At 43.6% G+C, this 60,948-nt stretch overlaps 3 protein-coding genes across 6 annotated transcripts in view; all 3 read left to right on the top strand.

The window, feature by feature from the left end:
* Positions 1 to 283: 283 nt before the first annotated feature.
* LOC139390021 (uncharacterized) lies at positions 284 to 41,991 on the top strand. Of its 2 annotated transcripts, none has more exons than XM_071137130.1 (7): positions 284 to 550; positions 33,291 to 33,799; positions 34,080 to 34,595; positions 34,893 to 39,167; positions 39,267 to 39,453; positions 39,593 to 39,815; positions 40,060 to 41,991. In XM_071137130.1, the coding sequence occupies exons 2-7, from the start codon at positions 33,319 to 33,321 to the stop codon at positions 41,479 to 41,481; spliced, it is 7,104 nt and encodes a 2,367-aa protein (XP_070993231.1). In that variant the 5' UTR covers positions 284 to 550; positions 33,291 to 33,318; the 3' UTR covers positions 41,482 to 41,991. The 2 variants fall into 2 exon arrangements, with proteins under 2 accessions (XP_070993231.1, XP_070993240.1); XM_071137139.1 differs by having other exon boundaries at positions 473 to 550; positions 33,301 to 33,799.
* A 78-nt stretch (positions 41,992 to 42,069) lies between these two features.
* Positions 42,070 to 50,711, top strand: LOC139390046 (zinc finger protein 675-like). Of its 3 annotated transcripts, none has more exons than XM_071137161.1 (5): positions 42,070 to 42,293; positions 43,416 to 43,581; positions 45,103 to 45,218; positions 45,431 to 45,574; positions 48,742 to 50,711. In XM_071137161.1, exons 2-5 carry the CDS (start codon positions 43,434 to 43,436, stop codon positions 49,567 to 49,569), a joined length of 1,236 nt encoding a protein of 411 aa, XP_070993262.1. In that variant the 5' UTR covers positions 42,070 to 42,293; positions 43,416 to 43,433; the 3' UTR covers positions 49,570 to 50,711. The 3 variants fall into 3 exon arrangements, with proteins under 3 accessions (XP_070993262.1, XP_070993271.1, XP_070993278.1); XM_071137170.1 differs by having other exon boundaries at positions 42,291 to 42,555; XM_071137177.1 differs by having other exon boundaries at positions 42,291 to 43,306.
* A 3,947-nt stretch (positions 50,712 to 54,658) lies between these two features.
* Positions 54,659 to 60,948, top strand: part of LOC139385019 (uncharacterized) — a 23,435-nt gene continuing 17,145 nt past the window's right edge. The window contains exons 1-2 of the mRNA XM_071130012.1: positions 54,659 to 54,937; positions 55,391 to 56,278. Coding sequence (XP_070986113.1) covers positions 55,396 to 56,278 — 883 coding nt within the window. The 5' untranslated portion in view covers positions 54,659 to 54,937; positions 55,391 to 55,395. The remainder of the gene's footprint in view (positions 54,938 to 55,390; positions 56,279 to 60,948) is intronic.

The following is a 60,948-nucleotide window of genomic DNA, read 5'->3' as shown; positions in this document are numbered from 1 at the left end:
CAATTGTTTTAGACGCCATTCCCTCAGGTGTTGCTTTATTATTCAGGAATGTGTCAAGACCTGACCCTCAGAACCTACCTTCTATTAACCCTGTTGACTCATCAATAGGAAATATCTGTTTATCTTTTGGGCCAAATTGAGCTCTTTTCCGCATCGCTGTGCGACTCTCAAATGATGTAAGAATATGGATGGCGCCGTATAGCTCCGCATTGACATGATTGGTTGACGGTAGGTGAGGGCGGGAGGTCCTGTAGAAACACAAACTCACTTCCGTACTAACTTCTTTCACAACAGCTTTGCGAAGCATGAATGCCCTAATCTCTGCAGAGGCCATATCACGGTAAATGCTGCACGGCCAACTCAAACAGCAGATTTACCATTCAGCGCCTTTAAGGCTAAGCAGTGAATGATTGCATCTCAAGAAAAACTACAAGTCCCATTCTGCAACCTGGACGGTGTATGACGCCATGATCTCTGCAGCTCGTTTGTGTTGGCTTTTTGCGAAGCGAGAAACGATGCGGAGATGTCTGGGCTAAAGAAACCAACATAGGTAACGTTATAGATGTACACGTAGTGGTGTGATCATATGAGCAGTCATGCGGGGGTGGGTATAATTTGTGGAACGTTCCAACAGGAATCCGTTCCAAAAACTTCGTAAATAACAAGGTTGCCAACAAGCAACGCATACAGAGTCGTATAACAGTAGAATGAGATACCGGGTAGGGAGTGAGCTATGTAACTACGTTTTTCACTCACCACGTTTATTCGGAAAAAATGTCTCTTCGTTCTAGTAGCCTCCACCATTTCTCATTCGTTGGTTTAGTTATTATTTCCGGTGCTCCTGCATTTGCGGGTGAACTCTGATGCGCCTCAATTGGGGAATCGCTGTGGTTGAAATGTAACTAATGACCGCAAGCCCCAGTGTTTTATTAGCTAGGTGGCTTGTACACAATTGTTACCGATGATACTGTATATACCTACTCGTACTACAGAAGCATGCATTGTATTTTGCCAAGTTCTCTCTGTGTTAATCCTTTTCCCCAAATATAGCAGGTAACTTGTGTCTATGTCGATGTTGTTGAGTTCATCTTGCCTAGTTAAATAAAGATTGAATCAATTAGAACATTTAAAATATATACTTTGACCTATTTCAGGTAACCCCAAGATGCTTGATTCACCTGCTTTTGAATAACTTTCCAGTTGTTTGTGTTTTACATTCCGACTTTTGAACGTCTGTTTATTGGACATATATGTTAGTGTCTAATAAACAAAAGAGCAATGTATGTAAAGCATCCCATCTGTGTTAAGGTTATTGAGTGTGTGTGTGTGTGTGTGTGTGTATGGTGTTGTTTCTCTTTATGTCCACTAGGTGTCAGCACAGTTTCAATAATGTCACACCTGGTTCACAACATGTTTTCATGCGTAACAAATCAAATAGTATTTGTCACATGCGCATAATACTACATATGTAGGTAGACCTTACAGTGGAATTCAGACTTACAAGTCCTAAACCAACTATTTAGTTGTAAGAAAAATATGTGTCAAGTAAAACAAATATATATTTTTAAAATTAACAAATAAATAAAGAGCAGCAGTAAAAAAAAAAAAATTGCGAGGCAATATACATGGGATACCTGTGTTTCAAGTCCAGCGGTGTATATTACTTAACAAAACATTTATTTAAAGTACTCCACTACATTATGTTTATATCTGGGGGGGTTTTGTATCTGTACTTTTACTCTTTCTGTTTCTTTACAACTTTTAACTTTACTTCACTACATTTCTAAAGAAAATAAATATATTTTTTATACTCCATACAGTTTCCCTGGCATCAAAAAAGTGCTTGTTTCATTTCGAATGCTTATCCGAACAGGAAAATGGTCCAAATCACACACTTATCAAGAGAACATCCCTGGTCATCCCTACTGCATCTGACCTAGCGGACTTACTAAACATGCTTCATTTGTAAATCATGTAAATCATGTCTGAGTGCTCCCATGGCTATTTCTTAAATAAAAAAACAAGAAAGTTGTGCTGTCTGGGAAGGTCAAATCATTTACAGATTTACTACTGATACGTTTTCACAACTCTATTAAAGAACATTCTACACAAGGTGTCAATTCATTTCTTGATATTTGATGGGAACAATCCCCTCCCCCTCTACACACCTCAAGTTAGCTCTTTCAAGTCCACAAAAGGCAACATCAAAAATGGCTTTCTAAGAAACTCACTTTTTGGATTTGAACTCTCAAACTCTGGTTTGAGGAGCAAATGCCATAACCACTACTCTACCAGACAGACAGAGAAAGAATGTTAAGGGGTACATCAAAATGCACACATCAAATACAACATTTCAGAGGTTAGAGAATGGTGTGGGGGCTTGTACTTCTTGGGTCCACCAACCGTTCCTCAATCTTCTTTTGATGACTACAAACATAGATTAGGAATCTTCAAAACCTACACTATAGAATGGATGTGTTTAGGAACAGGGGACGAAATTCGAAAGAGGCGTGTTTCCAATTACTAACAAATAGACCCTAGAAATGTTATTCCAAAATCTTAATATTGGAACTTTGTCCCTTCATTTGCCTACTACTGTCTATAAGCTATCATAACACGTGGGTTTTTTCTTGGGGACAAGGTATCGGAACGCTTTTGAATGGTCTACAAAGCATGCCCCTAGGTCAAAGTTGGCTTTTGCAGACAAGGGTTATATTGTTACTCCACGACATAGTACGTTACCACAACTCTATTAAAGAACATTCTACACAAGGTGTCAATTCATTTCTTGATATTGACAACATTTCAGAGGTTAGAGAATGGTGTGGGGGCTTGTACTTCTTGGGTCCACCAACCGTTCCTCAATCTTCTTTTGATGACTACAAACAGAGATTATGAATCTTCAAAACCTACACTATAGAATGGATGTGTTTAGGAACGGGGGACGAAATTCGAAAGAGGCGTGTTTCCAATTACTAACAAATAGACCCTAGAAATGTTATTACAAAATCTTAATATTGGAACTTTGTCCCTTCATTTGCCTACTACTGTCTATAAGCTATCATAACACGTGGGTTTTTTCTTGGGGACAAGGTATCAGAACGCTTTTGAATGGTCTACAAAGCATGCCCCCAGGTCAAAGTTGCCTTTTGCAGACAAGGATAATATATTGTTACTCCACGACATAGTACGTTACCACAACTCTATTAAAGAACATTCTACACAAGGTGTCAATTCATTTCTTGATATTTGATGGGAACAATCCCCTACTCTTCTACACTCCTCAAGTTAGCTCTTTCAAGTCCACAAAAGGCAACATCAAAAATGGCTCTCTAAAAAATGCTCTCTTCAGATTTGAACTCTCAAACTCTGGTTTGGGATGCTGTCACCATAACCACTACTCTACCAGACAGACAGAGACAACATGTTAAGGGGTACTTAACAATGCACACATCAAGGACAACATTTCAGAGGTTAGAGAATGGTGTGGGGGCTTGTACTTCTTGGGTCCACCAACCGTTCCTCAATCTTCTTTTGATGACTACAAACATAGATTAGGAATCTTCAAAACCTACACTATAGAATGGATGTGTTTAGGAACGGGGGACGAAATTCGAAAGAGGCGTGTTTCCAATTACTAACAAATAGACATGTTAAGGGGTACTTAACAATGCACACATCAAGGACAACATTTCAGAGGTTAGAGAATGGTGTGGGGGCTTGTACTTCTTGGGTCCACCAACCGTTCCTCAATCTTCTTTTGATGACTACAAACAGAGATTAGGAATCTTCAAAACCTACACTATAGAATGGATGTGTTTAGGAACGGGGGACGAAATTCGAAAGAGGCGTGTTTCCAATTACTAACAAATAGACCCTAGAAATGTTATTCCAAAATCTTAATATTGGAACTTTGTCCCTTCATTTGCCTACTACTGTCTATAAGCTATCATAACACGTGGGTTTTTTCTTGGGGACAAGGTATCGGAACGCTTTTGAATGGTCTACAAAGCATGCCCCCAGGTCAAAGTTGCCTTTTGCAGACAAGGATAATATATTGTTACTCCACGACATAGTACGTTACCACAACTCTATTAAAGAACATTCTACACAAGGTTTATACACCTTGCAGGTGAGGACAATGGTTAAAAAAATGGGAGAAATGTATAGAAGACTTCCTCATTGTACTGTATATCAGAATATATCACAACTTATTCCAAAAAGCTCAAGACTGTTATTGTTCCCTTCAATAAAAATATTTTTCAACTACTTTCTGCACATTTCTGCTACCGTCTTAGGCTATACAAGTGCTATCTCTTGAAAAACAACATGTTGATACCTTTGCAATACCTTTAGCAGTAATAATAATAATAAACCTCTGCTTTAGTAAAGAAAACAATAATGACAGGTGTATTGTAATAAAAACGAGTGGTGTCCACTGACTAAATTCAGTATTTCTGGAAAACCCAGATATTCACAAAGTTTGTGATGAATGACAGGTTGTTTATTCATTCAAAATAGATTTGGCCTTTAAAATTCAATTAAGCTGCTTATTTTCAGGGTTCAGTGAAAGCGGGTCATTTTTGACCCTTGGGACAAGGGGGGTAAACAGAATGTTAAGACTACACAAGGGTTAAGTAAAGTATTTACAAGGTTTCTAGTCATTTCTTGTCATTAATGTCTAATTGACCACACATTAGTGCAAGTAGAAGTGCAGTCAATGCTACACAGGTGTCTGTCATCTAGGTGCTGATTATAAGTGCTTGAAATCATAGACTGACTCCTTTGCTGAGTTCTAGAGCATCAAGACTGTGATCGATCAAGGGTGAATTGTGACTGAATTACTGAGCTTCAAATAATATTAAGTAGTTTTTTATAAATTCATCTAATCAGTCTCCATTCACCTTAAAAGTCATCTGCAAGCTGGAACGTGACTCCAACAATTCATTGACACAGTTGTGACTGGTAAGGTTTATTTGTTATAGCACCACATTTTACACATGACATGGCAAAATTCATATAAATATGTTATTAACATACAGATGCCAAGTAATTGAAGTGAAATGATGTGACCCTACAATCTAAAATGTAAGACTTCACATTTCAAAAGTAGTGTATTGAAAACATTTCACCAAATTATTTTTCAGTTTGTCATTTCCCTTAAATTTTGCAGTCAGTCATCCATGCTATATGAAATGATAGGGTGATGAACACTGTATGGGTGGAGGTCATCCGGAATTTAGAAGGATCAATGGGTCAACGGTCCAATATCTTATCTTTAGGGCCAGAATGGCACTAGTAACACATGCAGGTGAAATACCCTTTAATTTACCAAAATGACTGAATGCATTATCAGACAAACATGCATGCATTACCCTAATAATCTTTAGCCTTTACAGTTATGGAAATATACTGAAATGTTTAAATTGGGTTTTCTGTTACTTTGGTGGTCTGCAGCACCACTAAGGACCATTCTCCTATGCTGTAGGATACCCTATCAGAAAACGTTTAGTAACTTTTTGCTTTTATACAAAAAACTAGCCTTTAGTGGCCCATTAGCTAACCACAAGTTTCCTGTACAAAGACTTTAATGAACTACTAAAACTATCTGACAATTTGTGGTAGAAAAAATCAATATAATGCGTGAAAAATGAACCGGGTCTCTTCTGTGCCGGTCTTTAAGCATAACTGTATACAAATATACTAATTATGCATCCAGTCTCTGATTATTGATGATATTTCCCATTCTGCCCAATTGTGACCTTTGACCCCTTGCATACGCCCTTTAATTTCCACATTCTGGATGACATCCTGCCAAACTTTGATATGTCACTGTTTGATCTAGCATGTGGCTGTTTTTTCACCAGCACTTGTCCAATGTTGGCTGGCCTACTATGCAGTTAAATGGAAAGGTTCTACACGATGTAGACATTACACGTGAATTGGGATGAGGGGAAATGCCAATCAATGACAACTGAAATAACAAATATCTGTATATCAGTACTTGTTCTTGTAGACATACTTTGAATCTGTTTAATATGTGGGTGAAGCATTTAATTTGTAGTCTTTATTAATTTCTCGTTTTGAGTGGCCTGTAAATATTTTTACACAATCTGGTCTGATGCCTGTGTAACAAATAACTAATGATGATCATGATTTCAATTCAGTTTAATGATATCAAACACTCACTTCTCCTGAAGGGCGCACATAATATTATTCGCCATATGTGTAAAAGCATTTAGATTTGCACATGCATGGTCTAAAATGGCTTTGCACCATATTTCCTCTACATACTGAGACTTGAATGGGTGCACTTTGGGAGAACTGAGATGTTTGGTACTAATTACTTGCAAACTCCTTCCTCCCTCAATTAAGTTATCACTGCTTAGACAGGATTGGGCAGGTCAAACCAAGTGCTCCACTACATGGGTTTAACCCTTCTAGTTATTTATAATCAGTGATTACTTTTAGGGAGGAACAAAGGAGGGATATATGTAAAGATTGAGCAAGCCACTATTGTCAGCTCGACATCCCAATCGTGTTATTTGCATATAATAGACTTTTTACCTCTGACCTGTATACTGTCTGTACCATTCCAGATATCTCGTACAGTGGAAACACTTGAGCGTCTGCGTCATCCGCATCAGCAATAACTCATCACTCCTACTCCAGGTAAATTCATTAGCATTAAGTTTGATACCCAAATAACCCCACTCAACCCCAGGGACCAAGTGTCAACATTCAATCTAACCTGGGGTCTTGCGTATCAAGTGTCTCAGAGTAGAAGTGTTCCTCTCGGATCAGTTTTGCAGTTTACAACAAGAATAAGATTAGACACATCCTAGATCAGCACTGACTCTGAGATGATTTGTGGATTAAGTCCCAGGTCCCCCTCTGTCCATGTTCTGATGTTCATTTGGATCTTAACATGCCTTTTTGGGGCCCTAACTGAGATTTTGTTGGGGTGCCCCCCACCCCCCAACAAAATCCAAATTGGGCCATTATTACTAGACGTTTAACTGGTGCGACTAACTTACCAATCTAAATGTTTGTAGCTGACATGTGACTTACACAACTTGTTCTGATATTTATTACATACTTTAAAAAAAGTGTTTTCTATTGTTAGGTATTGCTGCATTGTGGGAGCTTCAAACAAACTTTTTGTTAGGTATTACTGTGTATGTTACTATTTGATAACGAACTGCTGATTCATAACCAAATCTCAATTTCGCCTTGTGTATTTTACTATTCTAATACAATAGTAAGTGACTGAATTATTTAAAAAATAAATCCTAATAATAATGGTAGGTGGCCCCCTAGCTACTGCTTATGTCCCTTATACCTGCAGCCCACTGGTAATGAATGATAGCGTAATTCCATCCTGCCTGGAAGTAATCATTGCTTAGACATGATTTGGCAAGTCATGTATTTAGAAATTATTACAGGGGGGATATGGTTAATTTTTATCAAAGGTTAGAATTCACTTTAAATCCTTTACCTTTAATGTCAAATTCTGCATGCTGATTTGAAATCAAAATTATTTAATTTATGTAGAATGTAAGAGGTCTCAATTTCTTTCTGAATGTACCCCAGTCTGGCTTAGTAAACGATTTGAAGCACTAGAGATATTTTTCCATATAACATTCCATATAGTTAGTTAACTGTCTTAATATCAATACTTATACCAATGTAATTTTCCTTGTCAGAATGCCAAAGAGAAAGAGGGCCCCAACTTTTGATGACATTGCCTCAGTTGTTGAAAGGCTAGGCCTCTCACCAGAGGAAGTTACAGCAGCTAGCTACCATCAGGAAAATGGATTATTTTCTTTGATAGTCATTGAACTGGAAAGGTCTAACACCTTCAGCTATCGCCGTCAACTCTATGATGTATGGAGTAAGGGAAGGATGGCCAATGCACAACCCCACTCGGTCTCCCAGATTGCCCCATCACCACCCCAGGTCCTCCAATCACTACCACAACAAGTATACACCACACGCCTGCTGCCTTTAACACCAGCACAAGCAGCTGAAATGATTGAAACGGTTGATCCCACTAAGGTATCCCACCTTCCACCACTCCACCCCAAGCCTGGAGATATTTTTCTGTTTGCAGGTAGTTCCTTGTCATGTGAGGACTGGAAAGCGGACCAAAAAAGATGGATTCAGAAGGGATCCCACAGCCTTCCTCGCCGTTCACCAAAACTAAGGGTGCGGTACTATGCAGGAAAGGAAGAACCAGGGTTTCAAAAAAGGGAGTATGAGTTGCTTCACCAGCCTGATACTCCTGTGCTAATTCACTACTTTGGTGAGGAGGCACACTCCAATGTCCCCCACCCCCACGGCAACAGCCAACAGCAGCAAGCAAGGGATTTCATCCGATCGGCTACCTCAATCATAGATGAAATGTCCCGGCGAAAGGCTGAAACACCTGGCAAAGTATACTCAGACATGACCAATAACCCACCACCACCCCCAAATGCATCATTCATGCCAGTTTACCAACCTCGCAACTTGGCACAAGTAAAGAACACAATTCGTCGAGCAAGGGACGTCACTGTTTTGGACCGGGACGAGTTGGTGGCAACACATATGATGGGTGACATTCTCCCCGGATTTGTCACCCATATGGAGACTCGACCCGCAACCCTTCTGGTAGTGGCAGCACCAGAAATGGTTGAAGAGGCCAAGGCAGTTATTAAAAGCAAACACCAAGGTGCACACATTTTTCACTATGACACTACGTTTGACCTCGGCAATTTTTATGTTTCACCCCTTGCTTTCCGTCATGTTGCATTTCAAGAGGCACCTGTCCTTCCCGTGGCATTCCTCATTCACACCACCAGGCACATGGAAAATCACAAACAGTTCTTTCGCACCATCCTTTCATTCCTTCCCCAACTATCAACAGCAATCTTCTGCACAGACCGTGAGGCGGCTATTGAAAATCAAATCAAATCAAATCAAATTTTTATTTGTCACATACACATGGTTAGCAGATGTTAATGCGAGTGTAGCGAAATGCTTGTGCTTCTAGTTCCGACAATGCAGTAATAACAAGTAATCTAACTAACAATTCCAAACTACTGTCTTGTACACAGTGTAAGGGGATAAAGAATATGTACATAAGGATATATGAATGAGTGATGGTACAGAGCAGCATAGGCAAGATACAGTAGATGGTATCGGGTACAGTATGTACAAATGAGATGAGTATGTAAACAAAGTGGCATAGTATAGTATAAAGTGGCTAGTGATACATGTATTACATAAGGATACCGTCGATGATATAGAGTACAGTATATACGTATGCGTATGAGATGAATAATGTAGGGTAAGTAACATTTATATAAGGTAGCATTGTTTAAAGTGGCTAGTGATATATTTACATCATTTCCCATCAATTCCCATTATTAAAGTGGCTGGAGTTGAGTCAGTGTCAGTGTGTTGGCAGCAGCCACTCAGTGTTAGTGGTGGCTGTTTAACAGTCTGATGGCCTTGAGATAGAAGCTGTTTTTCAGTCTCTCGGTCCCAGCTTTGATGCACCTGTACTGACCTCGCCTTCTGGATGATAGCGGGGTGAACAGGCAGTGGCTCGGGTGGTTGATGTCCTTGATGATCTTTATGGCCTTCCTGTGACATCGGGTGGTGTAGGTGTCCTGGAGGGCAGGTAGTTTGCCCCCGGTGATTTTGAGGGAGCAATCCAGTCTGTGCTGCCACAAGCCAGGATTGTCAATTGCTGGAACCACATCTCCAACAATGTGAAGCACAAGATGGGGTCAGAGGGTGCCGAAGCTGTGGCCGATTACCAGCAGGCCATCAAAGAGCTCTTGGCAACGAAATCAAGGAGTGACTACGAATGCACCCTGGCGAGGGTGTGTCTTCACTGGAGCCCTGATTTCAAGGCTTATTTCCATCAGTCGCTCTCTGATGCCATGGACAAGAGTGCACAATACGTGCTCAACAGCTTGGGCATCCAGTCAGATGGAATAACCAACAACTGCTCAGAGAGCTTCAATGCTGTCCTCAAGGCATTAGTTGGATGGAAGAAGGTCAGAGTAGATAAATTGGTTTATCTACTCTACCAACTCCAAACCAATGCCTTGAGGGAGGTGCTGCGGGGCTACTGTAATCTAGGGAATTTCCACCTGACCCCTGAGTGCCATGAGCAATTTTCCAGGCGAATGCCCACCACCAGTTTCCCCTACCACATGTCAGAGGAAGACATGGTGTCTTTTGCTGAAGGCATTCAGTCCTGTGTGGCACAAGAAGAGGTTGTCATGGCAGAAACTGGAGCGGAGGCCTTAGCCAGGATGATTGTGGCAAAAGGACGGATCCTCCTGGTGCCAAGCACCAAATCGTTCCTCTACCAGGGCTTCTCAGACAAGCAGCATGTGGTTACTCTGTTGCCAACGGAGACGTGTTCCTGCTCTGCATCTGACAGTGCCCAGAGGTGTGTCCACCGACTGGCAGCTGTACTGGCCATTGGCGGAAGTGTGGACAGTCCTATGCCAATAAAGCTGAGGACAAGGCATCTGGCCGCAAAACGCTCTGGCCATAAGTGTGCCACCAAGGAGCATGTCCAGACGGGCACCAAACAACAGGAAGAGCAATCGACCGTTCATCAACAGGTCGGTCTTATGTGTTGCTATTTAGTTACATTTCTTATTTGGGTATGTTAAAATGGTAAGCATTTTTACGAAGCCATGTGATCCTCATGGGTTTAATGTATATACGTGAAGACAAAATGCTGATCTGTCCCAAACTGAACTGTAACCATTATTCAATAGGGTGACCAATTCCAACAGTCTCTGTCTGAGAAACACCCCAGCAGGGATGATGAATTGGAGAATAGAGTAAGTGGAATGTGTCTGTTTTTGTTATATTCTGCATGTTTACCTACTGCATGTTGATCGCATCTGTACACTCAGGCAGTTTGGACCCCATTTTTGATGGCCAAAATTTGTTTGTGTAGGTGAAGCAACTGTGGGCAATGTCTTCGGATGGAGTGGACAGGGCAACCGCACGATTTTTGTTGGAGGGATCCGCTGCCATCCTGCACCTCCATGACTTCCTTACATTGAAGCCCAATGAGTGGCTTAGTGGGGAGGTATGTTAAGCTCCCCCACATGTTATGGTTGAATTGTATGAAATTTCCATGCGTGCAGTTGGTATAAAGTACAATTAGAGTTGTTGACTGAGGTGACTATTGCCTGAGCATCATGTGAACTTTGACCAACCATATGCCATTCTGCTTTAGGTAATTGACTTCTACCTCCAACTGAAGAGGGTTGACATTCAAGTGGAGAAGGATGTTTTTATTGTGGATCACTTTGTGGCAGGGATTATCCTGCATGGGGATAAGGTGGCGATGCGCAAGAACACCTTGTCAAAGGTAAAGGCATGTCCGCAGAGTTATTTTTTTGTCATGTTTCTAAATAAGAGGCTAGACGGGTCAATGTAGGTAGAGCTGCCACCTTCCTGACAAAAGATTGCCTGGCACACCGTATAGATGCATCTTCACTCCTATTCCTGTAGACCAATCTGGAGCAGCACAGTTGCTTGATTGGCGTTTGCAACGTGGGAAACTACCACTGGATACTCTTGGTAAGCTCTACAAGATTTACCATTTTAGTGAGAGATTAGACAGTACTATTCTTGAATATGTTATGTTTGAGGCCATTTTGATATACTGACTTGGAATTACCACTTGTGTTTGTTTAGTATGTCAATCGCAGGACCCACTCTGCCATTGTCCTGGACCCTACTGGTTCCCCTAACACAGAGAGCCATATGAGCGAGAACCTGGTGAAGCACATCAGGTATGGTCAATCCAGGGGTGTAAAAATAGTTTTTAGGGGTATCTGTACCTTACATTGGTATATACATTTTTTTTTACCACTATTACTTTACTACATTCCTAAAGATATGTCGTTTTTACTCCATATACATTTTCCCTGACACCAAAACCGTTACATTTTGAATGCTGAGCAGGACAGAAATTGTCCCATTCAAACTACTGCCTCTGATCTGGCGGACTCACTACACACGTTTTGTTTGTAAATTATGTCTGAGTGTTGGCGTGTGCTTCTTGCACTGTAAATTCTAAAAAACTAGAATCTTGCCTTCTGGTTTGCTGACATAAGTTATACATAAGTTATACTTAAACTATACTACCGTTCCAAAGTTTGGGGTCACTATAAAATGTCATTGTTTTTGAAAGAAAATATTTTGACATAAAATAACATCAAATTTATCAAACACATTGTTAATGTTGGAAATAACTTTTGTTGCTGGAGACAGCAGATTTTGTATGGAATATCTACACAGGCGTACAGAGGCTCTTTATCAGCAACCTTCACTACTGTGTTCCAATGTCACGTTGTGTTAGCTCATCCAAGTTTATCATTTTAAAAGGCTAATTGATAATTAGAAAACCCTTTTGGAATTATGTTAGCACAACTGAAAACTGTTGTTCTGATTAAAGAAGCAATAAAACTGTCCTCCTTTAGACTAGTTGAGTATCTGGAGCATCAGCCTTTGTGGGTTCGATTACAGGTACAAAAAGGCCAGAAAAAAAGCACTTTCTACAGAAAGTCATCAGTCTATGAGAAATGAAGGCTATTCCATCGAACAAATTGACAAACTTAAGATCTCGTCCAACGCTGTGTACTACTCCCTTCACAAAACAGCGCAAACGGTCTCTAACCAGAATAGAAGAGGAGTGGGAGGCGCACAACTGAGCAAGAGGACAAGTACATTGTTTGTCAAACTAGACGCCTCAAGTCCTCAACTGGCAACTACATTAAATAATAGCCGCAAAACACCAGTCTCAACATCAACAGTGAAGAGGTGACTCCGGGATGCTGGCCTTCTAGGCAGAGTTGCAAAGAAAAAGCCATATCTCAGACTGGCCAATAAAAATAAAAGATTAAGATGGGGAAAATAACAGACACTGGACAGAGATGGCTTTTTTTTAAACTCTGCCTAGAAGGTCAGCATCCTGGAGACAAGTGATTGGTTTCCCATGACTTAGGCCATCCCTTTACATGGTTAGCAAATTTTTTTTAATGTTTTTTTTTATTTCACCTTTTATTAACCGGGTATGCTAGCTGAGAAGTTCTCATTTGCAACTGCGACCTGACCAAGAAATCAAAGCAGTTCCACACATACAACAACAGAGTTACACATGGAATAAACAAACATACAGTACAAAAAGTCTATATACAGCATGTGCAAATGAGGTAGGATAAGGGAGGTAAGGCAATAAATAGGCCATGGTGACGAAGTAATTACAATATAGCAATTAAACACTGGAATGGTAGATGTGCAGAAGATGAATGTGCAAGTAGAGACACTGGTGCTTAAAGTTAGAGGGATAGAGGGAGATATGAGTCTCCAGCTTCAGTGATTTATTTTTTGCAGTTCGTTCCAGTCATTGGCAGCAGATAACTGGAAGGAAATGCGGCCAAAGGAATAATTGGCTTTGGGAGTCACTAGTAAGATTTACCTGCTGGAGTGCGTGCTGTGGGTGCTGCTATGGTTACCAGTGAGCTGAGATGAGGCGGGGCTTTACCTAGCAGAGACTTTTAGATGACCTGGAGCCAGTGGGTTTGGCAACGAGTATGAAGCGAGGGCCAGCCAACAAGGGTATACAGGTCACAGTGGTGGGTGATATATGGGGCTTTGGTGACAAAACAGATGGCACTGTGATAGACTGCATCCAATTTGTGGAGTAGAGGGTTGGAGACTATTTTGTAAATGACATCGCTGAAGTCGAGGATCGGTAGGATGGTCAGTTTTACGAGGGTATGTTGGCAGCATGAGGGAAGGATGCAATGTTCACATATGGAAGCAATGTTTCCTTCTTACCTCCTTTTTGCCATATTCCTTGCTGATATTCTGCATTGCAACGGGGACATGTGAAAGACAAGCCTGACTTCTCCCCTCTCTGGGCCAAAGGTGACTGAGGAGCTGCAGTGCAGCTGCCAACACCAGATTCGGAAAGGAGATATTCTAATGATGAGTTCAATAGTTCAATTATATAAGCATGTTCTGCAGATAAGGCATCTTAATGATCTATGTTACTTAGCTAATTCTGATTTCTCCACCCCAGTACTATTCCACAACTGAGTACATCTATTGTATGGTCAGGCAAAAATTGTTGGACCATTTATCCAATATCCGGCATACAAGTTAAGTTGAGTTGTCAATATTGAGGCTACTTTTACATTTATGGTCCGGTTGCATATTGACTTAATTAGCCTATGTGTTCATGTTATGAATGTTGTATGCTATGAAGAGAATTATAAAGCATTATTGATTTCAGTTAAGCCATCCCATTTTCATTCATGAGCAGCCATTCATGTGTTATGCAGGTGTATGAATGTTTTCCTCCCCAAACAGAGACTGGTTTGATGAACGAACCCGCAGAACTGGGACAGAATCTGTTTTCAGCAATGTTCCCTGGCAGGCGTCGACAATACCGCACACCAAGCAAAGCGACAGCTACAATTGTGGAGTTTATGTGTTGCTGGTGAGTTCGTATGCTAAATAGGTCCCAGGATAAATCAGTAGGGAAATCTGTTATGTTAGAAAACTGTGCGTAACCCTTAATGGTAGGCCACCCAAAAGTGAGTCAAAAGCAAATGCACCCACATTAAGAGATCTTTGAGGGTTTAGCCAAAGTCATTCCATTGAAAGGATTAGATTAGCATAACAAATTAGTATACATTGCACACCTGTCATGTGCACGCCTAAGAAAATGTTTAGAAACAATTTTCTTCTGTTGCTAACCGATGTGCTATGGTGTCCACTAATGAATATGACCCAGGTCAATAGAGAACTTGGTTGCTATGTGATAAACTCTAAATTAAATGTTGGTGTAATATCATCAAATCAGTGGAGCTTCAACATCACCAGTGTGCTGCCTTGTTTTCATGATTGCAGCCAAGCAACAAAGGTTTTCCAAAGTAAGATTATCACAATGAATAAGATGATTATTGTTAGGATGACAAGGCAGTTGGAGGCCTGCTTTCACACGATCTTATATTTCCCAATGGCCCTATAGATAGTAGACATATTTATCCCATTGTCTGTCCTTTATGTACTACCTAGATGGCCAGAGAGTTAATGCAGAGGGAGAAGGCACTAAGTGACCCAACTGTCCCAATGCATGTTAACATCGGTGGTGCCAGAATGGAGGTGGCCAAAGAGATCCTGGACAAAGGTGAGATTGTCTATCCCTTTTTTTCAATCTGACAATGTAACGCTGAAGACTTGTAGCCTCGTCTACATCATACACTGCTCTTTGTGTCATTACCGTGTGAAATAAGGTGATACAGGCCAGCAGCCCAAGCCCAAGTCAATGCTGCATTATCTCATTTACTGTTGCTACATTGTCCTGACCCCACTTTAATAGACTATTAATAATGTTCGATAGCACTATTGTTTTACCTTACATGTTTGAACTTGGCAACATTTAGTTGTAGTTTCAGCCTACATGGATGTCAAAGTAGCTGACCGACCACATTATAATTCCTCAGTAGCCTATAACCTAACATAACCTCCCCATGTTTGATTGTAGGGAGGTTGTTATTTTCTTCTAATTCATTTGGTTGTTGGTAAACAAAGACCCCACTGCTGAAAGGCGCAAAGCCCGACAACTTCTCAAATCCACCTAAACATTTTTGTATTTTGTAGAAGAAATTACAAATTTATTTAAGAAAATTGTGAAGGTGACCATATATTTGCCAATAACTGTATATAGTTTTTCATCCTAAGGCATTATGTGATATAGCTGACATGCTTCCTTTATTCTTTCAGAACTTAACAGGAAACTCTACTGCAGTTTCTGTGCAACAGATGAGGGGGGAGACTGGGTGAGTTTGCATTGCAACTCCTCACACAGTTGACATGACAATTCTCTAAGAACTTTTACCTTTCAATGTTTGAAGGGCCCAAAACATTTCCATTGCACTATGAACAATGGCCATAGGCAATTGCTGTGGTCTTTCTATTACTGTGGTCTAAGGGGGTGTTGAGTTTGGTAGTAAATATATGTTCATAACCTTAAAGGGATGGATAAGTCATTTTACTAATTTAAATGTTTTCTTACATTTAAAGCAGGTAGTGACTTCAATCTTCAGTTTTTTTAACAAGCCACTGCCAACAAAGGCTAATTGTAATTTCCCCTCTTCGCCACATTCATGGCTACATCATCTCTTGAATGGATTGTGGGTCAATGATTTAATCTAAAATGAAATGGCAGTGGCTAGTTAAACAAACCAAATTGTGGATTGCTGAGCTATCCTTTCAGCTGTGACATCATATAATGGAATCAATGGCCTGATTGACATGTACTTTCACAGATGGAGTGCTCCACATGCTCCAGTTGGTACCACACCACCTGTGCTGGGGTATCCATCAGCATTTACCATCAACACATGGAGAATCCTGCCTTACAATGGATGTGCCCACCCTGCCACAATTGAAAACCTGCACACCAAGGCTACTATTGGGTTGATACTGTGTCAAATCTATAATGTCCAGAGGTGTAAAAGATTTACAACTACAGCAGATTTTAGGGATGTCCCCGACGGGAAATAAAATCTGGGTTGACTTAGTCTTCCTGTTCTTTCCACCAATCGATTGGTCTAAATGTTAAAATGTATTTTTCCATTTATAGACAGACACGCCAGACACGCTTTATAGATTTATAAAGCCAGGTCGAGCAGTTGCCATACAGGGCAGTGATGCAACCCGTCAGGATGCTGACGATGGTAAGGCTGTAAATCCTTTTGAGGATCTGAGTACCCATGCTAAATCTTTTCAGTCTCCTGAGTGGGAATATGTTTTGTCGCACTCTCCACGACTGTCTTGGTGTGTTTGGACCATTCTAGTTTGTTGGTGATGTGGACACCAAAGAACTTGAAGCTCTCAACCTGCTCCACTACAGCCCCATCGATGAGAATGGGTGCATGCTCGGTCATCCTTTTCCTGTAGACAACAATCATCTCCTTTGTCTTGCTCATGTTGAGGGAGACGTTGTCTTCGCCCCACACGGTCAGGTCTCTGACCTCCTCCCTATAGGCTGTCTCATCATTGTCGGTGATCAGGCCTACCACTGTTGTCATCAGCAAACTTGATGGTGTTGGAGTCGTGCCTGGCTGTGCAGTCATGAGTGAACAGAGTACAGGAGGGGACTGAACATGCACCCTTGAGGGGACCCAGTGTTAAAGATCAGTGTGGCGGATGTGTTGTTACCTACCGTCCCCACCTGGGGGCTGCCCGTCAGGAAGTCCAGGATCCAGTTACAGAGTCTCATCTGTGGATCTGTTGGGGCAGTATGTAAATTGGAGTGGGTGTAGGGTTTCTGGGATAATGGTGTTAATAATGTGAGCCATGACAAGCCTTTCAAAGCATTCCATGGCTACAGACGTGAGCGCTACGGGTGGGTAGTCATTTAGGCAGGTTACCTTAGTGTTTTTGGGCACAGGGACTATGGTTGTCTGCTTGAAACATGTTGATATTATAGACAGGAAGAGGTTGACAGGAAGAGGTTGTAAATGTCAGTGAAGACACTTGCCATTTGGTAAGCGCATGCTCAGAGTAAACGTCCTGGTAATCCGTCTGGACCTGCGGACTTGTGAATGTTGACCTGTTTAAAGGTCTTACTAACATCGGCTGCAGAGAGCGTGATCACACAGTCGTCCGGAACAGCTGATCCTCTCATGAATGTTTCAGTGTTACTTGCTTCGATGCGAGCACAAGTTATTTAGCTTGTCTGGTAGGCTTGTGTCACTGGGCAGCTCTCGGGTGTGCTTCCTTTTTGTAGTGTAATAGTTTGCAAGCCCTGCCACATCCGAAGAGCGTCAGAACTGGTGTAGTATGACTCAAAAAAAATTATAGACGAGTCACTGGTGCTTCATTTTTGCTTGTAAATAGAAAAAAAGGTTGATAGTAGTATCATCACACCCTGATCTATTTCACCTGTCTTTGTGATTTGTCTCCACACCCCTCCAGGTGTCACCCATCTTCCCCATTAGCCCCTGTGTATTTATACCTGTGTTCTCTGTTTCTGCCAGTTTGTCTTGTTTGTCAGGTCAATCAGCGTTTTGTGTCTCAGCCCCAGGCTTTTTCAAAGTCTCTTTTTCTCGACCCACTGGTGTTGACCCTTAGCATGCCCACCTGACCACTCTGCCTACCTGAACAATCTGCCTGACCACTCTGCCTACCTGAACAATCTGCCTGACCACTCTGCCTACCTGACCACTCTGCCTGACCCTGTGCCTGACCACTCTGCCTGACCCTGTGCCTGCCCACCTGAACACTCTGCCTGACCCTGTGCCTGACCACTCTGCCTGCCTCTGTGCCTGACCACTCTGCCTACCTGACCACTCTGCCTGACCCTGTGCCTGACCACTCTGCCTACCTGAACACTGCCTGACCCTGTGCCTGAACACTCTGCCTGACCACTCTGCCTGACCCTGTGCCTGAACACTCTGCCTACCTGAACACTCTGCCTGCCTCTTGCTTCCATTTTGATTTCTGATCTCTGCCTACCCTTACCCTGAACCTGCCTGCCATCTGGTACTATTGACCCACCTATGGTTGCTGACCAGCCATACCCGGGTGTTGGACATGCTGCTAGAGCAAATCTGCGGGTTCTCTGGAGGGCAGCCTGCCACGGGGGTAACCCCACCGCTCCTCAGTAACTCGACGTTTAGCAGCACCGGCCACTCTACCTTCCTGGGAACCCCAGGTTACCTACTCCAGAACGCTTTAATGGAGAGCCGAGCACCTGTCGGACATTTTTAGCCTAGTGTGCCCTCATTTTCGAGCTTCAGCCCTCCTTCCCCCCGGCTCGCTCCAAAATAGCCTACCTCATTACGTTGATGTCTGGAAGGGCTCTCACCTGGGCTACCGCTGTATGGGAACAGTAGCCAGGCATATGCGTGAGCCTGGAGGGGTTTGTGGGAGAGGTGAGGAAGGTTTTTGATGCCCCGTTCTCCAGGAGAGAAGCTGCCTGTAAGCTAATTCAGCTCCGGTAGAATGCCCGCAGGGTGGCCGAATATGCAGTGGATTTCCGCATGTTGGCAGCGAAGAGTTCATGGAACCCGGAAGCACTGTTTGACATGTTCCTGCATGGCGTCTCGGAGGAGGTAAAGGACGAGCTTGCTGCTGGGGAGTTACCCACTTGACACTTGATCTTGACTCTCTCTCATCACTTTGACAATGCGCATCGATGGGGGATTGCGGAACGTCAGATGGAGAGGAAGTTTGATTTCATTCACACCTTCAGGGATTCGACCTCGCCTCCGAGTCATCCTGGAAGTCCCTGAATATCCCGTGGCCAGCACCCGAGAGTTCCCGAACTTCCTCGATTGTCACCGACGAGGGCAAAAACCCTGTTTCCCGAGTCCATACAACTAGGCAGGGCTGGGCTGTTGCCAGTGAAACGTCAACACAGGATCCGCACAAAGAGTTGTCTATATAGAGGGCCTTTTGGTAATTTTGTGTCCTCGTATCCGGTAAAAGACCAGGCAGGGTATCTTGAGTAATCATAAATGGCTAGAATCATGCACTGACTGAGCAGAGATCTCGATCTGGCAGAGTGGAAGTGGCAGGACTGAGTATTTGTAGAGGTCTTGATTATGAAACAAGTTGTAGCTGGTAGGGATCTGACTCAGCACACCTCTCTCCAACCACACAATCATACACAGAGAGAGAGAGTGAATGGGAGAGTAACTGCAGTTCAAGAAGAAACCAGATGAACACCAGAGGGCATAGCAGGAGCAGATGTGACAGGGTCCTCATTGTCTCTGGGGTCGATGAGAGCTTTTTGAAGCCCACACTAGCTTCCGAGTTGAACATCCCTACTCAGCCACTATTTATTCCCATTGATGTTTGACCGTTGAACAGGTGCTCTGTAGGTTGGGTCATGATAACACCACTCATCAACCTACGGGTGTCAGGGAATCACAGCGATACCATTCAGTTCCTGCTTTGGGATTCTCCTGGGCCAAACGGCACAATCCACTCATCAACTGGTCTACCGGTGCTATCATGGCCTGGAGTCCGTTCTGCCATGACCATTGTCTGAATTCTGCACAACTTCCCCCGGGAAGGCTTCCTGGGTCCTTGTAGGTGGTTACGGACCTCTCCGCCATTCACGCGGAGTACCAGGATCTCTGGGAGCTTTTGAACAAGTCCCGGCCCACTTCCCTTCCGCAGCACTGCTCCTATGACTACGGGATTGACCTTCTTCCTAGCACCGCACCGGGAACGTCTGTACTCATTGTCGGGACCATAGACGAAGGCTATGAAGAACTACATTAGGGACTCTCTAGCTACAGGATTTATCCATCCCTCTCCCACTGGCGCAGGCTTGTTCTTCGTGGAGAAGAAGGACAAGACCCTGCCCCCGTGCATTGACTACAGGGGACTCAATGACATTACTGTTAAGAACCGATATCTGCCACCACTCATTTCCTCGGACTTCGAGCCTTTCCAGGTGGCAACTGTATTCTCCAAGCTGGATCTACGAAACGCCTACCACCTGGTGGGGATACGAGAGGGGGACGAGAGGGGGACAAGTGGAAGACTGCTTTCAACACGGCCAGCGCCCACTAACAATATCTGTTCATGCACTTTAGCATCACCAACTCCCCTGCTGTGGTCCACATTCTGGTGAATGATGTTATCCGTGACATGCTGAATCGGTTTGTCTTCGTCTACCTTGATAACATCCTTGTCTTCTCCCGCTCCCCCCATGAACACATGCTCCATGTCCAGCAGGATCTCCAGCGCATTCTGGAGCGATTTCCATCGCTCCACCACTCCACCAACACCTCCTGGGGTTAGCCAACTTTTATCGCCACTTTATCTGGGATTACAGCACCCTTGCCTTCCCCTGTCTGCCCTCACCTCTACCAAGGTTCAGTTCACGTGGTCCACGGCAGCTGACCGGCTATTCCGGGACCTGAAATAGCGCTTCACCACAGTTCTGATGTTGGTTGATCCGGACCCTTCCTGTTAGTTTGTGGTGAAGGAAGATGTTTCTGATGTCGGAGTGGGGACTGTTCTGTCGCAATGTTCTGCCCTGGATTGGAAGTTGCATCCCTGCGCCGCCTTCTCCCACCACCTCAACGCCACAGAGGAATTATGATGTGGGGAATCGGGAGCTTCTAGCAGAGAAGATGGCAATGGAGGCACTGGCTTAAAGAGGAGGAGCATCTGTTCATTGTGTGTACAGACAACAAAAAAATCTGTAGTAGCTCCGCTCCGCTAATCGCTTGACCTCCAGGCAAGCGAAATGGGGGCTGTTTACCCAGTTCAACTTTTCCCCCTCCTACCGGCCGGGGTCCAAGAACATCAAGCCGGATGTTTTGTCTCTCCGCTATAACCCCAAGGCTACCACCCAGAGCCCGAGACAATCCTTCCTTCCTCTTGCCTGGTGACGGCACTCAGCTGGGGTATAGGGGAACAGGTCCGGGAGGCGCAGCAGTCCTAGCCGAAACCTGGGAGGGGGTGTCAAGAACCAGATGTTCGTGTCTAACGCTGTCCAATCCGCGGTCCTGGAGTGGGCCAAATCCTCCAGTTTAGCCTGTCACCCTCACAACCCCTGGTCCAACATATCCCTGGATTTTGTCACGGGTCTCTGACCCCCCACCCTCCCGTCTGAGGGCAACACTGGTCGACCGGTTTTCCAAAGCCGCACACTTCATTCCTCTCCCCAAACTCCCCTTGGCCAAGGAGACGGCCCAGCCCATGGTGTAGCATGTCTTCCGGATTCATGGACTGCCGCTGGACCTGGTCTCCAACCGGAGGCCTCAGTTGTCATCCCGGGTCTGGAAGGCATTCTGCGCCCTCATTGTGTCGTTGGCCAGCCTGTCCTCTGGGTTCCACCCCCAGTCCAATGGCAAGTCGGAGCGAGCAAACCAGGATCAGGAGAGCCCGATTGGCCCTTACAGTAAAATGCTTACTTATGTCCCCTAACCAACTGTGCAGTTAAAACAAATACAGATAAGTATAATAGATACAAGTAATTAAAGAGCAGCATTAAAAAAATTACAATATATATACAGGGGGGTGCTGGTACAGAGTGAATGTGCGCGGTCACCAATTGAGGTAGTATGTTCATGTAGGTAGAGTTAACTAAAGTTACTATTGCTTGCCCCTGTTTGAGTATTAAACTATTGTTTATTCGACGTGGTCTGCATCTGGGTCTTACCTTCATACCTGATAATTATGGTAAGATTTGCCAAGTGTAGGGCTTTGTACGCGTCTCTGTGTGTGGAGTAAAGGTGGTCTCGAATTTGTTTAACTCTGGTTGTGCATTTAACATGCTGATAGAAATTAGGTTAAAAAAAATGCCCACACAGATGTGCCTTTGTTGCAACCAATTAAATTACTTCCTACAGCACATTTGCTACTTCTCCCTTATATTCAAAGAAAAGGTAATGTGTAAAAATATTAAGGTAACAGAAAATTTTACAAAATATCAAAGGCATATTGGATTTTTCAAACAATTTTTACTCAGTACTTTGTCAATTATATACTTTTACTTGTAGGGTATTTTTTTATATAGTCAAATCTAATTAAAGTAACAGTACCCCGATAATTTCATACTATTGCAATACTGAACTGTGTAGTATGATCTAAAATAAAGACGCGCGACCACGAGGTTCTAGCTCCAGCCTGTTTATTGCATGTCCTACATAGGTACGGATGCCCCCAAGGGACATCCTACTACAGCTGTATGGATGGGTTATGGTTAAGCTGGCATAAGCGAATGATAGTGGATTTCAGGTCACTTTTTTTCTTTTTTTTTTTTATCCAGTTATGACTGAAATGTACCTCCTAGGTTCTTAGAGAAATGCACATGCTCGTTTAATTTTGAATTTAAAAAACAACCTATTGTGTGTTTTTTTTGTGTGAAAATTGGTAGCCTGCAGGAAGCCTACATAGCTACAGTACGTATTTTCCTTTCTGCAACTTCTACAAAGAACGTTAACCATTATCTTGATGAAAAGGAATTTGGACACACAGTTGGTGTTTACCATCAGTGGCAGTAAAAAGCCTTCACTACCATAATGGTATAAAGGCATTGACTCTTGATTAATGTATTGGAAGACTGTACTAAATATCTTGGGTATGATGGGATAAGTTACACTATCCTGACTGTATTAGTCTCAACCTACCATTTCTGATTTTAACTATATGGTTAAAAAGTATATGGTTACTGTGCTTCGGAAAGTATTCAGACCCCTTGACTTGTTTGACATTTTGTTACGTTACAGCCTTCTACAATTGATTACATTGGTTTTCTCTTATCAATCTACACACAATAGCGGACAATGTCAAAGCAAAAGCAGGTTTAGTATAAGAGCACAAGGTGAGACCCAGATGAAGACATGGGAGGCAGATGGTTTGAGTCTTGATATTTATTCAACAATCCAAAAGGGCAAGAAAATGGTCGTGGACAGGCAAAATGTCAACCAGTTCAGAGTCCAGGAGGTACAGAGTGGCAGCCAGGCTCGAGGTCAGGGCAGGCAGAATGGTCAGGCAGGCGGGTACAGAGTCCAGAAAACAGGCAAGGCAAAAAAAGTGAGGACTAGCGAAAGAGAATAGAAGCAGGAGCAAGAGAAAATGCTGGTTGCCTTGAAAAGCATACAAGACAAACTGGCACAGAGACAGGGATATATACACTAGGGATAATAAGTGACACCTGGATGGGGTGGAGACAATCACGAGAAAGGTGAAACCGATCAGGGTGTGACATTTAGAAAGGAACTCCAATTTATTAAATCAAAATGTGATTACATTTACATAACTATTCAGACCCTTTACTCAATACTTTGTTGAAACAGCTTTGGCAGCTATTACAGCCTTGGGTCTGAGGCTACAAGCTTGCCACAGCTGTATTTGGGGAGTTTCTCCCATTCTTCTCTGTAGATCCTCTCAAGATCTGTGAAGTTCGATGGAGAGTTTTGCTGCACACCTATTTACAGGTCTCTCCAGAAATGTTAGATTGGATTCAAGTCAGGGTTCTGGCTGGCCCACTCAAGGAAATTCAGAGACTTGTCCTGAAGCGTTAATACAGGACTAAGATTGAATCCTACTACACCTGCTCTGATGCTTGTTGGATGTGGAAGGGCTTGGAAAATATTCATGACTACAAAGGGACACCCAGCCACAAGCTGCTCAGTGACGAAAGCCTACTAGAATTGCTAAAAAAATGCTAAAAGCATTTTATGCTCGCTTCGAGCAAAGCAACACTGAAGCATGCACAAGAGCACCAGCTGTTCCAGAAGAATGTGTGATCAGGCTCTCCATAGGCGATGTGCGCAAGACCTTTAAACAGGTAAACATTCCTAAAGCCACGGGCCAGACTGATTATCAGGCAAGTGTCTTCACTGACATTTTCAACCTCTCCCTGACCGAGATTGTAATACCTACATATTTCAAACAGACCAACATATTCCCTGTGCCGAAGAAAGCAAAGGTAACCTGCCTAAATGATTAGCGCCCCGTAGCACTCACATTGATAGCCATGAAGTCCTTTGAAAGGCTGGTAATGGCTCACATCAAGCAATCATGCCGGAAACCCTAGACCCACTCCAATTGGCATACTGCCCCAACAGATCCACAGATGATGCAATCTCTATTGCACTCCACACTACCTATTCACACCTGGAGAAAAGGATAACCTCTGTGAGAATTCTGTTTTTAAAAAATATATATATATTTGTTTATTTTACCCCTTTTTCTCCCCAATTTCGTAGTAGCTACTGTCTTGTCTCATCGCAACTCCCGTAGGGGCTCGGGAGAGAAAAGGTTGAAAGTCATGCGTCCTCTGATACACAACCCAACCTAGCCCGCACTGCTTCTTAACACAGCGCGCAGCCAACCCGAAAGCCAGCCGCACCAATGTGTCAGAGGAAACACAGTGCACCTGGCAACCTTGGTCAGCGCGCACTGCGCCCAGCCCGCCACAGGAGTCGCTGGTGTGCGATGAGACAAGGACATCCCTACCGACCAAGCCCTCCCAAACCCGGACGATTATGCGTCGCCCAACAGACGTCCCGGTCGAGGCCAGTTACGACAAAGCCTGGGCACGAACCCAGGGTCTCTGATGGCACAGCTGGCGCTGCAGTACAGCACCCTTAACCACTGCGCCACCTGGGAGGCCCAGAATGCTGTTAATTGACTATAGCTCAGCGTTCAACAGCATAGTGCCAACAATGCTGATCACTAAGCAAAGGATCCTGGTACTAAACACCTGTCTCTGCAACTGGATCCTGGACTTCCTGACGGGCAGCCCCCAGTTGGTAAGGGTAGCCAACAACACATCTGCCACGCTGATGCTTAACACTAAGGCCACTCAGAGGTGGGTGCTTAGTCCCCTCCTGTACTCCCTGTTCACCCATGACTGCATGGCAAAGCACAACTCCAACACCATTACGGTTGCTGATGACAACAGTGTTAGGCATGATCACCGACAACGATGAGACGGCCTATAGGGAGGAGGTAAGAGACCTGGCAGTGTGGTGCAAAGAGAACCTTGCCCTCAACGTGAGCAAGACAAAAGGAGCTGATTGTTGACTATAGGAGAAGGAGGGCAGAATAGAACCCCATTAACATGGACAGGTCTGAAGTGGAGAAGTTGAAAGTTTCAAGTTCCTTGATATCCATATCCCCAACGAACTATCATAGTCAAACACACCAACACAGTTGTGAAAGAGGGCATGATAACACCTTTTACCCCTCAGGAAACTGAAAACATGGGTCCCCAGATCCTCAGTTATACCGCTGCACCATCAAGAGCATCCTTACCGGTTGCATCCCCTCCCGGTATGGAAACTACTCGGCATCTGACTGTAAGGCGCTACTAAGGGTGTATCGTCGGACGGGGCCACAGTATTTAGGTTGCAATAGTTTGTGTAGGGGGGTTAGGGTCAGTCAGTTAAACCTGGAGTATTTATCCTGTCTTATCTGGTGTCCCGTGTGAATTTAAGTATGCTCCCTCTAATTCACTCTCTCCCTCTCCCTTCTATCGCGGAGGACCTGAGCCCTGGGACCATGCCTCAGGACTATCTGGCATGATCACTCCTTGCTGGCCCCAGTCCACCTGATCGTGCTGCTGCTCCAGTTTGAACTGTTCTGCCTGCAGCTATGGAACCATGACGTATTCACCGGACGTGCTACCTTGTCCCGGACCTGACATTTACTCTTGAGGTGCTGACCTGTTGCACTCTACAACCACTGTGATTATTATTTGAGCCTGCTGGTGATATGAACGTTTGGCCATGTACTGTTATCTCCAACCGGCACAGCCAGAAGAGGACTGGCCACCCCTCATAGCCTGGTTCCTCTCTAGGTTTCTTCCTAGGTTCCTGCCTTTCTAGGGAGTTTTTCCTAGCCACTGTGCATCTGCATTGCTTGCTGTTTTGGGGTTTTAGGCTGGGTTTCAACATCGGCTGATGTTGTAAAGGATTTATGAATAAAATTTGATTGCTGACGGGCGAGTACATCACTGGGTAGAAGCTTCCTACCATCGAGGACCTACTGTATATACTAGGCAGTGTCAGAGGAAGGGCCAAAAAATAGTCCAACACTCCAGTCACATTGTAAAGAAAGTAATTTCAATAGTATTGTGATATTATGTCATGGAGTAACAAACTTTAATTTGGAGAAATTACTAACCTTGTGTGCAGATGGCAACTTTGACCTGGGGGCATGCTTTGTAGACCATTCAAAAGCGTTCCGATACCTTGTCCCCAAGAAAAAACCCACGTGTTATGATAGCTTATAGGCAGTAGTAGGCAAATGAAGGGCCAAAGTTCCAATATTAAGATTTTGGAATAACATTTCTAGGGTCTATTTGTTGGTAATTGGAAATACGCCTCTTTCGAATTTCGTCCCCTGTTCCTAAACACATCCATTCTATAGTGTAGGTTTTGAAGATTCATAATCTCTGTTTGTAGTCATCAAAAGAAGATTGAGGAACGGTTGGAATGTCCTTTTAATAGAGTTGTGATAACATACTATGTCGTGGAGTAACAATATATTATCCTTGTCTGCAAAAGGCAACTTTGACCTGGGGGCATGCTTTGTAGACCATTCAAAAGCGTTCCGATACCTTGTCCCCAAGAAAAAAATCACGTGTTATGATAGCTTATAGGCAGTAGTAGGCAAATGAAGGGCCAAAGTTCCAATATTAAGATTTTGGAATAACATTTCTAGGGTCTATTTGTTGGTAATTGGAAATACGCCTCTTTCGAATTTCGTCCCCTGTTCCTAAACACATCCATTCTATAGTGTAGGTTTTGAAGATTCATAATCTATGTTTGTAGTCATCAAAAGAAGATTGAGGAACGGTTGGTGGACCCAAGAAGTACAAGCCCCCACACCATTCTATAACCTCTGAAATGTTGTCTTTGATGTGTGCATTTCAAAGTACCCCTTAACATCAATTCCCTGTCTCTCTGGTAGAGTAGTGGTGATGGTGTTTGCTCCCCAAACCAGAGTTTGAGAGTTCAAATCTGAAGAGAGCATTTTTTAGAGAGCCATTTTTGATTCTGCCTTTTGTTGGCATGAAAGAACTAACTTGAGGTTTGTTGGGGGGTAGGGGTAGTTCCCATCAAATAGAAAGACTGAAGTGACACCTTGTACAGAATGTCCTTTTAATAGAGTTGTGATAACATACTATGTCGTGGAGTAACAATATATTATCCTTGTCTGCAAAAGCCAACTTTGACCTGGGGGCATGCTTTGTAGACCATTCAAAAGCGTTCCGATACCTTGTCCCCAAGAAAAAAATCACGTGTTATGATAGCTTATAGGCAGTAGTAGGCAAATGAAGGGCCAAAGTTCCAATATTAAGATTTTGGAATAACATTTCTAGGGTCTATTTGTTGGTAATTGGAAATACGCCTCTTTCGAATTTCGTCCCCTGTTCCTAAACACATCCATTCTATAGTGTAGGTTTTGAAGATTCATAATCTATGTTTGTAGTCATCAAAAGAAGATTGAGGAACGGTTGGTGGACCCAAGAAGTACAAGCCCCCACACCATTCTATAACCTCTGAAATGTTGTCTTTGATGTGTGCATTTCAAAGTACCCCTTAACATCAATTCCCTGTCTCTCTGGTAGAGTAGTGGTGATGGTGTTTGCTCCCCAAACCAGAGTTTGAGAGTTCAAATCTGAAGAGAGCATTTTTTAGAGAGCCATTTTTGATTCTGCCTTTTGTTGGCATGAAAGAACTAACTTGAGGTTTGTTGGGGGGTAGGGGTAGTTCCCATCAAATAGAAAGACTGAAGTGACACCTTGTACAGAATGTCCTTTTAATAGAGTTGTGATAACATACTATGTCGTGGAGTAACAATATATTATCCTTGTCTGCAAAAGCCAACTTTGACCTAGGGGCATGCTTTGTAGACCATTCAAAAGCGTTCCGATACCTTGTCCCCAAGAAAAAACCCACGTGTTATGATAGCTTATAGGCAGTAGTAGGCAAATGAAGGGCCAAAGTTCCAATATTAAGATTTTGGAATAACATTTCTAGGGTCTATTTGTTGGTAATTGGAAATACGCCTCTTTCGAATTTCGTCCCCTGTTCCTAAACACATCCATTCTATAGTGTAGGTTTTGAAGATTCATAATCTCTGTTTGTAGTCATCAAAAGAAGATTGAGGAACGGTTGGTGGACCCAAGAAGTACAAGCCCCCACACCATTCTATAACCTCTGAAATGTTGTCTTTGATGTGTGCATTTCAAAGTACCCCTTAACATCAATTCCCTGTCTCTCTGGTAGAGTAGTGGTGATGGTGCTTGCTCCCCAAACCAGAGTTTGAGAGTTCAAATCTGAAGAGAGCATTTTTTAGAGAGCCATTTTTGATTCTGCCTTTTGTTGGCATGAAAGAACTAACTTGAGGTTTGTTGGGGGGTAGGGGTAGTTCCCATCAAATAGAAAGACTGAAGTGACACCTTGTACAGAATGTCCTTTTAATAGAGTTGTGATAACATACTATGTCGTGGAGTAACAATATATTATCCTTGTCTGCAAAAGCCAACTTTGACCTGGGGGCATGCTTTGTAGACCATTCAAAAGCGTTCCGATACCTTGTCCCCAAGAAAAAACCCACGTGTTATGATAGCTTATAGGCAGTAGTAGGCAAATGAAGGGCCAAAGTTCCAATATTAAGATTTTGGAATAACATTTCTAGGGTCTATTTGTTGGTAATTGGAAATACGCCTCTTTCGAATTTCGTCCCCTGTTCCTAAACACATCCATTCTATAGTGTAGGTTTTGAAGATTCATAATCTATGTTTGTAGTCATCAAAAGAAGATTGAGGAACGGTTGGTGGACCCAAGAAGTACAAGCCCCCACACCATTCTATAACCTCTGAAATGTTGTCTTTGATGTGTGCATTTCAAAGTACCCCTTAACATCAATTCCCTGTCTCTCTGGTAGAGTAGTGGTGATGGTGTTTGCTCCCCAAACCAGAGTTTGAGAGTTCAAATCTGAAGAGAGCATTTTTTAGAGAGCCATTTTTGATTCTGCCTTTTGTTGGCATGAAAGAACTAACTTGAGGTTTGTTGGGGGGTAGGGGTAGTTCCCATCAAATAGAAGGACTGAAGTGACACCTTGTATAGAATGTCCTTTTAAAGAGTTGTGGTAACGTACTATGTCGTGGAGTAACAATATATTATCCTTGTCTGCAAAAGCCAACTTTGACCTAGGGGCATGCTTTGTAGACCATTCAAAAGCGTTCCGATACCTTGTCCCCAAGAAAAAACCCACGTGTTATGATAGCTTATAGGCAGTAGTAGGCAAATGAAGGGCCAAAGTTCCAATATTAAGATTTTGGAATAACATTTCTAGGGTCTATTTGTTGGTAATTGGAAATACGCCTCTTTCGAATTTCGTCCCCTGTTCCTAAACACATCCATTCTATAGTGTAGGTTTTGAAGATTCATAATCTCTGTTTGTAGTCATCAAAAGAAGATTGAGGAACGGTTGGTGGACCCAAGAAGTACAAGCCCCCACACCATTCTCTAACCTCTGAAATGTTGTCTTTGATGTGTGCATTTTGAAGTATCCCTTAACATCGAGTGTCTGTCTCTCTGGTAGAGTAGTGGTTATGGCATTTGCTCCCCAAACCAGACTTTGAGAGTTCAAATCTTTAGAGAGCCATTTTTTTTTATGTTGCCTTTTGTTGTCATGAAAGAGCTAACTTGAGGTATGTACCCCCTAGTTCAAATCCCAGAGAAACAGTTAATGTAGCAACTTCTTTCTTGTTGCCTTTGTGGGTCTGAAAGAGCAATCCAGAGGTATGTAGGGGAAAAGGGGCTAGTTCCCATCAAAAAGCAAGAATGAAGTGACACCTTGTTTCAAATGTCATTTCAGTAGTTGTGATAGTTGTGATAGCATACTATGCTGTGGAGTAACAATACAAACATACTCTGTAAAAGCCAACTTTTACCTGGGGCCATTCTTTGTAGACCATTCAAAAGTGTTCCTAGTCTTGGTCCGCCTGAAGAAAGCCACATGTTAAGATAGTTTAAAAATAGTTGTAGATATGGTGGTGAATTCCCAAAGGAGAGGTTGTGAGTTAAATTCATTTCAAGAGCATGCCAACTTGCTTTTGTTGCCTTGACAGAACAATGTTGAGGTGGGGTTCCGGAAGGACATAGACATTAAGGGAAATTGGATAATAAAATGTTAGGGTACAGCAACTGGTGTTGAGAAGGAGTGCTGATCTACAAACAAACCCACCGCTGTCCATATAAAGTTATTCCAGAGACAACTGATTCAGAATGATCTAGGCAAAGCTGATCGTAGAAAAGTGCTCCTCTGTACGCATTTATGAAATGTCTCAGGCTAAGAATGCTGAACTGGAATCAGTACCCCCCACACCCCGTCAAAGTAATGTTATTCATTCTACTCACAAATGCTAAACAGATCCTAGTTCAGCACTCCTACTTCAAGCCACCAAGTGAATGTTGGGTATTGGGTGCTAAACTTCTTGAACAGTGGTTGAAAAAGTACCCAATTGTCATTCTTGAGTAAAAGTAAAGATATGTTAATAGAAAATGTCTCAAGTAAAAGTGAACCAGTAAAATACTAAGTAAACCTCATTGATAAAAGATACTTAAGTGTCAGTGGTAAAAGTATAAATTATTTGACCTTCCATATATTAAGCAAACCAGACAGCACAATTCTCTTGTATTTTTAATTATGAAATAGCCATGGGAACACTCAGACATAATTTACAAACGAAGCATGTGTTTAGTGAGTCCGCTAGATCAGAGGCAGTAGGGATGTTCTCTTGATAAGTGTGTGAATTGGACCATTTTCCTGTCCGGCTTAGCATTCAAATGCATAAAGTACTTTTGGGTGCCAGGGAAACTGTATGGAGTAAAAAATATATGAATTTCTTTAAAAATGTGGCGAAGTAAAATTGAATGTTGTAAAGAAACAGAGAGTAAAAGTACAGATACAAAAAAAACAGATATAAACAAAATGTAGTGGAGTAGTTTAAATACATTTTTGTTAAGTAATTTACACCACTGGACTTGAAAGGAACACCGGTACCCCATGTATATAGCCTTGCTATTTTTATTTTACTGCTGATCTTTAATTATTTGTTACTTTTATTTCTTATTTAACACATTTTTCTTACAACTAAATTGTTGGTTAAGGGCTTCATTTCAGCATTTCACTGTAAGGTAGTCACATGTAGTATTCGGCGCATGTGACAAATACAATTTGATTTGTTACACATGAAAAACATGTTGTGAACCAGGTGTGACATTATTGAAGCTGTGCTGACACCTAGTGGACATCAAGAAGACCTACACTACACACATACACATATATATATATATATATATATACACACACTTTAACCTTAACACAGATGGGATGCTTTACATAAGTTGCTATTTTTTATTAGACACTAATATATATGTCCAATAAACAGACGTTCAAAAGTCGGAATGTAAAACACAAACAACTGGAAAGTCATTCAAAAGCAGGTGTGGTGAATCAAGCATCTTGGGGTTACCTGAAATAGGTCAAAGTATATATTTTACATGTTCTAATTTATTTTATCTATATTTAACTAGGCAAGATGAACTCAAAAACATCGACATAGACACAAGTTACCTGCTATATTTGGGGAAAAGGATTAACACAGAGAGAACTTGGCAAAATACAATGCATGCTTCTGTAGTACGAGTAGGTATATACAGTATCATCGGTAACAATTGTGTACAAGCCACCTAGCTAATAAAACACTGGGGCTTGCGGTCATTAGTTACATTTCAACCACAGCGATTCCCCAATTGAGGCGCATCAGAGTTCACCCGCAAATGCAGGAACACCGGAAATAATAACTAAACCAACGAATGAGAAATGGTGGAGGCTACTAGAACGAAGAGACATTTTTTCCGAATAAACGTGGTGAGTGAAAAACGTAGTTACATAGCTCACTCCCTACCCGGTATCTCATTCTACTGTTATACGACTCTGTATGCGTTGCTTGTTGGCAACCTTGTTATTTACGAAGTTTTTGGAACGGATTCCTGTTGGAACGTTCCACAAATTATACCCACCCGTCATGCGGCGATACAAAGGCCGCTTGTGTGTAGTGCTGAGCGTTGCAAATGTTTTAAATCCACGCAATATAGGCCATTTGTATACCTTTCATCAATGCCGTTTCTGAGCTGTCCAGTAGCCTAGCAGCAAGACATCCGAACAATTAAAGATGCTGGATGGACACCAGTTAGTTGTGAGCAATAACGTTCCTCATCATTATTTGGCTTGTTTAGTCGGCCCATCATTTGCGTAGCATTAAAGTACCCCTGGTTGTAGGCTTGTTGGTTTTCTGTTCTAGCGCAATGTAAAATACCATTCTTGTAGCCTATTACCCACCCCTCTTTGAGTACATCTTTTTCATACAAATATCGTGTCTATTCATTTGCCTGCTAGCTGTCGATTAATGCAGCAGCATGTAATGATTCCCATGGAATCAGACCCAATAGGCTTAGCTTGGGGTGGCCCTTTTTTAAGGGCGTATACTCGCTTAGATTAAGAGTCGGTTGCTTTACATGCACACATAATGTTTCGGTGTCTTTTATTTATTATTTTTTTCATAAATACTTTTGAACGTCTCTTTTGGCCAGTGTTTTAGTGTGTAGTGTGTGATTCACTGTTTTCCACACCATTGTGTTTAACCCTAATGCAGATTTATTGTGTGTGTGTGTTGTTGAACTTCTCAGTCTTCTGCAGGGAATTCGTTTTACAGACATGGTTGAACCTCCAGTCGTGGCAGGAACCAAGTTGGTCATGGAGCGCTTGACACTGCCAGTTGAGACAGTTGAACAAACAGTAGAAGTTGAGGAACAACCAATACTTACAGGTGAACAATACATGGAAACGGATGAACAATACATGGAAACTTATGAACAACCAATGGAGACCGGGTTACAACCAGTGGCAACTGAAGAACAACCAATGAGTGAACTGCTACTTGTCACAGAAGAGGCTTCTGAGTGTGTCTCAGACCCCACTGCTTCTACGGAGATAATTCTTGAACTATCCGCTGTTCCTCTAGAGTCTGCTGCTCCTGAAGAGTGGGAACTGGGCCAACCTGAGGATGCACAGAAGGAGACCCATGTGGATGACGTGGCCGCTAGTGACAGAAAAAATATTCCCCCCAAGAAGAACAGAATGGAGCCACTCAAGATGGACATGTCCAGGCCACCAAAAATGGTGACGCCGCTCACATGTGAGTATTGAACTTCTTCTCTGATAGTCTGACATGACTGGTTACCATGTAATACATTTTTGTATTTATCTTTCAAGGCTTTAGTATTGCAGACATCTCATAATTTCCCCTGTAGTGTTTTTAGGCTATTTATTTGTAGTTCTTTCATAAGCAGTTTTAAGCTATTACGACAGTTCATTCATTTTTTTTTGCTCTTATAGTAACCTCCATTGTGTGTTAATATAGGTTTGAAGCTGGGATACAAGTGTTCTGTCCTCTAATCCCTTCTCCCTCCCCCCAGCTTCCCAGATCTCTCTGCAGTGCCTGGAGTGTCACATCATCTTCAGCGACCACAAGAGCAAAGAGCGCCACCTCAAGCAGAGTCACCCGGCAGAATATGAGCAATGCATGCTGGGGGATGCCCTGTTTGCCTGCTACGTCTGTGACCGCCAATTCACTAACTCCAGTGACCTCATGCTTCATCAGCGTGCACACACGGAAAAGACACCCTTCAAGTGCCCCATCTGTGGTGAGGCCTTCAGCCGTTCCTCTGAGCTCACCCTCCATAAGAAGCTTCACTTCGGCCTGTACGGATACACCTGCGCAGACTGTGGAAAACCCTGCAAGACACTCACCTTACTGAAGTATCACCGCCGCACACACACAGGGGAGAGGCCCTATGCGTGTAAGGAGTGTGGCAAGAGGTTTAGCATGTCCAAGGCCCTCCAGAAACACGCACTAGCGCATTCGCTGGAAGGAATGAAAGAAGTTGGAGGGATCACACCACCAATGAAGGCACAGCTAAAGAATAATAGTGGTGAGTACTGAAAAACATGTTTGTTTTCATGCCATACAACTACTGTGCTATAATGGGATGTGCAGTGAAATGCTAGTGATATACAGTGATTAAGCTAGTGATATACACTATACAGTGATTAAGCTAGTGATGTACAGTGATTAAGCTAGTGATGTACAGTGATTAAGCTAGTGATGTACAGTGATTAAGCTAGTGATGTACAGTGATTAAGCTAGTGCTGTACAGTGATTAAGCTAGTAATTCTATGCAGAACCAAACCTTTTACACCAAGATGTAAACTTTATTCTTTGTATCTAGGCACTGCAGTGGTAAAATTTTCCTGCTCCGTGTGCAAGGCAACCTTCAAGACTGCCAAGACACGGCTGCATCACATGAAACACAAGCACAACCTGTGTGTTACAGCATCCAGCAGCACCACACTAGCTGGCCAACAGGTGAAGCTAGGTCAGCCCATCATAACCCAGGTTCCTATGGGCCAGCCAACCTTTCTCCACATGGAACCCCTTGGGCCCTTCCAGCAGGTGGAAAACATAGACACTGAACAAATCCGGAAACTAATAGAGTCTTTGGGGAACGTGCGCAAAGTGAACCAGGTGGTGATACTGGGACAGGTGCCGCCACACGGTCAATCATTGGATCTACAGCGGTTACAGGGAAAGAGAGAGCATTTGCAACTCTGTTTTACTCAACCACAGTTTATAGAGCTGAAAAAGATTGGGGGTGGAGAGACTAAGTTGATGGGATTGGAACAGGCAAAGCCACAATGTGAATCGCTGGAACCAATTATTACATTGGAACCTGTAATATCAGATGGACAAATGGAGACCCCATTACTTTCACACACACAGGAAGTTGCATACGCTGTGCCAGCTGAGCATGCTGGATTAACACAAACACACGAAGGAGAGATGATTCCTCAGCAGTTACTTGGACAGACTGGTCAGACCGTTGAAGAAGAGAACACTATGATTCAGACTGTATCAGTGGAACAGGTGTTCTGTCACAGTGAAACAGTTGAGCCCAGGGAAATGGCTGAACAAAGTCAAACTGTTGTGTTGGAAGTCACTCCTTCACTGTTACCAACTCTGGAATTGGAACAGACTCAAACTGATCAACAATCAACAATGTCTGCTTCCTCACTACCAACATTTCTACTTAAACAGACTTCTGGACAGAATCAAAGGGTTCAGGAGGGTATGAGTGACGGGACAGACATGTTTCCAACAGTGGAGTTAAAGCTGACGCCATTAAAAACTGACCCGCAGGAAGAACTCTCCACTTCCTCATTGGTATCAACAGTTAAGTTTGCACAAACTCCTCCTGGACAAACAAGCCAGGTAGGAGAGACAGCCACACAGATGGAGACATTACAGTTAGAGCAGATCTATTCCAGTATTGGACAGACACAACAGACGGGAATAGGACAGCGAAGATCAGTTGAGAAACCTCTTCTAGAAAACACAGAGAATGACCAGCAGCACATTTTGGAAAAGCCTTATGAAGGAAAGAAACAGACGGCACAAGAGCAGTTGCAGACACTGATAGATAAGTCTGTTTCTAACAACGCACTGAACAGCAGAGAGATGCCTCGCATGCAGACGTCAGAAATATTCCCTCCGCCGTCCGAGACAAAGGCACCACAGAGTTCACAACTGCCTGTGCATTTGATGTCAGTACAAGAATTTGTAAAAGTGAGGAAGAGAAAGCAGCCAAATAACTCTATAGTGCAAGGAAATATGCAACAGCAGACGGTTGAGTTGAAAGAGAAGCCTGCCAAACAACCAAGAGCAAAGAAAGCTCATCTTGTCGTGAAGTTTGGTCCTAAAGAAAAGCCTAAAAACCAGAAGAAGCTTCCACAACCATCTAAGCTGCTTCAGAAAGGAGACCAGATTCAGGATATGAACCAAATGTCTCTCACAACTCTACCTGAAAAGAAATTGTCCTTAAAGGTTGGTAAAGAAAAAAAGGTCAAGAAGAAAAATGATATTTCCAAGTCAAAAATCAAATCCCCATCCATATTGTGTGAACCACATGTGCAGCAAGTCTTGCAGGTAGATGAGCAGGTGCATCAAGTGAAGCCGAGGAAGAAGAAAGTAAAAAAGCAACAATATGTAATTAGTGAGACTTTTGAGCAGATTAGCGCTGAGCCGATTAGCGAGCAAGAGGTGATCGCTCCACCCAAGCCAAAAAAGAAAAAGCAGCAGACGATGGCGCAGGAGGACCAGCCTAAGAAAACAAAGGGGCAAAAGATGTCAAAAACGGGGAGAAAGAAAAAGAAACCGAATGTGGAAGCAAGCCCAATATCAGAAGATATGCCCAACCCTAAAATAAAGCAACAGTCCCTACTCCTACTGAAGGGTCACAAACAGCCCCAATTGAAAGTTTACAAATTAGATGCCTCAAAAGCCCCCCAAGGTCAAACAGATCTCCACCAAGACACCCATCCCATCCATAAGAAGAAAGGGCCAAAAAGCAAACAACTAAAAATGCTAGCTGCTGGAGGGGAAAAAAAAGTGGGGAGACCCAAAAAGAACCACACAGCACTCTCTGTGTTGGCTCCTTTAAAGACTACGTCTCATTCTTCTGACACATCTCTGACCAAGCCAAAGACCAGCAGGAAACGTACAGCCCAAAAAGTGGAGACAGAGGGGATCATCAGTGGCTCTCATTCCCGGCGAGCCCTTGAATGTAAGGACTGTGGTGAGAGGTTCTCTGACGTCTCGTCCCTCCAGGAGCACAAGGCAGCCCTGCATGCAGTGGAGAGCCCTGGTCTCACCTACACTAACGGCAACATCTTTGAGGGCGTTTCTAGGTCAGATCTAGGCCAGTCTCCACTAAAAGTGACAGAAGAGGTAATTGAAAATTCATTGAGTCAAAACACATTTGGAATGCAGGTAGCATCTGACTGGGATATGGAGGTGGAGATGAGAGAGGTAGGGTTGGGAGAAAGAGGGGAGCGAGTCTCTTTCCCAACCCTAAACCCTTCCCCCTCTCTGCCTCTGGCTGCTGCGCTTGTTGAAGGTGGACAGAAGGGAAGGGAGAAGAACATGGATAAAATTGCAGAGGGGATGGAATCATTTTCTCATATGGTCCCAAATTCAAATCAATCTTGCACCCCTCCACAAGTTAAATTCCCTTATCTGGCCAAATCTGACAAGGTCCAACCCCTTCTATTCGAGAATCTTTCGCCTCCTCACCTCACACCCATAGCCCCCCTCCACAGCTGTCACCAAACGGAGGACACTAAGTCAGAGAGTCAGGGCAATATGAATGACACTGCTGATGCTCTCATACCTACCGTTTCTGGATTTGAGAACCTAGGGCCTATTGAGGATGAAATTAAAAAGGAGTTACTACTTGAGGTGGATTTGGTAACTGTTGGGGATGGGGACCAAAATGAGGGGGAACACCAGAGCTCACCTCATGAAGACAGTTCACCAAATGAGGGATCCAGCCTTCATGAAAACAACCGCACTCATGCACTACCTGCAAAATCTCAGATTGGAAATGTGAATAGGACTGTAACAACACAAAATGTACAGACTGAATCCTGCCCCTCTGACCCACTGGAGATCAAGCAAGAAGAGGAGGAGATTATGGTGCAGAGGAGAGAAGTGGAAAAGAGGGGAGTGGGAAGAAAGAATTACACCAGGGGCAGGAAAAGAGGAGTTGGGCGTGGGAGGAGAGGTTCAGCCACAAGGAAGGGTCTAGGAGGAGAGGGCATGAGAGAAATGGAACCAGAGAAAGAAACGGATGAATGTCAGGTAGTCTACCAGCTGTATTCACTCAATAATGATACTGAAATCAAGGATGAAGCAGACGTCACTACTCTCCATCCTGGTCAGTCATCTCCCATCAGTTTACAGACCGAGATCAGATCTATCTCTGAGCAAAACATGCTAACAGCTCCATGTCCATCTGGATCCTGCATCTCACCGCTTGAGGAGGACCCTGAGGACCAGGTAGTGTTTGAGCTAGAGTCAGTCACCACCAGTGTAGTGGAGGTGTTGAAGACCGAAGATGGGATGGTGATGAAGGAAGTAGCAGGGGACCAGGACGACAGGGACACTGGCCAATCCCCAGGCATCATACTGGAGAGGTTCCTCACCTCAAGGCAGAGCGAGGCAGCAGTGGGGGAGAATGGAGTGGTGCTCATGGCAGACTTGAGAGGTCAGGAGGTCAAGGTGGAGGAGAACACCTCCGATTTGGTTCCCTTGCCACACACCTCTCGTGCCAGACACACAGTGGAGCAGAGGGGGGTCAGGATGTATCTCGTGAAGCAGGAAAACAACCTGGTTTTGAATGATCCCCAGGTTAGTCAAGGTCAATCCCAATTGAATGTGGAGCAGAGCAGTACCAGGCAGTGCATATTCTACCCAGTGAAGGAGGAGCGGGAGCTTCTGGAGGAACCATCTCAAAGTGAGCAGGGGGTACCAGCGCTGGTGGAGCCTGGAGAGGCCAGACTCGACCATCCAGTGGAGACTCTATCCACTACCAACCCTGCAGTAGAGGAGTATGAGGTGAACAGGAGCACAGCAAAGTTTGGATCTGAGATGAATGAGTATGGAGAAGGTAAGATCTCAACATGAGTCATGTGTTGTAGCAATGTACCTTTTCATAAGCAATAGTGAAGATGGATGTAACTATCTAAGTGCTGTTTCTTTTTTACAGATGAGCTGGACTTTGAGCATCAAGAAACAGAGGATCTTGTTGATTTCCTACTTCAGAATTCTGACGAAGTGGAGTCCGAAGTTGTTGAATGTTCTGACCCGCAGCCTGACCCTGAGGCTGTAGTTATGGCCTGTTACCATGACAGCCAAAGCCATGCCTCACTGCATTCAAATTATATACCATACAAGTAAGTATTGTAATTTGCCTTTTACTCATCATAAATACACTGTACAATTTAATTCTAATGTTTCTACTTTGTCATGTACTGTATGTATCCTTAAGGGCATGTCATGTCAGTTTTGATGTAAATTGTTGTGCTCTCTCAGCTTGCCAACCACAGAAAGCCAGGCTCATTTAGGATCTATGGGAGGGTCCCAGACAGGGACTGGCTACAGGAAACCAATTGATTACTTCTCCAAGTATTTTGGTTGGGATGCTTGGTCTGAGATTGCCCGGTGCACAAATAAAGTGTCCCATCTATCGAACCCAGTGACAGCAAAAGAGGTAGCCCAGTTTGTCGGAATCCACATTGCCATGGGAACATTGAAGGTATATAAATGAAAGTATTGGCGTATAACCTGAATCTTATCCCTATGGCGGCTAGTTTTATTGCATCTTCATCCTTACTACACTGAATGGGACATGTAAAGAACAAATTAGTTGGGCCTAGTGGGTCAAACTCATGCTAATCTCTGCACTTTTGAATGTCTACAGTCATTCTTATGCGCATACTTTCTAATGCTGCATAAACTAACATTGTCTTCAATGCCGTTCTCCCTTTCTCCTCTCGTAGTTCCCCAGTCTCAAGCTGTACTGGCAGGACTTCACCAGGGTGCCTCTGGTTGCTGACACCATGTCTGCCTCCCGCTTCTCCCAACTCTCCTGCAAACTGCAACTGGCATCTCCAGCGCCAGCAGGGGATCCCATGGACACCCAGGAAGCTGGACCCAGTGGTAATCCAGACAGGCCTAAGGAGGGAGACACCACACGCAACCCACTCCGAGCTTTACACACCCCAGCTAATCCTACAGTTGGCACAACTAGAGGTGAACTGGATGGCAGCGGCCACACACTTACACGCGGCCACAGTCAAATACAAGCTCTTTGCTCCAAGTCTGTGTCTGCAAAATCCACAACACAGACATCCACAATCCCTCACAGCATTTGGCAGAGGTGTGGGGACGTACCATCCAGCCAGGACTGTTTTAGTTTTAAAACTGACCCCCTTTGGCGGGTTAGACCGTTAATGGACCACGTTCGGGCCAGATACCTGATGCTGAGAAGAGAGGGTGACCATGGAGTCGATCAATACCCTCTCCCTTTGACGTGTAGAGCGGTCAACAACAAGCGGCCCTCCTTGCACAGCACTGTCTTAGTTAGATCTGACGGTCTGATCCTAGATTTCAACCTTAGTCTGGATCTCTCCAACAAAGAGACCACAGTTGAGAAAATGGTGCCCAGAGATGGGATGGTGTATCTCTGCAAGCAGGAGCTCTCTACCCCTGCCATGTTGGAGCACCTCCTTGGGTCTGGGGTGCATGGTGCGGGCAAGGTGGGAGGGGCCAAAGGACAGATGGGTGATGAGTTTGTTAGCTCTGACGGGCGGCTGATGCTACACAGGTACCATCTCGGCTTCATCCTCTCTACTGTAGGGAAGGCCCAGCAGAACATGGCATCGCTCGTCGACAGCTTCGAGAAGGCTCAAAAAGCAGCCAGCCTCAATAGAGACTTACTGAATCTCTACCATTCCCCACTCTCAGCCTCAGCACCATCTAGCTGGCCACAGGCTGTTCTGTGGTACCTTACAGATCTGGCTCTGGTAAACTCATGGATGCAGTACAGGCAGGATCATGTTCCTCTGCCTGAGCCTCTGAACCTCATGGCATTCAGGCTGGAAGTCTCCAAGGCCTTGATCCTCTCCAGTGGCTCAGACACCCAGGACGCAGCCCCTCCGCACCCCCCTCAGAAATTACACTCCCCGAGCACAGCCCCAGATCCTGGCCTGTTACAGGATAGTCCTCTCCCTGACGTGGCCACGCGGTACGACGGTTCGGGCCACTGGCCGGAGCAGCTTGGGGAGGGAGAAGGTGGCAGGTGCCGCTTCGGAGGCTGTGAGCGAATGTCTCGCGTACGATGCCTCAAGTGTTGTGTGTTTCTCTGTATCTCTCGTAACCACAACTGCTTCTTGAATTTCCACAGTCAAGGGAGTTTTTGAAGCTGATAAGATTTCTGTTTTTCTTTTTAATTGGTGCATGTTTTATTTAATGCTATGTTTAGCTTTTTTAAATGTTTTTTTTTAAATTTTAGGTTAGAAGCTCTGATTTCATAATTTCTCCCCCTACACCATAGTTTTGAGTGCTTCTCTCTTTTCAGTGTCAGCTTTAGTCCTGTGCAGGAAATTAAGAACTTGGGTCACTTTTTAGCCTACTGTGTAAATGTAATCTTGATGTATGCAATGGCTTTTGTTGTATGAAATTACCTACAAAAGAAAATGTGAATAGAGAATTAATGATAACCATAAAGTCAATGTCTCTGAAACCAAGTGAAAATACATTTGAAGATGTTTTTGTAATTCTCATTTTAAAAAAAGTGCTGCCTTTTTTTCCCTTCTGAACCTTGTTTTGTTGTTTACATGCCAATAAGCTTTTGCATGTGTTTTTGGCGTTCTTTGTAAATTAAATGTTATTTAATACTGTTGGAGCAAATACATGTACGTTTTCTAACAGTTTGGGTTGTGAATTGTATTGGTCTGCCTGCTGCTACCTGCTAGTCTCAAGGTACATAATTCACCGGAGTTATTCATCTAGTCTTTAGCTACAAACAGCAAATTAATTCGATTTACCAAATCAACCGCACCCAAGCACAGACAAACACGTGTCTGCATTTGCTCAGGTTGTTAGGGGAAAAGAGCAGAGACTCATTCAAAATTGATTTTTTTTGTTGAAGACTCAAAAATATTGCCCTTGTCACGTGACACGGGTCAATTCAATTTCCACATTAACTTCACTGTACTGGAAGCGGTTTGAGGTAGGTGGCTAACGGCATGTTCGCTTGTGTACAATTCATGTTTAGCTGTAAAGTTAGTTCGCTAATATCGTTTAAGACTTACGCCTACATATTTACCATATCGTTATGGTGGGGCAGTTGGTTTCCGTGAACTAAACGTGTCCGTAATATGCTTAATTGTTATTTCTCCGTTTGAATTGTTAGCCTGCCAGCTAATGTAGCTAGCTAGGTTGTAATTCGAACTTGGTGTTAGCTCAGCAAACCATTGAGGTATAAGACTAAGGTAAATACACCGTTGACTGTTAAACCGTTTAGCAAGAACCTAAAACGGACCCCTAACCAATTGTTAAAAAAAAAAAAAAAGTCTTAACGGAAATATCGGTTTGGCGATCAGGCGTGTCGGTGTAGCCTTTAGCTAACGTTTGTCTAACAGGAGTTTCGCCAAGTCATATTTAGACAACTAACTTCACTTAGTATAAATGTAACATGTCTATCGTCATTGGCATACTGTATACATCTAGCCAAAGTATAACTAACGTTGCTTCACTTCGTGAAAATAAGTTGTTTCTGGGGAATCTCGCAATCCTTCCAGTGACCGACTTGCAGTAGCTTGCTACCGTTAGCTGATACGGGCATCATCACCGCTAGCTAACTTTAGGGCCTTGTTGGTTTGGGAGCCTATTTCAGCTAACGTTAGCGCCTTTAGCTGCTAGCTGTGCATGTTTTAACGTTATCTTGTGCTTACCTTTATTGCAAACAAATTTTAATGCTAACAAATAAATTCGTTGCGGGAACTTAGCTAGCTGTAGTTCATTAACGTTAGCTAACAGCTGGCTATGTAGTTAACTAGTTAACGCGATGTTAGTTGCGAACTAAGTTTTTATCTAGCCAGCTAACGTTAGCTGGCCAGCCATAAAGTCAGTGAACCCGTTTCCTGTTCAGTCCAAATAAGGGGGATTTAATTGAGATACGCCTGTGCACAATACTTAGTTATTGTAAATGTCTGTCTTAACTTGTGTTATCTAGCTTGCAATGTGAGGATAACTATTATTAGCTATATTAAAGCACATCTGGCTACATTACATATTAATTTACCTCACTGGTTGGGTTAACTCTACCATCCTTATGTTTAAACTTTTCAAGGACATCCAGTCTTCCACGATGGACTCAGACATACTGAATATAGAGGAAATAGTGATGGGGAAGGGGCCACCAGATCCCCCTGCAGAACTGACCACTGAGAAACCAGCAGAACACTACAAACCCATTGCCTCCTTCAAAGCACCACCTCCACCCACCATTCAACCATGTGAGTTGGGTGGCAGTTTTAAAAAAAAAAAGTTAAAATAAGTGTTTTTATGGCAGAAAAGTCAGTATACTTACAAGATGTATGCAAACAGACAATGATAACATATGTTATGGGGTACAACAAATTACAGATTATACAAAGACTTTAAAACATGCACACATTGGGTGTCAGTTACTCTACTGTTTAGTTTTTGTAATGACTCACAGATAGGGCTGTTACGGTGACCGTATTACCGACACACCGGCTGTCACGAGTCATGACTGCAGTCAAATTCCATGTGACCATTTAGTCAAGGTAATTAGGCTTCTCCAAGCTCTGATGGTCATTAGTAGCCAACCAAACCTAACTGCATGGTACTCTGCACTCTATTGTCCCTCTTATCACTCTGACATCCATGCAAATGTTATCGAAAATCAAATCAAACTCTTCATGAGAGCTCATGTTGCGCAACATTTCTATAGGCTATGCAATTGTGTGAGAAAACAAGAGTGATGGTCTCTGTTAAAAAGAGGATCCCATCAGCTTTCTATATGCTAGGCCTACTATATTTATTTCTCAACTTTACTAATATTTAGCACATTGCTTTGCTTTACAACAGGAATAAAGCCTACATGGCAGGCATGAAAATGAACCACGGGAAAAGCATTCTCCGTTTGCTATTTAAGTGCCTAGATGACATGTTTTTTTTTCCTCAGCTGCCCCTGTCTTGACAGGTGCATGATAATGGTCCATTCTAATTCAAAACAAATTTCACACATTATTTAGTATATTTAATAAAGACTAGATTAAATCAAGAATAGTGTGATGGGTGACAATATTAGCATATCACTTGTGAATAATATAATCACTTGTGAATGATACCCAGGTTAAGACAAACAGTGCATGCTTTTTTTGCAACTTTTTCAAATCAGTCACAAACTTCATGTAGCCTACCCCATAGGCCTCAATGTTTTGATAAGGTTTGTATCACAACTAAAGTGGCCAAATAACTGCTTAAAATTAAGCACATTAATCCGCTTTACAACTGGTGTAGAGCATAACTGGCATAAATACGCAGTGTGTAATATCCTTTCTATTTTATTCAGCTATGTTCAATTGTATTCTTCATACTATAAAATAATGCCATGGAATTCTAAGCCAGTTTTGTCTGCTAAATTAACTAGTGTAGCCCACAGCCATATGGCATAGCCAGATCAGGGCCTAAAAGAAGCACAACTGAGTATGCTATACTGTTCTTCAGAACTAGACTAGATTTTCTTCATATCATGTTTCTTTAGACCTAAGATAAATTGTGCTTTTGTGATATTACATGGATTTGCTGGACTTTATTTTCATGCAGACCTTTGGAACATCTACATCAGTGGCTTGTATGCTTAGAAGACAGGAGATGCTAAATGTTTGTTCATTACTGAGACCTTCAGTTATTTGCTTGCCAATCACCGGTTTGAATGACATCAATCTGGTAGGTAGGCAAGGCAATGCATTTTCAGCTGTCATATCGCTGACCCCCTCTTCTCACAGATCAGCATGAGAACCTGCAGTGTTTCCAGTGCTTCATCACCTTCTGTAACTCCAAAGCCAAGGAGAGGCACATGAAGAAGAGCCATCGTGAGGAGTACAAGCAGCAGCTCCAGCAGGTATGCTGCTACACAACCTGCCTAACAATCAAAACACTTTCTAGAAGGTATTACCTATGGAATCCCTGTTTTTACCTTAAACAGTCTTCTGTCATATTAAAAGCTTCAGACCAACATAACAATACTCATTTCCAGACTAGACCTGTGGGAATTTGCCCCCCCCCCCCCCCAATTTACCAAACGCATTCATTAATTGTCTATTTTTTTTCCAGGGAGATACTCTGTTCACCTGCTATGTGTGTGACCGTACCTTTCCGTCCTCGGAGGAGCTGACCCAGCACCAGGGCTCACACAACAAGGAGGACAAGCCCTTCAAGTGTCCCCACTGCCAGGAGAGCTTCCGCACCTTCTCTGAGGTGAGTGCAGAACAGTGACACAGGTTCTGAACTAATATACACTGCTCAAAAAAATAAAGGGAACACTAAAATAACACATCCTAGATCTGAATGAATGAAATATTATTATTAAATACTTTTTTCTTTACATAGTTCAATGTGCTGACAACAAAATCACACACACATTATCAATGGAAATCAAATTTATCAACCCATGGAGGTCTGGATTTGGAGTCACACTCAAAATTAAAGTGGAATACCACACTACAGGCTGATCCAACTTTGATGTAATGTCCTTAAAACAAATCAAAATGAGGCTCAGTAGTGTGTGTGGCCTCCACGTGCCTGGGCATGCTCCTGATGAGGTCGCCACCTCTGGTCTCCTGAGGGATCTCCTCCCAGACCTGGACTAAAGCATCCGCCAACTCCTGGACAGTCTGTGGTGCAACGTGGCGTTGGTGGATGGAGCGAGACATGATGTCCCAGATGTGCTCAATTGGATTCGGGTCTGGGGAACGGGTGGGCCAGTCCATAGCATCAATGCCTTCCTCTTGCATGAACTGCTGACACACTCCAGCCACATGAGGTCTAGCATTGTCTTGCATTAGGAGGAACCCAGGGCCAACCGCACCAGCATATGGTCTCACAAGGGGTCTGAGGATCTCATCTCGGTACCTAACGGCAGTCAGGCTACCTCTGGCGAACACATTGAGGGCTGTGCGGCCCCCCAAAGAAATGCCACCCCACACCATGACTGACCCACTGCCAAACCGGTCATGCTGGAGGATGTTGCAGGCAGCAGAACGTTCTCCACGGCGTCTCCAGACTGTCACGTCTGTCACATGCTCAGTGTGAACTTGCTTTCATCTGTGAAGAGCACAGGGCGCCAGTGGTGAATTTGCCAATCTTGGTGTTCTCTGGCAAATGCCAAACGTCCTGCACGGTGTTGGGCTGTAAGCACAACCCCCACATGTGGACGTCGGGCCCTCATACCACCCTCATGGAGTCTGTTTCTGACCGTTTGAGCAGACACATGCACATTTGTGGCCTGCTGGAGGTCATTTTGCAGGGCTCTGGCAGTGCTCCTCCTGCTCCTCCTTGCACAAAGGCGGAGGTAGCGGTCCTGCTGCTGGGTTGTTGCCCTCCTACGGCCTCCTCCACGTCTCCTGATGTACTGGCCTGTCTCCTGGTAACGCCTCCATGCTCTGGACACTATGCTGACAGACACAGCAAACCTTCTTGCCACAGCTCGCATTGATGTGCCATCCTGGATGAGCTGCACTACCTGAGTCACTTGTGTGGGTTGTAGACTCCGTCTCATGCTACCACTAGAGTGAAGGCACCGCCAGCATTCAACAGTGACCAAAACATCAGCCAGGAAGCATAGGAACTGAGAAGTGGTCTGTGGTCCCCACCTGCAGAACCACTCCTTTATTGGGGGTGTCTTGCTAATTGCCTATAATTTCCACCTGTTGTCTATTCCATTTGCACAACAGCATGTGAAATGTATTGTCAATCAGTGTTGCTTCCTAAGTGGACAGTTTGATTTCACAGAAGTGTGATTGACTTGGAGTTACATTGTGTTGTTTAAGTGTTCCCTTTATTTTTTTGAGCATAGTGTTTTATTGTCAGATGCAACGGATAGGTGCAGTGAAATGTGTTGTTTTACAGTGTCAGCCATAGTACAGAGCCCCTGGAGTAAATAAGGGTTAATTGCCTTGCTCAAGGGCATATTGTCAGTTTTCACCTTGTCTGCTCGGGTATTTGAATCGGCAACCTTTTACTTACTGGCCCAACACTCTAACTGCTAGGCTGCCTGCCACCCAGGCTACATTGACACTTGCCCAGGGCAATATTTTTTTTTTCTTCAATCAAGCAGATTATAGAGTTAAATTGTTCAAATGGACAAGTAAAAAAATCACTGTTAGACTACTCTGATCAGACTTGGATAAAGGTGTCCTCCGGATGTGATGTGGTGTTCACTGTCCTCCCAATCTATGCAGAGTGCATCGGAGCATAATTATTGTAGTCCTGTGTTGACGGATATGAGGGGTCTTTCAATCATGCAGTCGCGAGATGCGTTTTTTTTTTAGCTCAAAGTGGCTACTTATTGAGTTATTTGCCCAGTTATAGCAAATTTTTGGTCAGCAATGAAAATCCTGGAAAATTCATGGTGCGTACATCGCCTGCGTGTGTGTCAGTGGGCTGTTGCCTTAGAGACATTTGCGCAGCGGATAAAATGACATACAACAAACTAATTGCCAATTCAAAACATTGTTTAGTTTGGCTGGTTCTCACTTGCTAACTATTTAGCTATTAGCATGTATCAATGTTCAATGTCCTAAAATAACTCCACTGCCATTCTTGTATAACTGCAAATGGCCGACAGTTCAGTTGATACGGGTGCGCAGTGCATGAAACCAATGCTGCCTACTCCGGTTGTAATACTGTCTCGAGCTCAAAATTGGAAGGGATTCTCCTCTATTCAATACTGGCCATGAAATACTGACAGTGTAAAAAAAAAAACATGTTTTTAGAATAGCCTAATTGACGAGTAACTCCTTTGCTGTCAACATCTCCCCAGAACACTGAATATTTTAACCTTAAAAATAGTTAAACATCTTAGTTAGCTACTTCTCCCACCTCTCCCGCCATTTGATCCCTGGTACATTGAGTGAGGGAATTATTTTATAAAGATAACAACAAGTATTTGGTTGTAATTGTAATGTTGCAGGGTGGCCAACTATCCTCCTGGAGAGCTACTTGATAGTGCAGGCTTTTGCTCCAGCCCTGTTTGAACACACCACATTGTAAAACATCAGCTGCTCAACAGGACCTTGACTGGTGTGTTTGACCAGGGTTGGATCATTAGCTTGCACACCCAGTAGCTCTCCAGATGGAGGGTTGACGGACCATGTTTTATACAGTAGCCTTTTATATCAGTGCAGTATTTTACTTTGTGGGGGTTATGTGCCTTGCTCAAGGCCACTAAGAGAATATGTAGTACATGGGATCAGAGACCAGCAGCCTTCTATTGTCAAAACCAGTGATGATAATACATTTTATTTTGTGAAGTGGTTCCTTACAACACAGTTTTCAGTCACCTTTTTGGACCATGGTGTTAATGTCAATCACTGGACTCTTCCCTCAGCCTTGACTCACGTCTGTTCACTCTCTGCCCCCCTCAGCTGACGACCCACAGGAGACAGGTCTGTCCAGAGAGGCAATTTGTGTGTAAGGACTGCAGTGAGACCTTCCGCAGCCCTGCCTTCCTTCGTACCCACCGCCTGGCCCAGCACCCCCGTCCAGAGGCAGAGGTGGAAGAGCCAGATGACCCTACCAAGACCCACCGCTGTGGGAAGTGCAACCGGGGCTTCGAGACCGAGTCTGAGCTAATAATGCACCAGGAGAACCACGCCGGTGACCAGCACTGCAACGGCAGCGCCTCGCCCGCCAAGAAGCGCGGACGGACCTTTAAAGCAGAGGACGCAACGGTCGGAGGGAAGAAGAGAAAGAAGAAGGAAGAGGGCACAGAGGAGGCTGAGACTGGAAACAATGCAGAGGAGGCTGCAGCAGCTCCGGCTGAGACCAAGGGGAAAGCAGGAGGCGGTGGCAGACGGGGCCGTCCTAAAGCAGCAGTAGGCGAGGAGGCCAGAGAAGACGACAGTGAAGCCCCAGCAGAGGAGAAGAAACCCAAAGCGGCTCCCGCTCCACCCAAGCAACACCCCTGCCCTGAGTGTGAGCTTACGTTCCCTGCCCTGGCCCAGCTCCGCGCCCACAAGAAGGAAAAGCACATCCCACGTAAGGCCCATCCCTGCGAGGAGTGTGAGGAGAGCTTTGCCCGTCCCGAGCAGCTAGAAGCCCACAAGAACCGGGCACACATCAAGGGGCGTTATGCCTGCCCTACCTGTGGCAAGAGCTTTGGCCGAGAGAGCAACCTGAAGGGCCACCAGCAGAGCAGCCACCCAGAGGAGGAGGAGGAGAAGCAAGAGGCAGCGGGCCGCAGCAAGAGATAATTCAGAATGGGGAAGGGGGGGATTATCTGTGAAGTGATTGGGGGGACGAAGAATCAGGGATTTTTAAGAATTTGAATTTTGTCGAGGGTTTTTGTTGGTTTGAGGTTGGGTGTGAAATTTAGATCCTAAGTTTGAAGTATTTTTAGAATGTGAGAAAGACAGGTGAGGAATTCTTTGCAGGATTTTTAACAGGTGAGCTAAGGCGTCCCACTGATAGTTCAGCATTTGCCATTTCTGGATTGTGTTAGGATGTTCAAGGCACACATCACACTTGGAGTGACTGACTTACTAACCAAAAGAATGTAAGCTGTTAAATCCATCTGTTATACACCTGTCTTATCTGGACTAAGAACAACAATAATTAGTTTTGGGCATCATGTTTGTTCCATTTGATTAATATCTTTAAATGATTATTATGATAATGGAGTTACACCTCTAAAGAATAATGTAAAAACAGTATGTAAAATGCTTTTCATGCTGTCTGACAAATGGAGCTTTTCTTGTTTTATGATTTTTATATTGCTAAGTACGTGTTCTGTAGTAGCAGATGAAATGCAACAACCGTGCATTTTATAAAACCTGTTGGGGATATTTACTTTTTGAGAGAGCTTCTTGTGATAAGTGAACATGGATTGGAATGTTTGGGAGTTACATAACGTCTCATAGAAATTGCATCTATTTATATACGGTTTCTGGTGCATTGTAATGCTGAGCTGTTTCTATTATGATTAACTTCTAAATTATACTGCTATTAAATGCGCAGGGTATAAAAAAAGATCAATGTATTTATCCTCTTAAGTTAGTTTGGTTTAGGCCCAATGGTTCTTCTTTGGTTTCATGCATGGATTTTAACATGTCATCCTAAACAATGGTTGTAATGAAGACTAATAGACTCAAATTAAGATAATCCTGCCACCAGCTACACCTTGTCACCTTTTATTTTGGATTTGTTATACTTAATTTAAATGTCATAGATATTCTAATGAACTTTCCATAAATGATTTGCTGACATTTTGGCATGATGACGAAATGACCAGAGGCCTAAATGGACATGTTCTTGTTTTCATCATTCTCCCCATGTAACATGCCTGGACACTCTGCCAATATGTAATAAAGGTGCCCTAAGGGCTGCTACAGAATGACACATTTGTCTGTATGCCTTTCAATGTGTCCTTCATTCACCCCCCATTTTCTATTAATTGTGCTTTGTGATGTCACCTGCTATTGCCCAGCAGCTGTAACCACAGACCGATGATCAATTAAATTCAGAATTAAAACATTCTAAAAGGTAGTAAGTAGGCCCCCCCAAAAATCACTGACCATAGGTCAACCAATGGTAAGCCAATCTTTCTGTGGACAATCCCAAACGTAATCCATCACCTAGCGCAGGTAATTGAATAAGTGGACAGGCTATTTGTAGAGTATGAAGGATAAATGATATATAAGGTTTTAGCCGTTGCCCAATGAGCCATTAGGATGACAACAGACGCCCTGTACCGATAGCAAGATGAACATAATTTAGTTTACTTCACCCTCTGCTGTTTAAAATAAGTATTGCGTTTCTAAAGTAAAATGACTTACCTTTGAGTTTTTGCCTATGCTTTTTTTGTATTAAAACAAATCTAAGCTTAAAGTATCTTGTGAGCTTACTGATTTGTAAAACAGTTTCCTACACAGATAGTTACTGTCTTTATTATATTGGAACCACTGCTTATTATATAGCTATTAAAAATGTAAACCTATAATTTACTGAACATTCTTATCCAGTTAATCTCACCTGATTAATTTGGTCCCAAGTTTTAAAAGTTCTCAATCACCCATTTTCAATACCATATTCATCCTGAGGGTGGATACATTTAGAGATGCCACCAAAAAACAGAGGGAGTCCTGGGTTTGATTTTACAGGTATTTTGCATCTTTATTGCATAGCGCTCCTCTGTCTTCATTTAATGCCAGGGACTTGCACATTTTATGAATGCCCACTAAGAGCCTCTTGCACTGTGGATTTCTAGGCAATTTTTCCATAATTTGGTTTTGCTGATTTGATGTCCTTGTCATACACTGCTCCAAAAAAATAAAGGGAACACTTAAACAACACAATGTAACTCCAAGTCAATCACACTTCTGTGAAATCAAACTGTCCACTTAGGAAGCAACACTGATTGACAATACATTTCACATGCTGTTGTGCAAATGGAATAGACAACAGGTGGAAATTATAGGCAATTAGTAAGACACCCCCAATAAAGGAGTGGTTCTGCAGGTGGTGACCACAGACCACTTCTCAGTTCCTATGCTTCCTGGCTGATGTTTTGGTCACTTTTGAATGCTGGCAGTGCTTTCACTCTAGTGGTAGCATGAGACGGAGTCTACAACCCACACAAGTGGCTCAGGTAGTGCAGCTCATCCAGGATGGCACATCAATGCGAGCTGTGGCAAGAAGGTTTGCTGTGTCTGTCAGCGTAGTGTCCAGAGCATGGAGGCGCTACCAGGAGACAGGCCAGTACATCAGGAGACGTGGAGGAGGGCAACAACCCTTGCAGCAGGACCGCTACCTCCGCCTTTGTGCAAGGAGGAGCAGGAGGAGCACTGCCAGAGCCCTGCAAAATGACCTCCAGCAGGCCACAAATGTGCATGTGTCTACTCAAACGGTCAGAAACAGACTCCATGAGGGTGGTATGAGGGCCCGACGTCCACAGGTGGGGGTTGTGCTTACAGCCCAACACCGTGCAGGACGTTTGGCATTTGCCAGAGAACACCAAGATTGGCAAATTCGCCACTGGCGCCCTGTGCTCTTCACAGATGAAAGCAGGTTCACACTGAGCACATGTGACAGACGTGACAGTCTGGAAACGCCGTGGAGAACGTTCTGCTGCCTGCAACATCCTCCAGCATGACCGGTTTGGCGGTGGGTCAGTCATGGTGTGGGGTGGCATTTCTTTGGGGGGCCGCACAGCCCTCCATGTGCTCACCAGAGGTAGCCTGACTGCCATTAGGTACCGAGATGAGATCCTCAGACCCCTTGTGAGACCACATGCTGGTGCGCTTGGCCCTGGGTTCCTCCTAATGCAAGACAATGCTAGAACTCATGTGGCTGGAGTGTGTCAGCAGTTCCTGCAAGAGGAAGGCATTGATGCTATGGACTGGCCCGCCCGTTTCCCAGACCTGAATCCAATTGAGCACATCTGGGACGTCATGTCTCGCTCCATCCACCAACGCCACGTTGCACCACAGACTGTCCAGGAGTTGGCGGATGCTTTAGTCCAGGTCTGGGAGGAGATCCCTCAGGAGACCAGAGGTGGCGACCTCATCAGGAACATGCCCAGGCACGTGGAGGCCACACACACTACTGAGCCTCATTTTGACTTGTTTTAAGGACATTACATCAAAGTTGGATCAGCCTGTAGTGTGGTTTTCCACTTTAATTTTGAGTGTGACTCCAAATCCAGACCTCCATGGGTTGATAAATTTGATTTCCATTGATAATTTGTGTGTGATTTTGTTGTCAGCACATTCAACTATGTAAAGAAAAAGTATTTAATAAGAATATTTCATTCATTCAGATCTAGGATGTGTTATTTTAGTGTTCCCTTTATTTTTTTGAGCAGTGTATATATATATATATATTGTTCTACCTACCTGGAAATCCCACTGCTCCACAATCCTCTTCATCTCCTGAGGAGCCATTAGACCTGAGTCCAAAGAAGGTCTACTGCCATAACTGTGGCTGGAGAGATTCCCTTAGCCATTCGTCCTTCTGTGCCCAGTGCCTTGTGGTCCTTAGGGATCCTGTTCTGAACCTCTCCATTGACATGGAACCAAATCTGAGCCAGACAACTGCTGAGCCCACCTGGGATATTCCACCTCAGCTCCCCTCTCCTGATGCCATAGAACTGGGCTACTCCTCGTTCTCCTTTCCACAATCCCTGGAGGCAAGCCAGACTGTCTTCCAGACCATTGAGCCTGATCTGGTATCCCCGGGTTCCTTGCTGTGCCGATTCTGCCAAGAAACTTTTGCACTGCCTATTCTTCTGCACCATCATGTCTAGGAAAGGCACCGTCATCCATGCAACGTGTTGCCGCATATTCAAGAAAGGGACGCTCCTCATCAGACACCAGGTCAACATGCACATCTTAGCTCTGCCTTGCCATCCTCTACCTGCCCTCTTGAAACGTGGCCCAGGCCGGCCTAAAGGCGTTGCTCACATGCTGCTGAAACCCTACACCCGCCCCAAACCTACTCAGGCCTGCTCTCGAGAGTTCTGGTCACCTGGCGTGCTCCACAAACACAAACCCTCGGCTGGTCCAGTGTACCAACTGTGGGGGCTATTTCGGCAGCCATCATTTGTTCTGCAAGCACAAAAGCTAGAACTTCTGCAGCAATGCCTGGAGGAACATAGGGAAGGCAATGGCTCAGACAGCATATGCAGCAGCTCAGGCAGCACACAGAGCAAACTCAACAAACCCACAGAGGGAGAGTTCAGTTGCCACCTTCCAGATCTTGTAGATAAACGTCACCACTCCTCATCATCACAGTGACTCTTCATTACACTCCAACAATGAGGAGGAGGAGCTGCAGAGTATTGATCGTTCAGGCACAAAATCCCTTTCTGCATAGTCTTCTCAGGACTGCATAGTCATGTCATAATCTTTACTTTTTTATTGCAGCATTTTGTTCAGAAAACAGAGGGCACATACTTATTTTAAAAGAGGTTGAGAATATGTGTAATCATAATTTTATAGACACAAATAATACACAAATATGTTCTGGCATTAAATGTCCTCCCTGTAGTTGTATGCACTTTCACACTCAGTGCAAAGTTCCATTCACAGGTCAGGCAGGTAGCCTAGTGGTTAAGAGTGTTGTCCAGTAACTGAACGGTCGCTGGTTTGAATCCTGAGCCCACTAGGTGAAACTCTGGCAATGTGCCCTTGAGCAAGGCACTTTTAACCCTAATTTCTCCTGTAAATCACTCTGGATAAGAGCGTTTGCTTAATGAGTCACATATAATTTGTTGTTGTAATACCCCTCCACGACAGTAGGTGTCATTAAGTGTGTAAAGGGCCGGATGTTTTTGTCCCATTGTTGTTGTAGAAGACGGAAGCAAATCGGTTGCGGTTTGTAAGTGATTCAATTACAGCAAATTGTTTGTTACAAAATAAATTAAACATACGTTTTAACCCATATTTAGGCGAGATAGTAACCTTGTGCAACAAGCGTTATACAGTATCATAGATCAGTCACATAATATAGTTTCTGGATACTTTTCGGACAGTGAAGAGCGCATGCCTCCACCGCCACAAGGTGTTTCTGTCCAGGTGGAGCTTCTGAAAATTAGCCATCTTCACTGTTGCAATCAGAACTGAGGTGAGCTGCGGAAGTCCTTATGTCGTCATAATTTACCTGCTTATTCTGTCAATAGTTGTAGTAGGTAGGTAGTTTTTATTGACGTGGGGCATTTTGCGCTTATGATTTTAATTAGATTGGCTAAATAACTAGCTACCGTAAGCTAGCTACAATTCAAAGTTAACATGGTGAATGTTACCGTCACAGTCATTCATGTATTCTGCCTGCTCACTGCACTTGGTTGAAAATGGCTAGTACGTTTTCTATATTTCAGAATCAATGTCAAACATAATACATTGTCTTAGCTGTTTTCTGCCAACATTAGCATTCAACATTTTTGTTTTCTAATGGCACTTACTTTTAGTGACATTGGAATTGCATCATGGTCTGGTCTTAAGGTACATCATTCTGGTGTCCTGATCCTGAAATGGCGGCATTAGAGAATTATATCAATGGATTGTGTTTGTCTCACAGGTACCATGTCAGACTTCACCATTGATATCCAGCTGACAGAACTAGGGTTCCCTGACATCTTGCAGCCCAGAGAAATTACCTTTGTGAAGGAAACACCGTCGCCTTCGGCCTCTAACAATAATTCCCCTGGATCCCTGGCCAACCTCCAAATCCCCAGTTCCTCGCCGCTGCCTCCTGCTGCGCTCACCCCCACAGCTGTGGACCCAGAACTGGTCGGTGTAGAACAGCTGGTTTCTGTAGACTCACAGACTGCTTCTACAGTACAGCAGGTTGCCTCACAGACGGGCCCTCACATTACAGTAACCCCAAGTCCCTCTGGGCCCCCTGAGACACTGACAATACTCTGCCCACCCCCTCCTTCTACACACAAACCGGTGGTAATGGCACACACTTCACGGCCTGTTAGTCCCATATTTCTACCCAAGAGTTTAGTAAGTGGTCAAAGCGATAGCCTTCACCAAACCCCCAAAATAACTAAAACTGTCTTGATATCTGTGTCTCGTGTTGGAGCTGGTACTGTGTTGACTACTGTACCAGCTCCTTCCACTCCCCCTGTTGAACACTTAAGAACCATTAAGAATGATTCCAAGCTGCCACTGGCAGACCAGACTGCAATGTTTCAGACCACTCCAAAACCTGTAAACACAGGGAAGCCAGGAAGGGCGGTCACTGAGGAAGAAGAACCAGGAGAAAATATTGGAGAGGGAATAGGAGGGAGAAATGGAGGGAAATATGTTTTCGATGATGGGAAAGTGCAAGGACTGAAAGAGAAAGAAGCAGAAGTTGCAAAGAGTTTAGAGGAGGATTCTGAGGAAACAGATGACAGTGAGGTTTCTGAGAATGAGGATGATGATGAAGAGGAGGAGGAGGAGGACGAACTGGACCCAGGTAGGCTTCAGCTCAAAGACTAAAACATCAACCATAAATTTTTTCCCTGATTAAAAATGCTCTACATTTCTGTAAAATATGTTTTCTCTTATGTCAAACTACCAGGAAGTCTGAAAAGACAGACCTGAGTGGGTGAGGAGCTCACCTTGAGTGAAGTTTTTTTTAAAGACTGATGTCAAGCAAATTTGCTGATGCACATAGAAACTCAAACAACATTGACATTTGCATGCAACATTCACACCTGTCATATCACAATGTTTTCACTTATTTTATTTTTATCCAACTGTTTGGTTATTGTAACAATATCAATATAGAAAAAAATGTTGGCTGTATAATTTAGCTAGCTAGCCCTAATATTATTGTCAGCACTGTTTATCAAGTGAGCTAGCTAGTTTATCTTGGACAATTTCAGTTTCAATTTCAGTTCACTTTCCAAGGGGAGGTCTGGGTACTTTTCATTACATATATAGTACTTTCAGAAAGTATTCACACCCCTTGACTTTTTCTGCATTTTGTTGTGTTACAAAGTGGGATTAAAATGGATTTCATTGTAAAAAAAATTGTCAACAATCTACACAAAACATGTTTGATGGAAAATAAAACGCTATCTTGATTAGATATGTATTCAACCCCCTGAGTCAATACATGTTAGTCACCTTTGGCAGCGATTAAAGAGCTTTGTCTCTTAAGAGCTTTGCACACCTGGATTGTGCAATATTTGCCCATTTATTATTTAAAAAATTATTCTGTGTCAAATTGGTTGTTGATCATTGCTAGACAGTCATTTTCAAGTCTTGCCGTTGATTTTCAAGACGGTTTTAAGTAAAAAATGTAACTAGGCCACCCAAGAACATTTAGTGTTGTTTTGGTAAGCAACTCGTATATATTTGGCCTTGTGTTTTAGGTAATTGTCCTGGTGGAGGATGAATTTGTCTCCCAGTGTCTGTTGGAAAGCAAACTGAACCAAGTATTCCTCTAGGATTTTGCCTGTGCTTAGCTTTATTCCGTTTCTTTTTATACCCCCCAAAAAACATCACAGTCCTTGCTGATGAAAAGCATAGCCATAACATGATGCAGCCACCACCATGCTTGAAAATGTGAAACATTACAAAGCAACACGCTTTGTATTGAGGTAAAAAAAGTAAATGTCTTTGCCAAATTTTTTGCAGTATTACTTTAGTGCCTTATTGCAAACAGGAAGCCTGTATTCTGTCCAGGCTTCCTTCTTTTCACTCTGTCATTTATCAAATCAAATATTATTAGTCACATGCGCCGAATACAACCGGTGTAGACTTTACATTGAAATGCTTACTTACAAGCCCCAAACAAAGAATGCAGTTATAAAAAAAAATATGGATAAGAATAATAAATACAACTAACAAGTAATTAAAGAGCAGCATTAAAATTACTATAGTGCGACTATATACAGGGGGGTACACAGTCAATGTGCGGGGGCACCGGTTAGTAGGTAGAGTTATTAAAGTGACTATGCATAGATGATACCAACAGAGAGTAGCAGCGGTGTAAAAGAATGCAAATGAATGGGCAATGCAAATACTCTGGGTAGCCATTTGATTAGATGTTCAGGAGTCTTATGGCTTGGGGATAGAAGCTATTTAGAAACCTCTTGGACCTAGACTTGGCGCTCCGGTACTGCTTTCCATGCGGTAATAGAGAGAACAGTCTATGACTAGGGTGGCTGGAGTCTTTAACAATTTTTAGGGCCTTCCTCTGACACCGCCTGGTATAGAGGTCCTGGATGGCAGGAAGCTTGGCCCCAGTGATGTACTGTGCCGTTCGGAGGCCGAGCAGTTGCCATACCAGGCAGTGATGCAACCAGTCAGGATGCTCTCGATGGTGCAGCTGTATAACCTTTTGAGGATCTTAGGACTCATGCCAAATCTTTTCAGTCTCCTGAGGGGGAATAGGTTTTGTCGTGCCACCTTCATGACGGTCTTGGTGTGCTTGGACCATGTTAGTTTGTTGGGGATGTGGACACCAAGGAGCTTGAAGCTCTCAACCTGCTCCACTGCAGCCCTGTCGATGATAATGGGGGCCTGTTCGGTCCTCTTTTTCCTGTTGTCCACATTCATCTCCTTTGTTTTGATCACGTTGAGGGAGAGGTTGTTGTCCTGGCACCACACGGCCAGGTCTCTGACCTCCCTATAGGCTGTCTCGACGTTGTCAGTGATCAGGCTGTTGTGCCATCGGCAAACTTAATGATGGTGTTGGAGTTGTGCCTGGCCGTGCAGCCATGGTTGAACAGGGAGTACAGGAGAGGACTGACCACGCACCTCTGAGGGGCCCCTGTGTTGTGATCAGAGTGGCGGATTTGTTGTTACCTACCCTTATCACCTGGGGGAGGCCCGTCAGGAAGTCCAGGATCCAGTTGTGGAGGGAGGTGTTTAGTCCCAGGGTCCTTAGCTTATTGATGAGCTTTGAGGGCACTATGGTGTTGAACGCTGAGCTGTAGTCAATGAATAGCATTCCCACACAGGTGTTCCTCTTGTTCAGGTGGGAAAGAGCAGTGTGGAGTGCAATAAAGATTGCATCATCTGTGGATCTGTCGGGACGGTATGCAAATTGGAGTGGGTCTAGGGTTTCTGTGATAGTGGTGTTGATGTGAGCCATGACCAGCCTTTCAAAGCACTTCATGGCTACAGATGGGAGTGCTACGGGTCGGTAGTAATTTAGGCAGGTTACTTTAGTGTTTTTGGGCACAGGCACCCTGGTGTCTGCTTAAAACATGTTGGTATTACAGACTCGGACAGGGAGAGGTTGAAAATGTCAGTGAAGACACTTGCCAGTTGGTCAGCGCATGCTCACATGCCCTGGTAATCAGTCTGGCTCTGCGGCCATGTGAATGTTGACCAGTCTTAAGGTCTTACTCACATCGGCTGCAGAGAGCGTGATCACACAGTCTTCTGGAACAGCTGACGCTCTCATGCATGTTTCAGTGTTATTTGCCTCGAAGCGAGCATAGAAGTAGTTTAGCTCGTTTGGTAGGCTCGTGTCACTGGGCAGCTCTCGGCTGTTCTTCCCTTTTGTAGTCTAATGGTTTGCAAGCCCTGCCACATCCGATGAGCATCAGAGCCGGTGTAGTACGATTCGATCTTAGTCCTGTATTGACGCTTTGCCTGTTTGATGGTTCTTTGGAGGGTATAGCGGGATTTCTTAAAAGCTTCCGGGTTCCGGGTTAGAGTCCATCTCCTTGAAAGCCGCAGCCCTAGCCTTTAGCTCATTGCGGATGTTGCCTGTAATCCATGACTTTATGTTAGTATTGTGGAGTACTACAACGTTGTTGATACGTCCTCAGTTTTCTCCTATCACAGCCATTAACCTCTTAACTGTTTTAAAATCACCATTGGCCTCATGGTGAAATCCCTGAGCGGTTTCCTTCCTCTCTGGCGACTGAGTTAGTAAGGGCGCCTTTATCTTTGTAGTTACTGGGTGTATTGATACACCATCCAAAATGTAATTAATAACTCCAACATGCTCAAACTATCATCACCAGTCACAGATCCCTGGGAAGTTAGTTGTTTTAATCTACTGATGCATATCATTGTTAAACCTACCTGGTCTTTGTGGTTGAATCTGTGCTTGAAATTCACAACTCGACTGAGGGGCCTTACAGAGATGGGGCAGTCTTTTAAAAATCATGTTAAACACTATTATTACACACAGTGAGTCCATGCAACTTATTATGTGACTTGTTAAGTACATTTTTACTCCTGAACTTGCCATAACAAAAGGGTTGAATACTGATTGACTCAAGACATTTCAGGTTTTCATTTTCTATTAATTTGTAAAGATTTATAAAAACATAATTCCACTTTGACATTATGGGGTACCGTGTGTAGATCAGTGACACAAAATCAACATTTAATACATTTTTAATTCAGGCTGTAACGTAACAAAATGTGGAAAAAGTTGAGGGGTGTGAATACTCTTTGAAGGCACTGTGTACAATGCATTCGTAAAACTCAATTGAGCTCAGGTGCATCCTGTTTCCATTGTAAATCCTTGAGCTGTTTCTACAAGATGATTGGAGTCGACCTGTGGTAAATTTAAATTAATTGGACATGATTTGGAAAGGCACACACCTGTCTATATAAGGTCCCACAGTTGACAGTGCATGTCAGCGCAAAAAAACAAGCCATCAGGTCAAAGGAATTGTCCATAGAGCTCCCAGACAGGATTGTGTCGAGGCACAGATCTGGGGAAGGGTACCAAAAACATTCTGCAGCATTGAAGGTCCCCAAGAACACAGTGGCCTCCATCATTCCTAAACGGAAGAAGTTTGGAACCACCAAGACTCTTCCTAGAGCTGGCCGCCCGGCCGAACTGAGCAATCATGGGAGAAGGGCCTCCGTGACCAAGAACCCGGTGGTCACTCTGACAGAGCTCCAGAGTTCCTCTGTGGAGATGGGAGAACCTTCCAGAAGGACAAACATCTCTGCAGGCCTCCACCAATCAGGTCTTTATGGTAGAGAGGCCAGACGGAAGCAACTCTTCAGTAGAAGGCACTCCCGCTTGTAGATTGCCAAAAGCCACCTAAAGACTCTCAGACCATGAGAAACATGATTCTCTGGTCTGATGAAACCAAGATTGAACTCTTTGGCCTGAATGCCATGTGTCACGTTTGGAGGAAACCCTACGGTGAAGCATAG

Source organism: Oncorhynchus clarkii, chromosome 3, assembly GCF_045791955.1.
Source record: "Oncorhynchus clarkii lewisi isolate Uvic-CL-2024 chromosome 3, UVic_Ocla_1.0, whole genome shotgun sequence".
NCBI classification, from domain to species: domain Eukaryota; kingdom Metazoa; phylum Chordata; class Actinopteri; order Salmoniformes; family Salmonidae; genus Oncorhynchus; species Oncorhynchus clarkii.
The sequence above is the reverse complement of the archived record's forward strand: the minus strand, read 5'-3'. Positions and strand labels throughout refer to the sequence as shown.

Bases quoted from the DNA above. Each gene is read 5' to 3' on its own strand.
- LOC139390021 (XM_071137130.1), top strand. From the start codon at position 33,319: ATGGTTGAACCTCCAGTCGTGGCAGGAACCAAGTTGGTCATGGAGCGC. The intron at 33,800-34,079 runs GTGAGTATTGAA...CCCTCCCCCCAG, and splicing joins AATGGTGACGCCGCTCACAT to CTTCCCAGATCTCTCTGCAG. The intron at 34,596-34,892 runs GTGAGTACTGAA...CTTTGTATCTAG, and splicing joins ACAGCTAAAGAATAATAGTG to GCACTGCAGTGGTAAAATTT.
- LOC139390046 (XM_071137161.1), top strand. From the start codon at position 43,434: ATGGACTCAGACATACTGAATATAGAGGAAATAGTGATGGGGAAGGGG. The intron at 43,582-45,102 runs GTGAGTTGGGTG...CTCTTCTCACAG, and splicing joins TCCACCCACCATTCAACCAT to ATCAGCATGAGAACCTGCAG. The intron at 45,575-48,741 runs GTGAGTGCAGAA...TGCCCCCCTCAG, and splicing joins GCTTCCGCACCTTCTCTGAG to CTGACGACCCACAGGAGACA.